The 72,089-nt window shown below is 34.5% G+C and overlaps 1 protein-coding gene across 1 annotated transcript; it reads right to left on the bottom strand.

Moving 5' to 3' along the window:
* Positions 1 to 46,520: 46,520 nt before the first annotated feature.
* LOC112769905 (3-ketoacyl-CoA synthase 2-like) lies at positions 46,521 to 49,967 on the bottom strand. The gene is made up of 2 exons (XM_025814354.2): positions 48,458 to 49,967; positions 46,521 to 47,334 (listed from the first exon to the last, which is right to left on the bottom strand). Exons 1-2 carry the CDS (start codon positions 49,133 to 49,135, stop codon positions 46,564 to 46,566), a joined length of 1,449 nt encoding a protein of 482 aa, XP_025670139.1. The 5' UTR covers positions 49,136 to 49,967; the 3' UTR covers positions 46,521 to 46,563.
* Positions 49,968 to 72,089: the final 22,122 nt, after the last annotated feature.

Raw genomic sequence — 72,089 nt, 5'->3', positions numbered from 1 at the left:
CTGTTTTAATGGCCGCAAAAGTATATAACTTTTAGCGGCCATTTTCTTGACAATTTATATGGCCACTAAAAGTAATTCTAAGATTGCAATATTGTTCACTTTTAGATGCCATTACTATTTCCGCTAAAATCCATTTTACCGGCAATTTATATGGCTGCTAAAAAATTCTAAAATTATAATATTATTCACTTTTAGCTGCCATTACTATTACCGCTAAAATCTTAAAGATTTTTTTTAATTATACTCACTTTATTAGAACTAACAATCTATATTTTTTTCTATAAAAAATAATAATGATGATGATGATGATGATGATGATGATGATGATGATGATGATGATGATTTGCATTTGAATTTTGACCAGGAAAATTTGAAATAAGCTTTTTATTAAAATGCTCCTTTTGACAAACTAGAATATTAAAAGCAGTATTTGTCAATACATAATAGAGGTTTCTTTGTCATTTCATTGACTTTAAATACTTTTTGCAGAAAATAAAAAAAGAAGCCAAAATATGCTCAATTCTTCTAGGCCAATGCTGCAGCAAGGCCACCAACTATGAGTCCCACAACAGTTGCAGTGATGCCAATTCCTATAACACCATCTGCATATATAACAAATTGAAATTTAAGTTCAGTTAATGTTCCAATGCTTATTTTAAATTCATAAAACTATAAACACCATCCAAATATAAATTAAATTTGAAAAACAAGAGTCATACAATGTCAAAAGAAATAGGCGGAGGGTGCACACTCAAAACTCATTCCCCCCTTATCTCCCGCTCAAGAATCCACCACGATGAAAACCCACTCCACACAGAGTCGTGTAATTACCTGCTTGGATCGAGTAGGGACGAGTTAGGTATCTGTGGATATGTTATGTTGCTATTCCTACTTTTAAGTTTACGAAAAAAATCCTTGAAGCAGTGGTTGAGTTATATCTGGGTGAAGTAAACTAATAGTTAGATCTATCACTCGACTTTTTATCCATTCTGTTATACCAAATGCCACAAAATTCATAAATTCCAATGTCTATTAAACATCAAAATGAATAGATATGCACCAACATGTTAGCCAGTTAACGAAGGAAACAATTGGTTCACTTACAAGTTTTGGAAAAATGAAAAAAGAAAAGGTGTTTGAGATTCAGTTTATTACTTTACAAGGTGTTTAACTATTTTTGCTTATATTTTGAATCAAGTTATAAACCTTTGTTTCAATAATCTAAAGGGAATAAGAACAAAAATCATTGACCCCTTTTTTATGTGTTGGCAAAACACTGAAACAGCATATTTGAAACATAATTTTTCATTCACCGTGTTCACATTTCAAAAACTTCACTGGCTACACTTGGTTTAAGTCTCGCTATTTATCAAATTGCAATTCAAATCTTATACAATTCCACTCACTTTTACAATATCTAAGTCTATAACATCCAGCACCATAAAAGCTGCCCACCATTCCTCTCATGCTCATTGTTGCAAGTCACAATTCACAATTTCATATGCTCACATTCACTATCAGCACATTGCCCAGAACCATATTTCCAATTTCAATAAAGCCACCTAAAAATGAATGACAACTATTCCTATACCGTAATTTATACCCTCAATACATGCCACTTCAAATTCAATTCAAACACCACTCCCTTGCATAGACATGTTCAGAATTTATACATATACACTTAGTAAAAGAATTTTATGGATGGAGATGTTTTGTATAATGATTTATAAACATACATTAAAGGAAAGCAAACAAAAAAAGAAAAGTAATCTTAATGAGCAGTTGGTATAATATTATGTATGGTATTAGTTAATTAGTGCTGGATTCAAACAATAATAGATAAAGATATAATCTTTCAAGAAAATAACTATTAGCATCGAATCTAATTTTAAATGTTGGATGGTGCTAATTCATGACCACTATTAGCATCAAGAACCTAATAAATGCAGTAATATCAAATAAAAAAACAGTTTACGAGAAAAAATTTCAAATTTCAAAAATTACCTGCATAAAAGAATTTTCATTGAAATCTTGAGTCATAGATGAACTTGTTGAAACAAACTTACACAAAACTTGTCGCATAAAAGATAATTCAGCAAACATTTTATTTTGATTTTCTTTCATCAACTTCATTTCTTCTTCATCTTTTTCCTTTAGCACCTTTATTTCTTGTTGTAATTTTTGAGCAACCTCATTAGCTAAAGCATCTGAAGCAAATTTACCATATGATGATTTATTACCTCACAATAAAAAAGGTGTTGGACTAAGTCCTAAACCACGTACGTAACCACTTCTATCACTTCCCAATACTTGAGAATGAACATCTCCTTCCCAAGCAACACCATTACTAGATTCTTTATTAGATAGCTCGCCATTGTCCAACTTCTCTTCAATTAGTTCCTATATAGGAAAAACTAAATGTTACAATTGAGTGAAGCTAAAAAGGAGGATATATGTATATTCCTATTTTAGAACTAAATGCATGATTTAATTCTTTTATACTTTTCAATCACAACAAGAAGAAGATACAAATTCATAAATTTTACCACTACTTTTGCAGACTTCTCATCTAATGGTCTACCATCCTTATGCTTTTTATGAATTTTGAAAAAAAATCTCTGCTCTTGAAGGTTCGATTCCATCCTTGGCCTAACAAAATGACAAAGTCAAAAGAGAAGTGCAAATGTGCAAATGTTCAAAAAGGAAAAATTTTCAGTGTTCACATATTATATATACTGTACTGCGTTGCTAATCATTCTAGAAAAAAAAAACAGTGCGTTGTTTTATAAAATATCTGAAATAAAAATTACGCATAAGTACCAGTTCATCCATCAATGTTGCAATGATTTTGGATCCTCCCGTGTGAGGCATTTTTTGCTTTGCCCTATTAATCCTATTTTCTTGGGTACGTTTCTATCATAACACATTCTGGATTAGTAAAATACACTATTACACACACATGCCATTATTTCTCTATTTTTCTATTTTCTATATCTATACAGTAAAATAGTAAGTTCTATTTCTCCATGCATGTTCATGGAATCTACTTTGGCCTAAATAATTTGCTGCAGTTATGGCAGAATTAGAATTAAAAAATAAGAAAATGCTAATAAAACAAATGAAGACAACCCTTATCAGATTCAGTAATAATATTTATCTTATATTTACATGTTAGTTAAGTCTTTCAAAGTACCTTTGCTTTATCAGAGAACCAATATGAGACAAGACCAATCCATCGATCTCTTAGGATTCGTTCTGGTTTATTCTTTAATAAAACATCTTTGGTTTTGTACGGTCCCAAATATATACCTTTAAGTCACATTTATAATCTTTCCATTTCTTCCCAATTGATCTTTTTACAAATTCCTCACCATGTATTGGGATTGAAAACTTCTTCTACAAAATGTTCAAGCAATTTCTTAATGAATCAAATTAAATTAAATTAGAATCCATTAAGAATAATAAATTCTTACCCTCACAATTTTCAGCAACTTATTTCATCTCCAGTCATCTATGTTTAAAGGCATTATTGAAAGAGTTCTAGCTAGAATACCAAGAAAACTAGCAAGTTTTCTGCCTTCTTTTCTTATAGCTTGGTTGCGGTTATTAAATTACACATCAATTGTCTTTTCATGAGGCATGTTCCAAATTTTTTTCAACAATGTAGGTCCTCTAACCCTCTTTGCCTCTAGATGACCTAACAAAAAAATGCAATTATTCAGTGAAAAGAAATATGAAAATATAATGATATCATATTTAAAGCAATAATAATATCACCTAATTCTTCATCTTGCTCAGAATTTATACTATTAGAAATATTGGGAGTTTGAGACAAATCCTTATCATTCAATAGTTGCTCCATAAAAGGCAGCACTTCATCAGCATAATTTTCCTCTTCAACAAATCTGACACGACTCTTTTTAGGCACTCTTAAATCTGTACTTGAGATAGAACTCTCAAGATCATTATCCTCAATAAGTTTGTGTCTTTTGCTTGCCATTGAAGCACTGATTTCTTGCAATCTCTTTCTCTTCTTTTTTCTACTGGTGAAGCCCTCTTCTTCCGAATTCCTTGTAGCTTCCCTATCAATTTCATGCCTTCTCTTTCTCTTCTTATGTTTCTCCTTTTTATTTGACTTTAAATTATTTCTCAAACTGTTTCCTTCAATATTTGACTTTTTATAGTTCTTCTTTGATGCATCCATATCCTACAAAGTCAATAGAAATTAAAGTATAAAACCTTTACATTTAACAAAACAAAACAAAAAACAGATTTTGGAAAAGAGAAAAAATTATCAAAAAATAGAACCCAAAGATTCTAACCTGAGTTTCCAAAGCTTCCATGTAATAGCAGGACAAGGATAAAGTGAATCAAGTTATATTATACCAGCTTTATCAGAGAAATCAGATTCTTACTAACATGAATGTCATTTCATGATGGAGAAAAGAAAAAGATAAAATAACATATAAACTCCCTAGGTCAACATTAATGAACAGAATAAGTAACCAATCTTAAGACATAAAAGATCCTTCAAACTCAAAGGTCAAAATTCAAAACATTAAAGTAAGAGCTACATATCAAAGTAAGTGCTGCATCTGCTTCTCCATGCGTGTACCAACACCTCCCTAAACGAGCATGTGCAGAAAAATGCAAGTCATTTGGTACACCTCTCTAAATAAAAAAATATAAAATTAATAAATAAAAATAAGAAAAATGCAGAAAATGAGAATGCAAAATGTAAGAGTTCTCAAAATATTACCTAACTTACTCAGAATTGTTATCAGTTTGATTTGGTGAATGTCCATGATCAATTACTATACCATTAAACCCACTTCTAACCCAATCATTATTCCCATCCTCAAATTGACGAATTTCCTCTAACAAAATTAAGTCACCATTATCATTTTGCATTAATTGCTCAAACTGCATGATTTTCTTTTCTCCCATATTATATATGTCTCGAGGAATAATTAGTCTAGGGATAAACCATTCATGATCATGAGGATCTTTCACAAATATCACTTGTTGAGCTTGGTTTGCAAATATAAAAGGTTCATCACTCTCTTGATCACCGGTATGTATTAAGCATGAAAAGTTCACTAGTGTGAAACCCAAGTCATCTTTCTTAACTCCTCTACCTTTGGTTATGTCAACCCAGTCACATTTAAACAGGACAACCTTAAATTCTTCAAAGTAATTTAACTCTATAATATCAGCCAATCTTCCATAATAATTGATATTTTCCGACTTAGGAGCATTGTCACTTGCACTTGCATAGCTAATCACCTTTGAGACAACCATGACACCAGAATTTTATGTTGCCTTGGACTCTTCATGCTTCTTTGTTCGAAATCGATACCCATTGTTCAAATCAAAACCTTTGAATCGTCTTGCAATGTAACTTGGACCTCGTGAAAGGGTTCTTATATCACTTTGGGTACCAAGTGTGATATCCAACTTGTTAATCTAATCAGAAAATAATATAGAAGCTATAAACTTTTGAGAAAGTAACATGATATTAACCAAAAAATAATAATTAAATCTTTTACTTACTTCATCCTTGAACCATTCATGAAATGAATTAAAATGCAAGCGATCAAGTTGATGTGGAGAAAGGCAACGCTTGCGATGTGTTCTCTTGATCTCACTAATATGTTCACTGTACATGTGACCCATATATATGTCACTAATAATGTTATATATGGTAAACAATAAAGAGAGCTAGATGATCACTTACTTTTTATAATCTTTAACCACTTTAGAAGCACAATTGAAGAGCACATATCGATGGGTTTGCAACCATGTTTTATCATCTATTAGAAATGCTTCTTCTTTGCCAAATGGCTTCCCAATAGAAGGAAAAAGGTATCTTTCTTGATCAGCCTCATGCTCAATCTTCATTTTATTTTTTGTTGACCAATAAGATCTTGAATCCCCACCTTCTATATATAGTGAGCAAAATGCTAAATACTCATTTGAAATATATTCCTCTGCTATAGAACCTTCTGGACATGCTTGATTTCGAACATATGATTTTAAAGTGCATAAATACCTATAACATAAGTTAATATTATTCGACTATTTATGAAAATGGACTGAACCTACAATTTAAATCTAATATATATAATTATCCACACCTTTCTATTGGATACATCCAGCGATATTGGACATCTCTGGAGGACACTTTCTGATTAAGGCTTTGTACCTCTCCCATGCTTCATACAAGGATTCGGCATCTAATTGTGTGAATGTCTGCACCTCAGTTTTCAGCCTGATGACTCTTTGGGGTGGATAGAATTTGGCTAGAAATTTAGTCACCAAGTCATCCCAACTAGTGATACTTCCTTGGGGAAAAGTTTCAAGCCATTGTGCAGCCTTATCCCTTAATGAGAACGGGAACAGCAGAAGCTTGTAGGTTTCAGGATTCACGCCATTGGATTTGACAGTGTCACAGATCCTTAAGAAGGTAGAAAGATGTTGATTTGGATCCTCCAATGGTCCTCCCCCAAATGAGCAATTGTTCTGGACCAATGTGATGAGTTGTGGCTTCAGTTCAAAGTTATTTGCATTGACATTAGGGGTGAGAATGCTGCTTCCACAATGTCTAGCATTTGCAAAGGTATAGGAAGCCAATACTCTCCGCTGTTGTGGTTGATTATTGACTCCTCCTTCTGGATTAGATGTATCTCCTTCCATCTCGTGGAATTCTTCGTCTGATTCCTCTTCTTCAATAATATTTTTCCCTCTTTCAGCTCTTCTTAACCTCCTGAGAGTTCTTTCGTCTTGTTCATGAAAATTGAGTATGGTTCTTCTTGTACCTGACATGCAAGCAGAGCATGAGGAATGCACAAAACCAGTGACACTTCAATTTACTGCCAGATTGAAGTGTTAGTTAGTTTAAGCAAAAAATCAAACAGTTAGTGGGTTAATCAAAATTAGAGAAAAATAAAGAAAAAGTGCTTGATCTAGATCACCACCTCACTTAATCATTGTCAATCTAATCAATCCCCGGCAACGGCGCCAAAAACTTGATGGGATATTTTGGAGGAAAAATAAATTTCTCCCAAAACACCCAAAACTAACCGGCAAGTGTACCGGGTCGTATCAAGTAATAAAAACTCACGGAAGTGAGGTCGATCCCACAGAGATTGAAGGATTGAGCAATTTTAGTTTAGTGGTTGATTTAGTCAAGCGAATCAAGATTTGGTTGATGGTTTTGTGACTTGCAGAATTAAATTGCATTGAAGTAAAGAGAACAAGAAATAAATTGCTGAAACTTAAAGAACAAGAAATTAAATGGCAGAAACGTAAAGTGCAAGAAATGTAAATTGCGGAATCTTAAAGTGCAAGGAATGTAAATTGCTTGAAATGTAAAGGGGATTGGGATGTGGATTTGCAGAAATTAAACAAGGAAAAATTAAATTGCATCAAACAGAAGAGGGAAAGGGAATTGGGATTGAATCGGATATGAAGCAGAAAAGTAAATGAACATAGAAAGCAGTAAACAGGGAATTGAAATGGGAAATTTAGATCTCAGGACCCAGAGACTAGAAAGCCAAGTCTAGATCCCAATGCCTTCCTAGATCCAACAAGATCAATTGCAAGAGAATTGTAAATTGCAAAGAAAAGAGATGAAGAGCAATTAACCGGAAATGAAATTCAATTAACAGTAAAGAAACAGAGAGATCCAAGATTGAGATTGAAACAGAATTTCTTCAATTCTCCAATCTAAGATCCAAGACAAATGTAAATTAAAATTGAAAGCAATGAAAACAAAGAAATTAAAGTTCACTAAAAAGCTCTCCGAAAACTATTATGAAAATTCCAAAAGGAAAGCTCCCGAATAACTTGAATTCTATCCTATTTATACACTTTCCAAAATGATCTTCAAGCCTTGAGTTGGGCCTTTGTTCTTGGTGGAATTGGGTTGAAAGAGGCCTTGGTTGATTGCTCTTGAAGTTTGAAGAAGAACCAAAGTGAACCAATTGAACCGGTTTTGAAGTTAGCCATAGTTGGACCTAACGTTTGAGCCAAAGTTAGGGGTCTAACTTTGGCTCCAACTTTTCACAGCAGCAAGCCAAATTCTTCTGGTATGGACGTTGGTGCCAACGTTAGGGGTCTAACTTTGACCCTAACGTTGGCCTTGTTTAGTGCTAGTGGCGCCAACGTTAGCCTCCAAGTTAGGGGGCTAACGTTGGCGCAAACGTTGGCCCTTCCCCCTTTGTGATTCATGTGCCAACGTTAGCCTCCAAGTTAGGGGGCTAACATTGGCGCAAACGTTGGTGCCCAGGGGAGAAACTCTCAAGTTCCAACGTTAGCCTCCAAGTTAGGGGGCTAACGTTGGGGCTAACTTTTGCCTCTTCCTTGAATGTTCATGTGCCAACGTTAGCCCCCAAGTTAGGGGTCTAACGTTGGCGCAAACGTTGGTGCCCAGGGAAGAAGTTTCTCTTGCCAACGTTAGCCTCCAAGTTAGGGGGCTAACGTTGGCTCAAACGTGGGGAGCCCAGGGAGTAATCTTCATGCCTAACGTTAGCCTCCAAGTTAGCGGGCTAACGTTGGGGCTAACTTCATGCCTCCTGGTTCAATTTCACTTATTCCATTGTCCTCTCTTCACTTCTAGCCATTCCTCTTTGCTTCAACCTTTCTCCAAGCTTTCTTCACCTATCATTAATCAACCAAACTTATCAAAGCTATGCTCAAAATCATGAGATATTCATTCTTTCATAATATGCAACAAATATAGCATAAAACCTCATGAAATGGCATAAATTCATATATGGTTGGTTCAATCAAGGGAAACATGAAAATCTACTCAATTAGCTTGCTTGTAGCTCAAGAAGGTGCATAATTCTAATGAAAACTAAAGAAAAAGACTAGCTAAAATAGGCTAGGATGACTTGTCATCACAACACCAAACTTAAAGATTGCTTGTCCCCAAGCAAGAAATGAATTTTTAAGAAGAAAGAATGAAATGGAAGAGGAAGTTCATGCTAGCAGAGTATTATTGATAGTTCATGGGGTTTTATGTGGATATGCAAATACTCACTTCTTATTGACTCCTAGGCCTAGAAAGTCTCCTTCAAGCTTCAAGTGACATACTGCTATGACCTCTCCTTATTCCTTTATCCTTGGCTATTACTTTATTCAAAAGCTTTATTTGAGTGTCATGTGTAGCAAGTTCATTTTCTTTTCTTTATACTTGACACATTATTCACCATAGACACTTGGCTCACATTCCTTCTTAAAATATTGATGCCCAGCACCTCTTTGGGCTACTAAATGCCTTGTAGTTAGGTTGCTCTTGATAGTGGACTTTCAGCTGATGATCCCGGATTAGTTAACCCAAGTCACCAAGTGTTGAGGCACTCCTAAGAGCTTACTAATCCAAGCAGATCCTAGTACAAAGACATCACAGGCATATATTTTAAGGTTCAAGCTATTGGTGTCCAGCTTTGTTTCTTTTTGTTTTTCTTTTGTTTTGCCACTTTTTGGCTCTCTTTGTTCTTTCCTTCTTTTTGTTTTTCTTTCTAACCAAGGAATTTAATTCAATTGAGATTCCTAGACAGTAAGCCACTCTTTACTTAGAAGGAGATATCCTAGCTCTTTATTCACTAAAAGTGAGCTATTATACAATCACACACATACCACCACTTACTTTTATTCCACTTCTATCTAACAGAGACCATTTCACTTCACATTCAAACTGTTCTTTTATTGAATTTAAAGATGCAGGGGACAATACATACTTCTTGTCAAGTGAAGATAAACACACAAGCACACACATAAACTAGCCTATTTATTTTAAAAGAAATAAACATAATGCAAAGACTACTACACTAACAGTTACTGTTAAAATGGGCATATTCACACTTCCAATTTAGAGTAATTCAATGCTGATGGAGTTAAGTGACAATACAACCTCTTGGTGGCTTCTTCTTCTTTCTCTCAGCTAATAGTGTGTAGTCCTCCCAAGAGAGTGATTGAATTTCTACAGTGTTAATGGAAGTTGCTTGTTTCTCAAACCCTTAGATGACTGGTTAGTGTGCAAGACTTTCTTGTAGGCGTTTGAACTTACTTTGGTGTGTGAACACCAAACTTAGTCTCTTGCCATGTTTCTTATGCATAACCATATGTGAAAGCCTAAGTCTTTGCTAAAGGTAATAAAACTAAAAACTAGAAACAGACAATGCTTAAATGATTTATCAGATTGCTTGGAGCTAGTAACCCTTTATGTAGAAAGTGAGAATGTGCTTTTAAGTGAGATTTTGGTGGGACACCAAACTTAGGATCCTTTATTCTCCCTTAATTTGTTTTGGTGTGAAACACCAAACTTAGCTCCTTGCAATACATACCAATCATTTAACCTTTTTATTGAAATAACTATGAAAAGAAAACTACCTCAGGTTGGGTTGCCTCCCAACAAGTGCTCTTTTATTGTCACTAGCTTGACACATTTCAATTCTTTTTAAGAGGGCTGTAGGTGTTGAACCTCTTTTTCCTTAACCCATTGTCCTCCCAAGTACAGCTTTGCTCTATGACCGTTTACAGTGAATTGATTCTTCGTTGCCTCATCTAGTAGTTCAATATTCCCATAGGGAAAAATCTTTGTCACCAAGTATGGGCCAGTCCACTTAGACTTCAGTTTGCCAGGGAAGATTTTAAGCCTCGAATTATACAGGAGCACTTGCTGTCCTGGCTTGAATTCCTTCTTTGTGATCTTCTTGTCATGCCACTTCTTAGCTCTCTCCTTGTATATCTTTGCACTTTCATAAGCTTCCAGTCTAAATTCATCCAGTTCATTTAGTTGTAACAACCTTTTTTCTCCTGCAGCTTGGGGATCAAGGTTGAGGAGTTTAGTGGCCCAGAAAGCTCTGTGTTTAAGCTCTACAGGGAGGTGGCAAGATTTGCCATACAATAGCTGGAAGGGTGACTTGCCAATAGGAGTTTTAAAAGCTGTCCTATACGCCCACAATGCATCCTCTAGCTTTCTAGCCCAATCTTTCCTTGTGATTCCCACTGTTTTCTCTAGAATCTTCTTTAATTCTCTATTTGCAAGTTCAGCTTGGCCATTAGTCTGAGGATGGTAAGGTGTGGCTACTTTGTGAATTACTCCATACTTGTGGAGGAGTTTCTCCATTTGTTTGTTGCAAAAGTGACTACCGCCATCACTAATAAGACCCTTTGGCACTCCATACCTAGTGAAAATGTGTTTTTTTAGGAATTGGAGGACAATCTGTGCATCACAGGTGGTTGTGGCTATGGCTTCCACCCACTTTGAGACATACTCCACTGCTACCAAGATATATCTAAAAGAATAAGAAGGAGGAAAAGGCCCCATAAAATCAATTCCCCATAGATCGAACAATTCTAATTCTAAGATAAAATTTTGAGGCATCTCATTCCTTTTTGTTAATCCTCCTGCTTTCTGGCATTCATTACATTGGTGTACATATTCTCTGGCATCCTTGAAGATAGTTGGCCAATAGAATCCACTCTGCAGTATTTTTGCGGCTGTTTTTTCTGGGCCAAAGTGTCCACCATAAGCTGAACCATGACAATGCCACAAGATGTCCCTAATTTCACTTTCAGGAACACACCTTCTGATTACTCCATCAGAGCATCTTTTGAACAAGAAGGGTTCATCCCATGAAAATTTCCTTGCTTCGTTGATCAACTTCTTCACTTGTTGCTTAGAGAACTCTTGCGGTATCTTCCTTCCTACTTTGTAATTTGCTATGTCAGCAAACCATGGTGCTTGCTGGATTTGCAGAAGGTACTCATCTGGGAAGCTTTCATTTATGGGCTGGGAAGCTTTTTGATTTGTTTCATGTGGTAACCTCGATAGATGATCAGCGACCTGATTTTCAGTGCCCTTCCTATCTCTTATCTCTATGTCAAATTCTTGTAGGAGCAGTATCCATCTGATGAGTCTTGGTTTAGCATCCTGTTTTGACATTAAATATTTAAGTGCAGCATGATCAGTGTAAACCACAACCTTGGATCCTACTAGATATGATCTAAACTTATCAAATGCATAGACTACAGCTAGCAATTCCTTTTCTGTTGTGGTGTAATTTCTTTGGGCCTCATTCAACACTTTACTTGCATAATATATGACATGATGCAAATTTCCCTTTTTTTGCCCAAGTACAGCACCAATTGCAAGATCACTTGCATCACACATGAGTTCAAAAGGTAATTCCCAATCTGGAGGTGTGATGATTGGTGCTGTTGTGAGTCTATTTTTTAAAGTTTCAAAGGCATACTGGCAGTTTTCATCAAAAACAAAAGGGTTATCAAGCATTAACAGATTACTCAAAGGTTTGGCTATTTTTGAAAAGTCCTTGATAAACCTTCTGTAAAATCCGGCATGCCCCAAGAAACTTCTAACAGATTTCATATTAATTGGTGGAGGGAGTTTTTTTATGATCTCAACCTTTGCCTTATCAACCTCTATCCCTTTTCTTGAAACTTTATGGCCAAGAACAATCCCTTCGGGTACCATGAAATGGCATTTCTCCCAGTTTAAAACCAAATTAGTTTCTTGGCACCGTTTCAAGACAAGAGTTAAATGGTTTAGGCAAGCATTGAAATTATCACCAAAAACAGAGAAGTCGTCCATGAAGACTTCTAAAAATTTTTCGACCATATCAGAAAAAATGGATAGCATACACCTTTGAAATGTGGCAGGGGCGTTGCAGAGCCCAAAAGGCATCCTCCTATATGCAAAAACTCCAAATGGACATGTAAAGGCAGTTTTCTCTTGGTCCTTGGGGTCCACCACGATTTGATTATACCCAGAATATCCGTCCAAAAAGCAGTAATAGGCATGGCCGGCTAACCTTTCCAGCATCTGATCAATGAATGGGAGAGGAAAATGATCCTTCCTGGTGGCATCATTCAATCTTCTATAGTCTATGCACATCCTCCACCCAGTCACTGTTCTAGTAGGGATCAACTCATTCTTCTCATTAGTGATGACCGTCATCCCTCCCTTCTTTGGTACAACTTGAACCGGACTTACCCATGGGCTGTCAGATATTGGGAAAATTATCCCTGCATTCCACAACTTCATTACTTCCTTCTGGACAACTTCCTTCATTGTAGGATTCAGCCTTCTTTGCGGTTGAACCACTGGTTTGGAATTATCTTCCAAGAGGATCTTATGCATACATACTGCAGGGCTGATTCCCTTCAGGTCATCAATGGTCCATCCTAAAGCATCCTTATGAGCTTTGAGTACGTCAAGAAGTTCTCCTTCTTCCTTCTTTGTCAGGGATGAATTAATGATTACTGGGAAGCTCTCCGATGTGCCAAGGAATGCATATTTGAGATGGGTGGGTAAAGGTTTCAGTTCTTGTTTTCGCACATCTTCATTGCTATCTTGTCTTTCATCTTGCTTAGTGAAGGTCTCATCCACTTGTTCCTCTGTTGCCCCTCGATTTCCTTCTTGCTCTTGAAAATTTTCTTCCACTGTTTCTTCCACCAAACTGTCTATCATATCCACTCTTACGTAATCCTCTTGCTCAGGAGCGTTTTGCATTGATTTGAACACATTTATGATCATTTGTTCATTATGGACCCTGAAGGTCATTTCTCCTTTTTCTACATCAATGATGGCCCTTGCTGTGTGTAGAAATGGCCTTCCCAGAATGATTGAGTCGTTTCCTTCTTCTTCAGTGTCCAAAATTACAAAGTCTGCTGGGAAAATAAACTTCCCAACCTTCACCAACAGATTTTCCACAATTCCATTGGGTGTCTTGATTGATCTGTCAGCCATGACTAGTGACATCCTGGTGGGTTTAAGTTCTTCTATTGCAAGTTTTCTCATCATTGAGAGAGACATTAAATTGATTCTGGCGCCCAGGTCACAGAGAGCCTTGTTGAGAATTATCTTGCCAATAGTGCATGAGACTACAAAGCTTCCCGGATCCTTAAGTTTTGGTGGAATACCCCGTTGAATCACAGCACTGCATTCCTCGGTGAGTAATATGGTTTCCCTTTCAAGCCAACTTCTTTTCTTGTTGATAAGATCCTTCAGAAATTTGGAATATAGAGGCATTTGCTCAAGTGCTTCAGCCAAGGGGATATTGATTTCCAACTTCTTAAAAATCTCAAGGAATTTGTGAAAATGCTGGTCTTTAACCTCTTTGTTGAACCTCTGAGGGTAAGGCAGTGGAGGTGTGATGCTTTTTCCTATTTGCTGCTTCCCCTGAGCTACTTCCTTTGAGCTATGTGGCTGGTTGTCCTTCTCTTTGAGTTTCTCAGTGCCTTTGTTTGGCATCACAACTTGCTTCTCAGCCTCATCTGCCTTTGTTTGCTTCTCATCCTCCGTTGGTTCTTTGATGTTCTCTTGTTGCTTCTTTGTAGTGTCATTGTTGCTTATCAATGTTCTCCCACTCCTCAATTGTATTGCCTTGCATTCCTCCTTGGGATTTGGAATTGTATCACTGGGCAGTGAGTTGGAAGGTCTCTCAACAGACACTTGCTTGGAGAGTTGACCCATCTGTCTCTCTAGACTCTTCATAGAGGCTTCCTGATTCTTGGCTACTATTTCTTGGTGTTTTAACATTTTGTCTATCATGGCCTCCAAGTGAGTGATTCTTTGGGCTTCAGGTGATATTTGAGGTGGGTTATGAGATGTGGGTGGTGGATGGTAGGCATTTTGGTTGGTTGGTTGGTTATTAGATTGGTATTGGTTGATGTTGGGGTAGTTGTTTTGAGGTTTTCTGTAGAGGTTTTGGTTAGTCTGCTGCTGGTTATGATTTTGGTTGCTTCTTGGGTTGTGTTGGTTTGAGTTCCTCTGCCATGGTTGTTGGTTTTGGGTATGGTTATCTCCCCATCTGAGGTTTGGGTGGTTCTTCCAGGATAGATTGTATGTATCACCATACACTTCATTTGGTCCTTGGTTGTGCATATACTGTACTTGCTCTTGTTGTTGTTCTTCTTGAGTTTCTTCACTCTGTCCCCATGTGGTTGATGGTTGGCTGGTGTTAACTGCTGCAACTTGGAGACTATCAATTCTCTTGGCCATTTGCTCAAATTGTTGTTGAATTTGCTGCTGCATCATCTTGTTTTGAGCTAGGATTGAATCTACTCCTTCTAGCTCCATTACTCCTCTCCTTTGTGATGGTTGGCGATTTCTTTGATGAGCAAAGAAATATTGATTGTTGGCCACCATGTCCACAAGATTCTGAGCTTCCTCAGCAGTTTTCATCAGTTGTAGTGAACCTCCAGCAGAATGATCTAATGCCTCATGAGATTTCAATGTCAGGCCTTCATAGAAATTTTGCAGCACGTCCCATTCATTGAACATCTCTGGAGGACACTTTCTGATTAAGGCTTTGTACCTCTCCCATGCTTCATACAAGGATTCGGCATCTAATTGTGTGAATGTCTGCACCTCGGTTTTCAGCCTGATGACTCTTTGGGGTGGATAGAATTTGGCTAGAAATTTAGTCACCAAGTCATCCCAACTAGTGATACTTCCTTGGGGAAAAGTTTCAAGCCATTGTGCAGCCTTATCCCTTAATGAGAACGGGAACAGCAGAAGCTTGTAGGTTTCAGGATTCACGCCATTGGATTTGACAGTGTCACAGATCCTTAAGAAGGTAGATAGATGTTGATTTGGATCCTCCAATGGTCCTCCCCCAAATGAGCAATTGTTCTGGACCAATGTGATGAGTTGTGGCTTCAGTTCAAAGTTATTTGCATTGACATTAGGGGTGAGAATGCTGCTTCCACAATGTCTAGCATTTGCAAAGGTATAGGAAGCCAATACTCTCCGCTCTTGTGGTTGATTATTGACTCCTCCTTCTGGATTAGATGTATCTCCTTCCATCTCGTGGAATTCTTCGTCTGATTCCTCTTCTCCAATAATATTTTTCCCTCTTTCAGCTCTTCTTAACCTCCTGAGAGTTCTTTCGTCTTGTTCATGAAAATTGAGTATGGTTCTTCTTGTACCTGACATGCAAGCAGAGCATGAAGAATGCACAAAACCAGTGACACTTCAATTTACTGCCAGATTGAAGTGTTAGTTAGTTTAAGCAAAAAATCAAACAGTTAGTGGGTTAATCAAAATTAGAGAAAAATAAAGAAAAAGTGCTTGATCTAGATCACCACCTCACTTAATCATTGTCAATCTAATCAATCCCCGGCAACGGCGCCAAAAACTTGATGGGATATTTTGGAGGAAAAATAAATTTCTCCCAAAACACCCAAAACTAACCGGCAAGTGTACCGGGTCGTATCAAGTAATAAAAACTCACGGGAGTGAGGTCGATCCCACAGAGATTGAAGGATTGAGCAATTTTAGTTTAGTGGTTGATTTAGTCAAGCGAATCAAGATTTGGTTGATGGTTTTGTGACTTGCAGAATTAAATTGCATTGAAGTAAAGAGAACAAGAAATAAATTGCTGAAACTTAAAGAACAAGAAATTAAATGGCAGAAACATAAAGTGCAAGAAATGTAAATTGCGAAATCTTAAAGTGCAAGGAATGTAAATTTCTTAAAATGTAAAGGAGATTGGGATGTGGATTTGCAGAAATTAAACAAGGAAAAATTAAATTGCATCAAACAGAAGAGGGAAAGGGAATTGGGATTGAACCGGATATGAAGCAGAAAAGTAAATGAACATAGAAAGCAGTAAACAGGGAATTGAAATGGGAAATTTAGATCTCAGGACCCAGAGACTAGAAAGCCAAGTCTAGATCCCAATGCCTTCCTAGATCCAACAAGATCAATTGCAAGAGAATTGTAAATTGCAAAGAAAAGAGATGAAGAGCAATTAACCGGAAATGAAATTCAATTAACAGTAAAGAAACAGAGAGATCCAAGATTGAGATTGAAACAAAATTTATTCAATTCTCCAATCTAAGATCCAAGACAAATGTAAATTAAAATTGAAAGCAATGAAAACAAAGAAATTAAAGTTCACTAAAAAGCTCTCCGAAAACTATTATGAAAATTCCAAAAGGAAAGCTCCCGAATAACTTGAATTCTATCCTATTTATACACTTTCCAAAATGATCTTCAAGCCTTGAGTTGGGCCTTTGTTCTTGGTGGAATTGGGTTGAAAGAGGCCTTGGTTGATTGCTCTTGAAGTTTGAAGAAGAACCAAAGTGAACCAATTGAACCGGTTTTGAAGTTAGCCATAGTTGGACCTAACGTTTGAGCCAAAGTTAGGGGTCTAACTTTGGCTCCAACTTTTCATAGCAGCAAGCCAAATTCTTCTGGTATGGACGTTGGTGCCAACGTTAGGGGTCTAACTTTGACCCTAACGTTGGCCTTGTTTAGTGCTAGTGGCGCCAACGTTAGCCTCCAAGTTAGGGGGCTAACGTTGGCGCAAACGTTGGCCCTTCCCCCTTTGTGATTCATGTGCCAACGTTAGCCTCCAAGTTAGGGGGCTAACGTTGGCACAAACGTTGGTGCCCAGGGGAGAAACTCTCAAGTTCCAACGTTAGCCTCCAAGTTAGGGGGCTAACGTTGGGGCTAACTTTTGCCTCTTCCTTGAATGTTCATGTACCAACGTTAGCCCCCAAGTTAGGGGTCTAACGTTGGCGCAAACGTTGGTGCCCAGGGAAGAAGTTTCTCTTGCCAACGTTAGCCTCCAAGTTAGGGGGCTAACGTTGGCTCAAACGTGGGGAGCCCAGGGAGTAATCTTCATGCCTAACGTTAGCCTCCAAGTTAGCGGGCTAACGTTGGGGCTAACTTCATGCCTCCTGGTTCAATTTCACTTATTCCATTGTCCTCTCTTCACTTCTAGCCATTCCTCTTTGCTTCAACCTTTCTCCAAGCTTTCTTCACCTATCATTAATCAACCAAACTTATCAAAGCTATGCTCAAAATCATGAGATATTCATTCTTTCATAATATGCAACAAATATAGCATAAAACCTCATGAAATGGCATAAATTCATATATGGTTGGTTCAATCAAGGGAAACATGAAAATCTACTCAATTAGCTTGCTTGTAGCTCAAGAAGGTGCATAATTCTAATGAAAACTAAAGAAAAAGACTAGCTAAAATAGGCTAGGATGACTTGTCATCAAGAAGACATTGAGAAATAAAAAGGAGGGAGGAATGTCTTTCCATTAGCTCGTTGTTGAGGCTATAAGCTAGGTCTTATATTCATCTCTTTCAAGTCCAACCGATCCTTCAAGTTATCTTTCGACTTTTTACCCAGACCTAACAATATATATCAAGTTATCACACACATTTTTTTCTATGTGCATCACGTCAAGGTTATGTCGCACCAAATTTGTTTCCCAATAAGGGAGATTGAAAAAAATGCTCCTCTTTCTCTATGTATTTTTTATCACCCCACTAACATCTTCATCAAGCTTACCAAGGAAAAAATTTATGCCTCTAGTTTGATTCAAAACTGATGACCCTGATATTGAACTAGGCGCAACTCTTGATTCTTTAGTCCCATCGAAAGACCTTGCATTATTTCGATATTTATGATTAGACTTCAAGAAGCGTCGATGACCCATGTAGCAATACTTTTGACTTTTTGTGAGCCTTATAGAATGAGTGTTTATATTGCAAGAAGGGCAAGCAAATTCACCATAAGTGCACCAACCAGATAAGTTACCATATGCTGAAAAATCATTTATTGTCCACATGAGCGCTGCTTTCATATTAAATGTCTTCTTATCAAAGGCATCATAAGTTTTCACCCCAACATCCCATTATTCCTTTAACTCTTCTATCAAAGGTTACAAGAAAACATCAATATTATTTGCAACCGCTGTTGGTCCAGGAATGAGTAACGACAAAATAAAAAATTCTTGCTTCATGCACAGCCATGGTGGAAGGTTATATGGCATTAAAATCACTAGCCATGTGCTATGTTTACTTTGCATTTTACTATATGGATTAAATTCATCAGCAGCTAATCCTAAATGAACATTGCGAGGATCTTTAGAAAATTCTTCATGAGAATTGTCAAAACTTTTTTATGCTTCAGAATCTGCAGGATATCGCAAAGTCCCATCTTTATTGCGTTTGTCATGATGCCATCTCATCAATTTAGAAGTTCTTGAAGACATAAACAGTCTCTGCAACCTTGGCTTAAGGGAAAAATACCTTAGAATCTTAGCAGAAATTTTTTTTCTTATTGTTTTTCCACCTAGAAGCTCCATAAACTGAGCATTCGTTGATGTTCTTATTAGCCAATTCATTCCTAAAAAGCATACAATCATTGGGACAAGCATGGATCATTTTATACTTCAAGCGCAATCCCTTAACCATCTTTTTAGTATTATAATACGAACTAGGTAACTTCTCACCATCAGATAATACTTCCTTTAATAATCCTAGCAACGCATTAAAAGACTCGTTGCTCCATTTGAATAATTGCTTTAGATGGTAAGGTTGCAATAGAAAAGAAAGCTTGCTGAATTTCTTGCATCTAGGATATAATTCTTCATCTTCATCTTTTAGTAACTTGTCAAACATTTCCACTTCTGCATGAGATTCATTTCTTGATGCATGTTTGCCTCCAAAGTTTGGCTCCTCATCACCACTTTCTGAAGGGTCATTATCTATGCTCTGGGTAAAGCCATTATAAACATCCTTTATCATTCCTACTATATCATCACCCCTAAAATTTTCTTCTATACAATTAGTTTCTCCAATAGGAGTAGGTGATTTTAATAATTTTCCATGACAAAACCAAGTGTTATATGATGGCATAATACCATTAACCACAAGGTGATCATAAGCTATTATCCGATCCACTAAATAGTGTAACACACATCTCTTACAGGGACAAGCAATTGATTCTCCATTACTTTGATGAAAGGCATGGTCTAAAAACTTTTTTAATCCCTCTAGATACTCTTCACTAATTCTATCACATTGCATCCATCTTCTATTTCTAGAATTGTTCATGATCCTTCTATAGATATTTTATATCCTAATTAAAATGAATAAATTAAAAATATATAAGCATCAAACATCAAAGACTAGAAAATAAGGTAACCAATCTCTAACATAGGTAAATAGAAAAGTTAGTTAATTATCACTGACCTTAAAATTGGCAAAAATCTAAATTGTGACTGCTCAAGTTTGGCATAAGCTATAGGTACAATTTCTGGTTTTTCTTTTTAATTAAGCTCGGAATTTTTTCTCATCTCTTTCTTTTTCTTTTACTCTTTAATCTGCAAATAATTAAATCAAGCAAGTTAAGACATGATTAAATAAAAATTTGCTTAGTGTATACATAAGTAAATAAATAAAGCCATCGACACAGTATATACTACCTCTCTCATAAGTCACTATTGGATTAATTTGATGAAATTAATAAAATAAGAATTAATTAATATTTCATTAATTAATAAATAAAGTCATCGACACAATATATAATTTTTTTCTCAATGTTTACCTCATGTATGTGTGGAATTTATATCTAATGTCAATTTCGTGAGCTAAAAATTAATTAATATTTCATTATAAAATATTAGAATAAAAAGGTATATTTTTTCTGTGGGGTAAAAGAGACATGAGTGTATGGTTTAGGTGAATAATAAGAATAATAAAAATAGTGATCGTCAATAGTGTAACTTGGGATCAACAATATTTGCAAAAATCTGGAGGAAAATTAATTCATACTGTTTCATGTGGCAGCCATATGGAATCAAAATTTGGTTAAATAATCACCAAACAATGAGACATGAACCTCACACAAGAAGAAAGCCTTATTTTTCCCTAAATTTGTCTTTCAGAAACAGAAAATAAACATTATAAAACCAAATTTAAGTTCACAAGTAAAATAGAAATGGAACAAATTCTTCTTTAACACTAGTGAGGTTTTGACAGAATGAAAAATGAAGTTAAATTCATCACTTCATGGGAAATATCAGGAGCTTAGCAACTAGAAAAAAATACAATATAGTAATAGCTGGCATGTTCTTCATATTTCATAGGAATATGATATCAGGTCAAAGAAAAACTTAACTTCGTAACTGAAGAATTAATTACAAAAATACTTCATAAACTAATACTGGACATTGGATATTGATAAACCTCAAACCAGAAACATATTTTTTGGTGAGGGAAAGGGATCAAAGACCCCAAACTAGAATAGCCAGAGCAAAATAAAACAATTGACTATTCACCAAGCTCAAGAATCTAGCAGCTATCAATAGACCAATTGGTACATTATCACTATTCGCCACATGCACTAAAGAGAGACATAAATAAAACCTGAAAGTTCATTTTGGCATTTTATCAAACACAAAACTGGCAGCCCATAAATCAATACATACTTAGTAGACTTACTAATTTTCATATTAATGATTGTACAAAATTTAGGCGAGCCATTATATCAAAATATAGACAATAGATACTATATAACTACTCGATGACTGGATAAGTTTCAAACTTGAATCTGGCTTCAGAGTTGACCCAGCTTGAATTCCTGGTAACCAAACTAAATTAGAATGACATATTACAGGTTACAGCACTTCTAAAAAGAAAAGCAACAGTAAAAATTACCTGTTCCTGTAAAGCCTCTCTCAGATGAGATACAAGGCTAGCTCTAGATGATTCTATAGCTGTTAGTTGCTCAATGCAGTCCCTAAGTATGGCATTATGTCTCTGGAGTTCATCCACTACTACAGATCCACGGAATTGCCCTACTCATTGAAGATTAAATAAGTAAGGGATATCCAAATAAAATGAAATCAACAAGACTCCCATTAAATACATTACCTAATAGTCTACTTACATTACAACTAATACACAAGCTGCTTGGATGAAAGTGTAATATCAAATAAATGTAGGGAGTGTATTAAATAAAATAAAATAAATGAAAAAAGATGAAAATAATAATAATAAAAAAATATTTTCTAGTTGTTCAGACTTCAGATCCCCTGTTTCTATGAGGCAGTCACTTGAACAAAACCCATTTGATCCCAAATGATTGTCTAATTTTAGTTACGCACATGAATTGGAAAAATAATAACAAATCTTATGGTTTTATATATAGATTAAAATACTCAAACCAAGCTCGTGAACTAAAGACACACATCAAAGACACATTAATCAAGCATCATCCAAATTGCAGATTCCTTTATCATATCACATCTTAAACTAAAAATAAAAATAAACCAAACGACAGTTCAATTGACGACACATAGCTTCAGTTGCACGAACAAAAATTAGCATTAATAGCAGAAAACTAAATTCGAAGCTTAAGAACTGGAACCGCAAGATCTAAAATAGTGAAAATAATAAGTAACGCAAACGCGAAGATCTAACTTGTAAGAGAATGAAATGAAGGAGTTGTAAGAGAGAGCACAGTAAATCGAAGCTGCGAACGAGTCGACTCGGTGATACCTGAAGGAGCAGATCGGAGCTGCAAAAAGGATCTGAGTCAAAGAACGAGTTCGTGAGCCCTAAATCGAAAATGAGAGAGAAAGATAGAAAGAAATAGGTATGAGCCTTTCTCTTCTCTAAACAACACAAAAAGTGATAGAAGGATCTGAGTCAAAGAGCACAGTTGCTTGATCTGAACTGCGGTGGCGAGGGCGGCAACGATCGCTACAGCGAGCTTCGGCGGGGAGGTTAGGCTCTCTCTTCTCTGAGGCCTCTTTCTTTGGTTTCTCTGAATCTCTTATTTCTTTAGTTTAGATACAAAATTATTCTAATAAAAATAATACTAGCCATAATTTTATATCCACTAAAAATATTTTATTAAAAAGGTAGTGATAGTAATAATAATAATTGTCATTACAATATAATTTTAAGAAGAATAATATTGACCATAATTTTATAGCCACTAAAATTTTTTCATTAAAAAATATTTTAATGATAATAATACTACCCATAATTCTATGACCACTAAAAATTGTTTACAAACAATTTTTTTTTGTATTTATTAGTGGCAATAAAGACAATTACCATTATAAGATATAGTAATAATGACAAATATATAATTGCTGCAAAAACATAACTTAAATTAAGAAATTAATGGCCATTATGTTATTGCCACTAAAAGTTTGTCGCTAAAACATATTTTTTTGTAGTGAGCCCTCAGACATCAAACCTAAGCTTGGTGTTGGACATCCATCACCATTAACTACTGAGGAAGGAGGTACTAAGAAAAAGGTACCCAAGGGCTGGAGGAACAAGAAGATTCTAACTGAAGATCTTTCACCTGGCATGAGAGTTGTCTCCAATAAAAGTCCAGTCATTCCACACATAGTGAACCAGATCCTGTCTCTGGAGCATGTGGAGCTCGTTCATGAAAGCACAGGAAGAAAGTTCACCATGAGGGGTGAAGATATGAGCTCCTATCAACCTCCGTAAAAGGAGCTGTCCGTTAAGCTAATGACGGTAAAGAAGCACTTGTTGGGAGGCAACCCAACCATAAGTAGAGTAATGTTGTTTCTTTAGTTTGTTTATCCTTAATTTGATTTCATATTAGTTTATTCTTTTTCTATAGATTTCTTTCCCTTGCATTTTAACGTTTGTGATCATGTGCAGCACTTAGAACAGAGAACAGAGACATGCAGAAGTAAAAATAGAACACCCTGGGAATTGCCCCTTGTTGGCGTTGAATGCCAGACAGGAAGGAAAGCTGGGCATCCAAAGCCCATTAAGGAGTAATTAATGGCGTTGAACGCCAGGAAGGGAAGGGAGATGGGCGTTCAACACCTATGGAGGAACACTTGCTGGCGTTAAACGCCAGGATAGGAAGAAGATGGGCATCCAACACCCTTGACGGAGTAGCTCAGGCCCATTTTGATCCCCTGTGGGCGTTCAACGCCTAGACTTGGCGCTGAACGCCCAGGCAGGGGCAGGAGAACTCAGATTTCGAAGTCACAAGCCAGTGGGTCCCACCCAAACCCCATCTACCTTACCTATCATTCAATTCTTTCCTTCTCTCTCCTACTTTTTCAAACCTTGAAACTCACTCCCTACTTTTCCTTTTCCTCATACACAATCACCTTTCCCTCTTCCCAAAACCCATCATAAATCCCATCATTTCAATTTTCCACCAACCCCACCCACTTCAAATTCAAACCTTTTCCACCCATTCCTCCCCCCCATATGGCCGAACACTACCCCCTCCCAACCCTATAAATACCCCCTCAATCCCCCCTTCATACACACACTTACCCAACACTCTATCCCTCTTACACCCTACACCTTACACACTCCTCCTCTTCCTTCTTTAAACCCCACTTCGCCGAAGCCTTCTCCTCCTTTCCCTCTATATTTTCTTCTTCCTTCTACTACTCCTTTTTTCTTTTGTTATTATTTGCTTGAGGACGAGCAAATTTCTTAAGTTTGGTGTTGGAAAAGCTTTGCTTTTTGCCTCTACTCTTCCTTCATGGCACCAAAAGCTGGCAAATTTTCAAGAAAGAGAAAAGGAAAACCCCCCGTTTCTGCTTCCGAACCTTGGAAAACATGGAGATTCCTTACCAAGGCTCACCAAGACCACTTCTATGATGTGGTAAGGAAAAAAAGGGTGATTCCAAGATCATCTTTAGGCTCAAGGAAGATGAATACCCTCAAGGAATGTACTTCCCTTCATGTGACTATTGGGACCAGCTGAACACATCTCTAAGAGAGCTGACTTTATCCGTGGACCAGCTAAGGATAGAGCATCAAGATCATTCTATCATCCTTCATCAGATAAGGGAGGATTAGAGGATCATGAGGGAGGATCAAAGGCTCATGAGGGAGGAGCAGCTAAGACAGGGGCGAGACATTGAGGAGCTCAAATGCTCCAGAAGATTCACCGGAGGGAGCAGTAGCCACCATCGCTGAGGTGGTCATGTTTCATACTCCGTTTTTGCTTATGTTATTTCTATTTTCACTGTATTTTTTTTATCTGTTTTCTACTCTAGTGCATGATCATATTTAGTATTTCATTTATTCCTTTTTAGTTTTATTTACTTTTCTTTGTTTTGGTTATAAGATATCCTATGTATCTCTCACCAAGCTTAAAATAAAAATTTATTTGAAAAAGAAATCGTGAGATGCATAAGTTTCAAGTTATCATGAGGTATTCCAATTATTTTGATGTGGTGGCCTTATCTTTGCCTTCTGAATGTATAAGTAAACTCTGCATGATTGATATTGGAGTTGAGTATGTTGGATCTTGAAGAATGGTGAATTTAGAGAAGTATTATTAATTCTCTGAAAAATAAAAAATATTGATTCTTGAAGCAAGAAAAAGTAGCAAAAAGAAAAAAAAAATTGAAAAGAAAAGAAGAAAAATAAAGAAAAAGGATCTAAGGCTTTGAGAATCAATAGCTAAGAGGGTCAAAACTGGCCTAAAAAGCTCAAATAAGTTGCTATCCCTAACTATATGCTTGTGGTGTGAAGCTGTCAAGTAAAAAAGCTTGAGACTGAGCAGTTAAAGTCATGATCCAAAGCAATAAAGAGTATGCTTAAGAACTCTGAGCACCATTGTCTGGGAATTTAAGCAAAGCTAAATTCGAATCCAAAGGGTTTCCCCAGTTAAGTGCTTGTGGCGTTTATGTATCCGGTGGTAATACAGGAAAACAAAACGCTTAGAGTCACGGCTAGGCTCAAAAAATGCAAAGCACTAAAAGAAGTTGTGTTCAAGAATCAAGAAAAACTAAAAGAAGAGAATCAATAATATCATCCGGATTCTAGTTCCAAAGGATGCCAATATTTTTGAGCTTCAAAGGAAAGTGAGATGCCAAAACTGTTCAGAAGTAAATAGCTAATAGCCCTATTCAGTATTTGGAACTGAGCTTCCCTGAAAATTGAGACTTATTGTATCTTTCTCTTTTTCTTAGTCCTACTTTGTTTTTGGTTGCTTGAGGACAAGCAATAATTTAAGTTTGGTGTTATGATGTGTGGATACTTTGTACCCTTTTTAGTACCATTTCCTTAGGATTTTTGAGCACATGTTAGCAAGTTTTATTATGTTTTAGTAGGTTTTAGTACAAGATTCACATTTTGGATACTACTTTGAGTTTCTGTGTTTTTCTTATGATTTTAGATGATTTTTGGGTGAAACTGGCAAGTTTTGCAAAGTCTGATTCAGAGGCAAAGAAAGGATAGCAGATGCTGTCAAATCCTAACCTCCATGCATTCTAACGAGCATATCTTGAGCTACAGAGGTCCAATCAACACGCTCTCAATGTTGTTGTAAAGATAACTTTCAGAGCTTTCCAACAATATATAATAATTTATACTTTACTTTGGAAATGACTGCCCAAAACGAGAGTTGAACGCCCAACTTACCCCTTCTCTGGCGTTCAACGCCCAAGAAGAACCAAGGCCAGCGTTGAACACCTAAAACTGGCGTTCAATGCCACCAAAGGAGCACAAGGCAGTGTGGACACCCCCTAGTGGGTATTCAACGCCCACTCACCCAAGTTGGATGCCAAGCTCAGCCCAAACACTCACTAAGTGGGCCCAAAAGTGGATTTTCGCACTCCTTAGCTTAGTCTATCTTATTTTTGTAATTTTTAATTATTATTAATATCTTTTTAGGTCTATATTAGTATATATAGGAGAAGATCACCCATGTTTAGGATCTTCTTCCAGCATATCAGACATTATTTATGTTTTCTCTGTAAAGTATGAGCAACTAAACTTCCTAAGTTAAGGATAGGAACTCTGCTCATTCCTAAGGATTAATATCATTATTTTTTTACTTTAATATATGTTTGATTCCATTCTATAATGTATTTTCATTCTTCATCTTTATGAATATGGGGTGGAACGAGAGTATAACCCCTTATTCTACATGAGCTCTTGCGAAGCCTTAGCCGGATAGTATTGAGCTACAACTTGAGAATACATCACAGGTTCCAACAAGTTATCTGGGCTAATTGGGATACGTGACATGAAATCTCGGTAGTCATGGGCAATTGAGGTCTTTGTGGCATTAAGGCTAGAATAATGAGCATCATTCTCTGATCCGGAAGATCTGACCTTGTGTGTGACGTTTTGAGTAGGATCACCAAAGATTGAATTGTGTGAGCTTCACCCTTGTTTAGATTGAATGACCATTAGCACTGGTGTTTGATGTGGATTAGAGGAGATTAATGACCACTAGCCCTGGCTTTAATCACTTACAGCCTTGCCATTGAATGAATCATTCATTATTAAAGTAGTCAGTAAGAAGTATTAATCTGGAAGAACAAGCATCTCCAAGGCCTTAACTGATTTTCCATCATTGCTTCTACACCAATTTGGTATTACTTTCTTTATTATTATATTTTATGTGCCTACAATAAACACTACCTGTTCTATTCGCCTGACTAAGTCCAGCAAGATAACTATTGCTTGCTCAATCCAATAATCCTCGTGGGATCAACCCTCACTCACCTGAGATATTACTTAGACGACCCGGTGCACTTGCCAGTTCAGTTGTGTGAGTTCAAATTTCACGCACCAGTCGGCTTTATTGATGAATTTATTGACAGTTTTGGTGTGGAATTCGTTGGGTTAAATCATTACCGGTAGATTTCTATTTCCGACGGTAAATTTGCCGGTAATAATTGGAGGAAAAATGGAGAAAATAGGTGCGACACATAGCATGGGATTTATCGGCGGATTTTTCTGTCGGTAAACCCATTTAATGGAATGCTGCATTTTAGTGATCCGCAATGCGTTACCGTCGGATTTATTTGGCGGTAAATTCGATGGTAACGAGCCCTAAAATTCAAAGCGCGAACCCTCTCTCTCTGCTCCGTCAACGTCGTTGCTACTGGTACCTCCTGTCGCTGCCTCCTCTTCGCCTTACCAAAACCAGTCTGTTCCTCATCTCCCTTCTATCAGCTGCAACTCTCTCTCTCTCTCTCTCTCTCTCTCTCTCTCTCTCTCTCTCTCTCTCTCTGTGTGTGTGTGTGTGTGTTCGTGTCTTGTCATTGCCATCCAGTACCACCACTACATCTCCCTCCCTTGAGTTCTTCCTTTGTTCGCTTCTTAGATTCCAAAGGTCACTCTTTTTCTTTGTTTAAGTTAATTTAGGATTTAGTTGTATGTTAATTCAGGATTTAGGATTTGGTTATCATATGCTAATTTAGGATTTAGAATTAAGTTAATTTAGGATTTAGGATGTTATATGTTAATTTAGAATTTAGGATTTGGTTATCTTATGCTAATTTAGTGCCTTAGAAGAATGGAATGTTAATTAAGGTGGAGACTTCAAGTTTAGCATTAGGCGGGTTTAGACCCTTAAAGATAAATTCCCTTGTTAAAGCCTAAATAATTAGTAATTAGCATTTTCTCTGTGACTATATCAAATATTATTGCAAAATAAACCTCATGATGATTGGATAAACATGTATAACAATAATTTGCCGAAATTTTTGAGCATGACTCAAACAAAAATGTTGTCTTTTCAATGTATAAACAAGTTAATATATTCTGCTGGAAATATTGTGAATTTAATTAAGTTTTGACTGATGCTGTGGAATAAGGTTGGTTAGATTTGTGAGAATCGTAAAGGTGGATATATGTCCAATTTTAGGGGAAGTTATGTCAATATTTTTTTAAAATAATATAAATGTTGAAAGATTTATGTTATATATATGCTGATTAGTGTTAATAATATATTCTCTTTGCAGACATGCTGACAGGAAGTAGAGGTAAAACGAGTGGTCTCGTGGTCATGGTAGAGGGATGATTTCCATCGGATCTCCAAGGACTGCTCAGTCATCTCCCTCTGCCCCGACTACCCCGTTGACCCCAATGATGTCACAAGCGGGTCCAGCAGACCAGCTCAAGGTCTCGAACCCGAACTATGCGGCTCCTTCTGCTCCGCCCCTACAGCTCCAGCCATAGAGCCCACGGTGGGTGATTTCTCTAATGTGTCCCAGCTAGATGTCCTCAACCACCGCCCGTCATACGGATGAAGATTTATCCTGATAGCATGCAGGGGTGAGTACATACTATTTTATTGTCTTTTATCAACATTCTATTTTGAATTTGTTAGGTTTTATGTGTTTTTATGTGTTTACTAATCTTAAGTTTTTCACTAATAGGTTTGCACCAAAAAATAATGCATGTACACAAGAGATCTCCAATGTGATTAAGTCCATGTACGACAACACATGGTCGAGCTACATGAAGATCTTTGCTGAGACCAGAGAGCGATGGTTTTAGAAGTAGGCGGTAAGAACCCAATGTTGTTGAATTAACTGTATTGTAATGATTTATTATTTTGACTAACTACTGTTGGTGAATTACTTTGTACAAGAGAAATTTATCTAGAATAAGGAACATGCTTGATCAAAAAAATCTACGACCATCGGGTAGCAAAGCGATTTCAACAAATGATGCAAGACGTTCGTTAAAGGTGCAACCACCTCACGATTTGGCTCCATCTAGATCTTAAAAAGGAATTGGACGTCCATTTTAGTACTGATGAGGGGTTCAAGTATCACCGTCTGACGAACAGAGCTAACATGGGTTCACTGAGGTCATCGAAGTATAATGGTGTGTCAGCAATTTTCATATGTAGAGCAGGTTAGTGTGTAGTTTATTTGCTAATCTTTGTTAATTATTACTTAAATTAATTGTTACTTGATTTATTTTATTAATTGGTTTCAATATGTGTAGTTTAAGTTGTTGGATCATGAGGTGACATTGGCGGAGACCTTTAAGTACCCATACATTGAAGGCCAACAAGGAGAGATCTGCTGATGATGACGATTACCGGGATTCATAGGGTTTAGGAATTTAACTTATTTTATGTCTATTTCATTGTATTCTACTTCTTTGACTTTTTATTATATTCAGACCATTGATATTTAATAAAATCATTAATTGAGTTCTGGTAATTTTAAATTTTTGTCCCAATTTTGTAAACAAAAATTTTAATTTAACTACTAGTTATGGGCTAATTGTAAAAAAAAACTACCGTAGGATTTATTGGCAGGAAAATCTGACGGTATTTAGGCACTACAAACATAATATGGTGCTAAAGTTAATTGAAAAAACTGACACAAAAACCGCCGGTAATTAGCGTCGGACAAAATAATTCGCCAGTAAAAATTTTCTGGTGCCGTTTATACCATCAAATTTAATCCGATGGTATATCTGACGGTAACCTAATTACTGACGAATTTATTTGATTAATCCGCCGATAAATCCGACAATACTCAGTGCATTTCTTGTAGTGTCAATTTCAACTTAATTTTTTGTTTTTTATTTTTTATTTCAATTCATCTTTTTATTTTAATTATTATCTTCTTATTTATCAATTCTTATCAATTGAAATTGAAAATAGAAAATAGAAAATAAAAAGATAGGTTGAAATTGAATAGAAAGAGAATCACTCTACTTTCTACGTACACCATAGTTTGAGAATTAAATTGATGGGACTCACTCAACCTTTTACCCAATTCTCCGATGTAACATAATCCATTATGTAATTTCAGTTTATTTCTGAGTTAATTGTGTCGCAATCATTATATAATTTTGGTTCATTTCTGAGTGAATTAAAGTGCATTTGGACTCGTTATTCTACACAATTCAGAATTCTTTCTCCTATTCCTCCTCATCTTCTACTGCTTCTTCTTCTTCTTTTTCATCTTTTTCTTCTTCATCTTCTCTTTCTTATTTCATTTTTTCAAAATTCTTCTTGATTTACTCAAATTTAATACAATTTCTGAGTTTGTGTTAAATTTGAGTTTAGTTCTTGGACAAGACTTTAGAAAACCAGTAAAATTAAATAAAAAACAAAACATAATAGGAAATAATGAATACAATGAATATTTTTCAAGTGTTCTATAAAGACAAAGAAAACTATTTTATCAACCTTCACAACCCCAGAAAATGAAATCTCCCAAAGAGTTCTGATATGAATTATGAATTTAATATAAGATACCATGAATATACTCTTTTTCTCTAAAAGGCCTTTTTTTAAAAAAAATTTCTTCTGTTGTAGCTAAATTCTCCTCCGTTGAACTTGAAATCCACAAGCAAAAATCTCTAAGTTCATGTTGGAAATATTTTATTATTACCATCCATTGCTTCTAAAACCTGCAAATTCTTTACCATTGCTCTCTGCTTCTCTTTCTTTCTGAGTTAATTGTGTCGCAATTATTATGTAATTTCGGTTCATTTTTGAGTTAATTGTATCGCAATTGTTATGTAATTTCGGTTCATTTCTAAGTTAATTGTGTCGCAACCATTATGTAATTTTGGTTCATTTCTAAGTGAATTAAGGTGCATTTTGACTCGTTGTCCTGCACAATCAAAACTCTTTCTCCTCACCTTCTACTGCAATAACAATAATAACAGCAGCAACAAAAGAATGACGACGAGGAAAAATACGCGAAGAAAAAAGAGGAGAAAGAGGAGAAGGAGAAGGAGAAGGAGGAACGTGAAGAAGAAGAAGACGATGACGTTGACGATAACGTAGCACGTATATTCATACTCTTTTTAATGAGAGTGCTTTTTGTTGGTGTTAGATCTGTTTAATTAAATTTAGATGGCAATATTACTTAAATATGTAATATCTGAAAGATATTGTACGCCATTTAATTTGTCTTTAACAATTCAAAACATTTTTTGTATGGTTCTTTAACCATTTACAACTTGAAGTTCTTTAGCTTATTTCATCATCCTTTTCAACAAATTTGATTATGTAGCGACATTTTAGTTTATTTTGGTAGAACTTTTAAATTTTCAAAAATTGCTTATTAATGATGTCTTTTGAAAGATAATCTTTTAAAACTCATAGCACTTATATTTGATAAGATCAAACTAAACATGATTTTCGCTAAGCATAAGTAATAATAATTGTGTTTGGTAAAATATTTTTTTAAATTTAAAAAGATCATAATAAATATAAACATAATAAAAAATAATTTCTTTTTTCATTTTAAACTATAAATTTTTTATATAATATAAATATTAAATATTTATATTGCAATAATTATCATCACTAAAATTACCAAAGCACCTAAATAAATCTGCTTTTAAGATTTAAAACGACCTTAATAAATATAAACATAATAAATAATAATTTCTTTTGTATTTTTAAACTTTAAAATTTTATATAATATGAATATTAAAAATTTATTTTCTCATAATTAACATAATTAAAATACCAAATCACCTAAATAATCACCAAAGCTTGATTTTTTTTACTAATTAAATTTGATGCTATATTATTTTAATATTTTGAACCATTTCCATAATTTCAAGAAGCTTATTACCATCTTTTTCATCATCATCTTTAATTTCATTTTCATTGCTAGCTTCATCTTCAGGCTCAACATTTATCTTGTCATATTTCTTAAATTTATAATTACTTGTAGACTAACTTCTAAAGTAAGTTGAGATAACAATTTGAACTTATCTCTTATAGCTAAAATTAAATATGGCATTATTAAGGCTATAGATAAAGATTGTAAGATTAAATAAATTGAGACTGATTCTTGACTAACTTTCCGTTAGTAACTGTATAAGAAAATGGAATATTTATAACAAAAATTTTGTAATAAATTTAAAATTATTATAAAAAAATTTATTTTTTAACAAAAATTAGTAATTATTATATAATAATAATGTTTTGTAACAATAATATAATTTGTTACAAAACATTTTGTTATTTTGTAATGACTTAATTTTTTGTTATAAATTATATTGGCTTTTGTAACGAATTGGTATTTTGTTGCAAAATTTTATAATATTTTGTAATAAAAGATGAAATTGTTGCACAAGTTCAAAATATTTTATAACAAAAAATTAATTTGTCACAAAATTCAATATTATTTGTAACAAGTTATTTATTTGTTACAAAATACAAGAATTTTTGTCGCAAAACATCTGTTTGAAGGTAATTTTATTAATCAAGAATTTTTATATTAATCAAGATTCTTATGTAATTTTATTATAATTTAATATTTTACACGATAGAGATTAAAATTCAATAGTGGAAGAATTATATAATTTAATTTAAGTAATTTCTATTATGAATAAATTATGGTTTATTTTATTAATTTGAATTGTTTATTTTAAAAAATTAATCTAAAGTAATTAAATTAGTTTTATGAATATTTAGAGTTAAGTTAATTAATATTTTTATAAATTTTATTATAATTGATTATTTTATATTTTTATTTTATAATTTAAATTAAAAATAATTAATTGAACTTAGCAATATGTTGATAAATAATATTCTTAAATATTTTTAATAGAATATATTTAATTTTAAAATTACTCTACCCTCTAATTTTATTAGAATATCTATTCATATTTATCGTTATTCCTGTATAAACCTAAATTCCAAAATTCCCAAATTGAACAAAAAGAAACCCTAATTTCCCTTAACCCAGCTCCTTCAGCCACACCCCCTTCGACGTAACACACACACACTTCACAACAAACACACCCATGCAGAGATCAACAAGGGAGGAGAAGAGAAGAGCATCACCAGCTTGTTGCTGCCGCGCCCAGTCTGTTTCACCGCCGCCGAACTGTCGAGCCCAGAGGAGAGAGTCGCCGCTGTGCTATCGAAAAGAGAGAGCTCACACAGAGAAGGAGAACCTGCAAAGGAGCGGTTGCTGCCCAGAGTTACCACCGTTCGTGCCTTGCTGTCGCTGTTCTGCCTTCCATCAAGCTCGAACCGTCACTGTTCGTGGAGCTTGCCACCATCACACACGATGCCACCGAAGTTCCCCTCACTGCCATCGACACCGATCTGAGCAGAGGAGAAGAGGAAGAACGACGGGAGAGGAAGTGAGTCATCCGCGTCACCACCGTCGAGCCACCCTCACCGCCAGCAAAGGTTCTGTTGCCGTCGTTGCAGAAAGGGGGTTGCTACTACTGTCATGGCCGTCTTCCTTGCCACTGCATCTTCATTCAATTCTCAACTGTTGGAAATTACCGCTGGTACCAATCGAGACCTCTGCTATTAATGGTTCACTGAGATATAAAACAGCGATAGAGAAAGGACAGAACTTCCCAGAGGAGGTTGCTGGAGCCGTTGGTCTGAGCTGCCTTGCCTGTTCCCTGCTCCGGTGCTGTTGCTACTGCTAGAAAGTGATCGGAAATGTTGCTGCGGTTGCCACGGATTAAGAAAAAGCGGTTCGTCGCATTTAATTCCTGCTAGTTCGACACTCTGAGGTCAGGGTTTTATTTTAAAATGAATCGTTTTAACTTATGAATACCAATGAAGTTTAGTAAGTAACTGTAAATAATTTATAAATATTTTGTGTGAATAATTGATAAAAATAAGCTTGGTTTGAGGTTGTAAAATTGTTATTAGTTTGGTATTGAGATGATGTTATGGTGTTTCAATTAGTTTATTGAGTTTTGATTAGATTGTTGGATTCGTGACTGCAATTAATTATAATTGGTTTCTTGATCATTTGAGAATACTGAAATTCTAATTTTTAGCTAACTATGTTGTGTCAAGTATGTTAAAAATTATAATGTTATTAAGTTTGGATTTTGGCTATGATTATGATGAAATTTTGGCTGTGAAAGTGAATGGTAATTGATTTCGGAATTAGTATGATGATAATTCAATGGTTTGATTGGTTTGTTGTTTGTAATTGAGTTATGATGAATGGTTGGATAAATTGATTTGATTACTTTTGAATGGTTGAATAAATTATTTTGATTGTGTTATGACTGTGTTAAAAATTGTTTGTTATATTTGAGTTTGCATTATTTGGGTTTGCCTATTTGATTATCTATGTCTAATTGCTATATGTTCTACCTGCTGTAGCTGCATTCTATCCGTGATTTCCTTGCCTGTATTGTTCATCTGTGCAACTGAGATGCCCCTTGTCTAGAGGAAGAGTGACGAGGGAAGTTCCACCAGAGTTTTGGAGGATTGGAGGAAGGCAAGAAGCTGAGGGAATAAATTAGAATTAAGTTAGAATTGAGTTAGGATTAAGAGCCTTAGGCAAACTACCCTGCTTATCACTACAAGAAAAACACCCATTCAGCCACACTTTTTTTAAGTTACATTTGAAAAGCGTAGCCTATTCTTAGAATAGGCTACGCTTTTTCGCAGGGTACCCTTTTATAAGAGAATAGGAAACACTATTGAGGAATCACTTCAAAAGTGTCTCCTTAGATATTTTAAACATCACTTATAAAGCGTAGCCGTATCTGAATAGCTATGGAAACACTTTCTACACCAAAGGAAACGCTTTAAAAAAGTAACCCAGTTATTATATTTTGGGTGCACTTCTAAAGCGCTGCCTAATCTATGTAAGACTACTAAACCCCTCAACACTTAGTAATTTTTTTCAATTTCACCAATACTATCGCCAACACAAAACTTAACTTCAGAAGTGCTTCATTCGAGAACCCCAACTTGTCACCACCAACACTTTGTTACCTTTCTCATCAAACCCCAAAACGTTCTGCCGTCGCACCATCCACTCGAGAACCATCGGTGTCGCCACTCCTCTTCCACACTCACCGCTCCTCTTCCCCACTCGACACTAACCACTCGAGAGCCATCAGTCGTCTTCGCGGCGTGCTCACGTTGGTCTTCAGCATCGTCCTCTGATCCCATCGCTCACCATCGTGGTGGAGAAGGCATGTATTCACTCCCATTTTGTTCTGAAATTTCAGAGGATTAGGGTTCTGATTTTAGGTTTTTCAATTTGGGGGTTTGGGTATGTTGCGGTGCGAGGGAACTCTCGTTCCCTCATTTCTCCTTTTAAGAATTTTATTGTAACTTCTATGATGATTGATACTCTTGGTACCAAATGTTCAGAAACAGATGACAGGAGAGGACCATCATTAAGAGCTAAGATTACAGGAAGTAATCACAAGAACAAGAACAAGAATAAAGCTAAGGTGGGGTTAGCAAGACGAAGCAATCACGAGAACAATTCTTTTGAAAAATGTTTCCTCCATCTCAGGTAATGTTCCTGAAACCTAAACTAGAAGCTTAGTAAAAACAGAAAGAATTCTGTAGTAAGAACTGAAATGTGTCGGCTGTAAAGATAGGGAAGAAGATTCTAACAAGCGAAGAGATTAAGATAATGATGCATTCTGTAGTAAAAACACTAAAGATACAATTGATAAACTGAAATTGAAAAGAGACTGAAAATCAAGTACCTGACTAGTAGATATGCATCATGTGTTTCTCAAGATCAAATGTACTCTCCTTGTTTTTTCCTTTATCTTAACCATTTAGGACAATCTCTTTTAATTTAGCTAGTTCTTTGGCCACTGAATGGTTCTGTGAAAAATCATAACTCAAGATGAATAATATGAACTTAGCTATTCTTTAATTGAGACAAGGTTTGAAGGCTTATGCTTATATCTTGAGTGCTATCCATTTCTATAAACACAGCCTACAGATTCCCATAGATTTCTGATTTGCTGGCTTTCTGTTTTATGCTTTCTTTGGCACTTCTAACCATCTTTCTTCTTATCAACTACAATTAAAAATTTTAATATCAAATCTCAGATTCATTAATAAGATTTGCTGCTTTCGATTCCAAATTCCAATGCTCATTTACCTACCTGTTTCTTGAGAACAGTCAGGCTCTTGGTGTGCAAGAGTGAAGAAAATTCCTCAGTGAACTAATAAAGCCACTAAATCAAACTTTGGGCCTTCTTAATTAGTAATAATAAGAGTATTTTCACGCGGTTAATGAGATCGGTTTAAAATTATAAACCACCATGAGAAGCATGAGTTTCTTGCCAAACTTAAACCCTTCATAATTTATTTTTTTTTTATCATTTTATTAGTTTGTATACCCAATTTTAGTTTTTTATATATCCAAAAAATTACTATCTTTTTATTTTGCTTTACTCAATGTCTATTAAAGAGAACAAACATTATTATACTACTTAATTTGATGTCACTCTATCTAAGAATGTATAAGTAGCTGTTGCGTGTGGGATCCAGTACCTTAGAAGGAAGGAAGGAGGGATATGGGTCCCATAGCTTTGGATCTTCAAACGTATATAAACAATTTGGGAGCTTCTAAGTTTCACCACCTTCCTTCACCAACCATAGTTAAAGCCTCTCAATCTCAAAAAAAGTGGAAAAAGAAACAGCTTTTCAAGTTTTGTTTATAGTTTGAATGTGTTGATAAGAGAAGAGAAAATGGAAAGTTTGGTGATGAGTGAGAAGAAGCTTTGTGTGATGGTGTTATGTTTGGACTTCACGATTCTCTTTCATCAAAGGTGAGTTTCTCAGAAAATGTGAATTCTAACTTCTTAATTTGGTGAATTGAATGGATGCTTTGCTCTATATTCTCTCTGGTTTTATTATTGCATTAGGGGCAAAGCTTTTTTGTTCTTCTATTGTGTACGATTGAATTTATGCTATAGAGTTCCTGTTCTTATTATGCAATTTGTATTAATGGAATTCAAAACAGTGCAGGGGCATTTGAGTTTTGAAATACCTTCAATTCTTATTATTAGTCTTCAATATGTAGTGCAAGATCACTTGGAGGGTTTTAATTGGTGTCGTCGTGGAATATGTAATCCGGCAGCCCATTCCAGAGATAAGCAGCACTGTATTTCTCAAAATTTGGAGGTGAAAAAGTTTTTCTTATTTGATGCACTAATATATGAAGTTTTATTCATTAATTTGTCTTCAATTTTTAAACCTTTTGCTTCAATTCACTTGTGTAACTTGATGTATTCTTGAACTGTGTGTTATGTGCATTGGTGGAGATTTTGATACTTGTGTTCAGTGCAGTAAATGCCGGTCCTACTTGTATTCAGTGCTGTGAGATTTTGCTAATCAACATCTTTGCTAGTAAAAAAGTACATTGTAGTTCTTTGATATGTTACTCCTCTTGATTTTGAAGTTCTTTGATCCCAGTTTCTTCAACTTTTTGTAATTTAAGCATTCATTTCCTACTTCCATCATGTTAAGCTGTGTTTGATTGTTTTGTGCTCATCAAGAAAACTGGTTCTGATTTTCTATGAATTTGTTAAGAAACTGACAGTCCACGCAATTGTTTCAATCATTTAAATTAATAATGTTGGATTTACTTATAAAATAAACATGGAGACTAACATTGTAATCTGTACCAGAAGTTGTAGAGAGACATTTATTCATGTAGCAGAGTCAATGTTGCTACTCTTGTACTTCATTATCTTTGTATGGGATTATGTGTTTATTTGATAGGAAACAGAAATTATAGAATATATTTGCAAATTTTGTTGCAATGTTGCTAGTCCTGTTTCTTACATAGTACTGCTAGTTTTTCTAGTGCTGTTTTTGAAACTGCCTTTGTTATTGCTGTTTTCTTAATTTTATTACTTGCAAAATTTGAACGAATGTTATTATTTCAACACTGTAAATGGTGAAAGTTCAGCAGAAAAAACTGCTAATTTTTGTTATTATCATCTTTAGTTTCCTTTCCTTGCTATTTCTTAAAAAAACTGCTCTGCTTCATTAGTGCTTCTGATCACTCTTGCTAGTTTCATTAGTGAATTTAGTTTATTATGCATAGTATTTTTTATTATAAGGCATATTATTGGTGCTTCTGATCACTCTTGTTATTTAATTTTTTTTAGTGCTTCTGATCACTTTTGATTCCAAATTGATGATTCCATTGTTTATTTTATCAGAGGAAACATGAATTCAGAGGAAGCTGCACAAATTCCCAGAAGAACTACTAGGTCTTTAGCTTCATCTTCTGCACAAAATTCTGCTTCATCTTTAGTTAAGTTTTGTTTGCTTTCTATTTTTTTTTTTTATCTTTAGTTTCATCCTATATTATTATTAGTTAACTGGTTTCAATTTCGTTCCTTGGGTTTGAGTTTCTTCTCCAAAATCCCTGGTTGAATCATGGATAAGAGCATGTTAGCTGGTTTTGAATCACTTCTGTTAGAATCTGTTTCTGTACTATGATATTATTTTAAATCTTGTACTTAGCTATGTATCTAGATCTCATGCTCTTGAATTTCTCTAAACTTTGGTTGCTGCAACTTATTGTATGTATCCTTTGATTAAATGGCAGAAGTAGTTTCATATCTAAGTAACCTTTCCATTGAGTATGCTTACGCTCAAATAAGTTAGGCTACATAATGTATTTATTGATCAGTCAGCTGCTTGATTCTTGGATCTATGAATGATTGTTGCTTTCTTAATCAGCACAGTTTACTTTGTAGTAGTAAATGGTAATGTTCCAATAAACAAAAATCAAGTACTAATGGGGGCTATTATTCATTTTTCTAGAGTAGTTTACTGATTTCGTGTTGTTAATTGTTTTTGTTGCATGTGGATTATATATGCTGCAGTATTTTTGTGGCTCATTGCAATTTGTTGGTTCAAACTTGATGAAATTAAAATCATTAAGGGAACTTATAATATTTTTTGCTGGTTTTGGTCCAAAAATTCTAATGTGAAATTGGTTCTTGTAGCACTGCCATTATTTCTAGCTTTTCGTTTTCAAATTCATTTATATATATTGAAGTTTTGTTTCTGATTCAATTTTTCATTTATGTAGTCAATTCATGAACACGGAAAAAAGATTGACAATTCTTATGGATTCTGGCAGCAAAAATATTAGAAGATAAGAAAGAAATTTCTGCTCAATCTTACTACTAATGTATGTGCCTTCTTTATTTTTGGTAGTACGTTATTTTAGAAACTTATTAAAGAAATTAAATACTAATAATAGAATTTATCATGAAGTGGAAATAGTTATGAATTTTGGTGTGAATTTTGATGTGAATTTTTTTTCTCTCAACCTTTTTGGCAGGGCATGGATTATAGGAAGTCGTAATGGTGAAGACAGAATTGCTCCACTGCTTGTGTTGAGCTCCTCTATCAAAAAATAAAATGGTGAAGACAGAATTGATGTAGGATACAATATTTTAGTTTTTGGTAGAGTATTAGTAGTAAATTCTAAGTGGTCTCGTGTTTATTTTGATATAACTATGCTTAATTTAGTGTGAGATGTATGAATATTAATACTTTTGGATCATTATAAATATATTTTATTTACAGATAATTTTTATTATATAAAGAAATTATTTAGTATAATTATGTATTTATTTTTATTTTATAATATTTAACTCATTTAATTAAAAATGCAGAATTATTATACATGTAATCATATTACTAAATATTATGTTGTATTTATATATATATATATATATATATATATATATATATATATATATATATATATATACAAAAAAAAAGAGACCTAAGGCTACACTTATATACAGTAGCTATAGTATACAATAAAAAAAAAACCAAGAGACCTAAGGCTACACTTATAAAAAGTAGCCATGGTATACAATGTGGCTACGCTTTATAGGTGATGCAGTAGCGTTGAAAAGCGTAGCCTATTCTGGCAAAAATGGAAGCTGAAAAGCGTAGCCTTTGGTCCTGGATAGCATCACTTGAAAAGCGTACCCTATTCCCAAACCCCAAAAGCGTAGCCCTTGGTGCAGAAAAGCGTAGCCTTTGAGAATAGGCAACGGCCGAATAGGAATCACCCCAAAAAGCGTAGCCGTAGTCTAAGGCATCATTTTTTTCACTTTTGGCTACACTTTTCAAGTGTACCTGAATGGGTATTTTTCTTGTAGTGTATGGTTTCTAGTTTTAATCTTTAAGTTTTAAATCTGAGTGTCGGAGTACTAGGATTGCCTCTGACTTTTCTAGGACCTTATATATTATTTATGTGGGTACCATTACCATGCTGAGAACCTCTGTTTCTCATTTCATATCTATGTTATTGTTTTTAGATGCAGGACGAGACGTACCTTGGTGAGCGTTTGGAGGTCTCTCTTTTGGGTTGTTATATTTTAGGCTGTTATTATGTATTTAAGTTTGTAGACTCTCCTATATATATAACTTGTGTTTGTCCCTCTTAGAGGTCGACGTGGAGAAACAGGTTTTCTTTCTTCTGTTTTGGCATATATTGGGCTGTATATCTATACCTATATATGTAAATATTCTCCAACGGGTCTTGCCTTCACAGGTTGAGTCTGGAGCTTGATATCCTGTTATTTTGGTACTCTATCCTTTATATACTTCATGTCTGATCCTTATCTGTTTGTCAGTTTACGTTTTCGAGTGTGATGCATTTTTTTTCTTTTGGTTTTTGCTTAACCCTTTTCTTCAAAGTTCCTACATACAACTTTCTTCAATTATATCTATACATATATATTTTATTTTTAGAGGTTGTAATACCTCACCACCTCTATTTTACGAACTTAAGTGTAAAACTCTGTGTGGTAGAGTGTTACACATGCTCGATTGATTGTTTTTCAGTATAGCTAGTTAAAAAGCAGCTCGTTGAATTGGACAATGTTCCCTCTTTCTCCTTTTTCATTTTATTTTGGATGTTAATTATTGTTCTCACTATTCTTCCACTTGAAGAGAAATGAATGTGAATTCTTGACCTAATTCAAAGCAAACTAAGCGACAATAGATGCCACATGAAGATGCAAAACTAGTTGAGTTTTTGATAGAGTTTAAAACTACTTCTTGGAGGTGTGACAATGGCACGTTCAAATCCGGTTATGGAAAATATTTCAAAAAAATGCTTCATAAAAATATCCCTAGATTTGATCTTAAGGTACAATTTTTTTTACCTAATATTTATTTTTTTGTTTATCCTCTACATAGATTAAGTTCATTTTGACTGGTCACATAATTATACCTTGCTACTGCAGAGATAAATTATCCAATTCAATCCTCTTTGACAGCAGCTAAATATGTTAATTTCGATAGTTTGAATGTACATAAGTTATGGTAGGATCTATGGCATTATTATAAGTATAACTAACCAAACCAGGGAAATGAGGCTTAATTGTTATTATGTATGTTTGTTTCAATTTCATATCCCATTTATTTGGAAAGACAAAATTATTGGAGAAAGGTTATGTCATATCTTGCTTGCTATATGTTTATTGAATTGTGGTAACTTTGAATTGTTATCATATGTTTAGGCTAATTCACACATTGAATCAAGGATGAAATTGCTAAAGAGATAATATTTTTGAAATAGTGGGCATGGCTGGGAGTGAATTTGGTTGGAATGACAAAGATAAAATAGTTGCAGTGGAGCGACAAATTTTCAATGAATGGAAGAGTGTAAATTCTAAGCAACTTTTTTAATACAAGTTTATTTATCTTAGATTTTTAATATTTATTACTTACTTATTTTTCTTTTAATTTCAGTCTCATCCTAATGCTAATGGCCTCTACAACAAACTATTTTCACATTTTGAAGAGTTAGTAATAACATTTGGTAGAGATAGGGCTCAGGAGGCAATGCAGAAAATGTAACTCAAGTAGTTGCTACTATGGAGGCTGATTGAGAAGCAAACTTGAGTGATCGACAAGTGAATGAAAATACCCAAGTAAATTTGGAAGAGACTGAAATGGAATATGAAGCTGATTCTGAAGTATGTAAGCAATTGACTCTAATTCATGTACATAAATTCACTTATTGTTGACCCTGATGTTGTGTACTTTCTTAGATTTTGGAGTAATTCTCTCTCTATGTTATTAGTGTTGCTCTGTTTGCTTGCTTGATATATATATAGTCGATATTTTTAGATGTAGCATCATCAAAATTCACATGCAAATGTAGAAGCTTGTGTATGTGGGACTTTCTCTTTTGAAGTGAGAATCTTAATGCTGCATCGGCAATAAACGACTTCAATTCTTCATTCAAAATGTTATTTCTATTAACTCTCTGTTAGTTCAATAGTTACTGTTTTCTTAATTCTTCATTTAATTAATTTAACTTATATTATATATGTTGATTCTTTTACAAAAGCTATTAAATAGATTCTCCTACTATTAAATAGATAGTCTTTTATTAAATTGTTTAATATATTTTAGGAACTTCCAACTCCTGGTGTTTCTGCTACTCTTGGTGCTTCTGCTGCTCCTAGTTTTTCGTCTACCAGAGAAAGGAATACAATAAAAAAAAGGGGAAAAAAAGTGAGGAAGTACTTGACATAGTAGCAGAATCAATTAGAGATATAAAATGTGCTTATCTAGAATACACAATAGCTTTAGTTGATATGGTTTCTTGTTTTAAGCATAAGAAAGAGGGAGCTGAGCGCAATGACATTGTTGAGGGATGTTCCTGGTTTAGGCGTTAAAGATAGAATGAAGGCTGCCCTTAGTATTGTAAGGGACAATAGTCTGATTAACATGATGTTCCAACTTTAACCAAGAGAACTTTTGCCATTTCTGAAAAAATTGATTTAAATCTTGCTATTTTTCAATTTTTATGGATTATATTAGATTTTCGATTTTTAAATTTCTAATACATATGTGTTTAGAAATTTTGAGATTTGTTTTGTATAATTTCAATTACAAATTATGAGACGAATAATGGATTACGGGATTTTTTGAAATTTAGATAAGTATTTGTGCTAATTTTAATTGTGATATTTGTTATTAAGAATATTTTAGTAAATTTAATTGTGATCATGTTAATTTTAATTAAAGATATTTGTTATTAGGGGTATTTTAGTAAACTAAAAAAAATTAGAATCGATAATAATTTTAATTAAACATATTTGTTATTAGGGGTATTTTAATAAATTTAACTGTGGTAATCTTAATTTTAATTAAAAATATTTGTTATTAGAAATATTTTCATTGTGATAATATTCTAGTAAATTTATTATTAGAGGTATTTTCGTAAATTTAAAAAAATAAATGAAAAAAATAATAATATTCGATTAGTTTTATATTTAACTTTTAAAAAAATAAAAAATTGATATTAGGGCATTTTTGAAAATAAAAATGAATATTTTTATCTAAAAATGGTTATATTAAATTTATCTTTGAAATATATTTGTATGTAAATTTTTTCATATACTTATTAAGTTTAGTCATTAACATTTTAATTTGAATGAGTAACAGTAATTTTGACATATTATATGATATTACCAAAAAATTTAGATCCAACCAAACAAAAATGTATTCATTTTTAAGATTATTACATAATATTTCAAAATATTAAATTTTATAATCAAACATAAAAAATCTTATATATTAAATAATCTCATTCTAATACATTATATTCTTAGATAATATTCTTGGTAATAAAAATTAATTCTTAAACCACACACATTTTTAGAGTAATATTATGTACATAATTCTGTCTAAAAAATTGGATATTAAGATCTGTCTTTGATCCCCCTAATCTTTTTAAAAAATTTTATTAGAATAATAAAATTCGGCGTAAGAAAATTGGATATTAAGTGAGACGTGATTGTGGCTCTTCTATTTTTTTTTAATTATTAAAATAATTTAATTCATAGGATGTATTTTTATTGGAATTATCTACCCTTTCCAATAGGTTGTCCCAAGAGGCCTTATGCTGACCTGTTTTATCATCTAAATGGTTAATGATGATAGATAGGAATTAGCTAATTTTACTTGGGAAACATATAAGGTTTCTTTAAGTCAAATGAATTAAAGGACAATGGCTAGAGTGGTTGATAATAAATTTCATCTTACATAAAGGGGGCTAGTACAGTTTGAGAATGTTTTGACAAAGACAATTAAATAGAAGTATGCTGACATAGATGCCACATGATCGACACGATTTGTCATAAAATTGGAGAAGTGAAAATAGTAAAATACATTAGGACGAGACAGGGAGAAGTGAGATAAGCCTAACATGATAGATAGGGGATAGCTAGTTTTAGTTAGGCAACATATATTAGTGTTCTTGAAATTAAATGACAACGGTTAGGGGTTGTTGATAATATGTATCATCCTACGTAATATTTTAGCAAAGATAATTAAATCAAAATACGTAACTATAATGTCACATGCTCAACGTTTTCATTGAATTCAAGTTGTGTTTGCATTCAAATGGTCCACACACTATAAATAAAGGGCAACGCATGCATGTCATGTATTTATGGCGGCAAACTTCAATTAATTTGCTTTGCCAAAAAGTCTCAAACCATCTCCCCCTTAGCTTGCCACGTATATTGTTAATTAACTCGCTGATTGTAAACAAGAACCTTAATTAATATAGAATAATGTTTGCAAGTCATAGAGAGTTATATGTTAGAACATGTTTTTTATTTTTATTTTTTAATGCATTTTTTGTTTTGTATTTTTTAATTATAGTTAAAATAAATGAATAATTTTAAATATAATAAAATTACAATTATAAATGGTATGTATTTAAATTATGAATATTAAATTAAATAAAATAATTTTGTGTGAGTGTTTCTCTAATATTACTCTTAATATAAAGCCAAACTAAAACTAATTATCCCCAACCAATAATCGATAACAAAATAACATAAATAAACTGCATTGGAAACAACACAGTCACTGATCTAGTTTGCTTTTTGAAAAATTTTTATTTACTTTATAATAAAGAGATTTAAAAAGAAACTAAAAAACTGAGCTATTTATCTAATTATTATACAATATGCTTCCTTAATTATTATATGTTATATTTTATATTTTATATTCGGAGAGTGAAGTGGCTATTGACGCGCTTTGCATTGTCATCTACTATCACCTCTTATAAATGAGCTTTTTATTTGATTATTATAAAATATGCTTCTTTGATCACGAATTCAGGATTGAACTATACAGTCTATTATATCATTTCAAGTTTTATTTATATTTGATATTATTAATATTTAATTTCCGAATTGTTGTTATGAATTAGCTAGAGAACCATGTTGCTTGAAAATCTTTACAAAATTTTCTGAGATAGATGTACAAATTTAATTTGAGCAGAGATAGTTTTGAGAAACAAGTGTGTTATATGAATTCTAAAAATCAATCACCATATATTTATGTATATTTATATATATTGTTTCAAATACTTTTTATATAAAATAATATTTTTTAGAATAATAAAATATTTCACGCTAGAATAATTAAACATATTATGAAAAAATAATTATACTTTTTATAATATTATAATCAAATATTTTCATGAACACTAATATACGTACTCTTATATGGTATCTAAATTATGGATGGTTTTTATGTGCATATAATAGTTGTTTTTCAAATATTATTTTTTATTTAAAAAAGTATAAGTAGACAATAAAAATATTAAACAATGTAAATAATAGATATGTTGGATGTTCAATTTATTAGGTGTACGGATAGTTATCCTAATGTTAGAGTTTAAGAAGTAATTTAGGAGTAGAATATTTTTTTACTTTATTAAGTCAATTTTAAAATCCATTATTTACAAAAGTCATTATCTACCTAACAAAACCCGATTTCACTTATGTCATCCTTTCACTAAATAGTAACTGGTACTAAGGATAACAAACGAGCTAATAACTCGTCTCACTACGCCTATATTAAACGGTTTGAAAATACAAGCTCTTTTCGCTTAATGGCGGGTTAACGCTAACGGGATTAACCTGCTACAGTGGTTGTTTTTTTTTTTTTTAACACAACTCACTTATCTAAATTAAAGTTAGTACCTGCAAATTAAAACTGAACATCAAAATCATAACTCTAATAACTTATATTTTATATAATACAAAATCGAAATTTTAATTTAGAATTTTGTGTATACTTTAACAATAAAGTATTTTTTCTAACATATCAAGATTTAATTACTTTTAACACATAGCCTTAAAATATTTTAAATGAAATAAGTATCTGTAAATGTTTATAACATTATTAGTTTGGAACATTAACAGGAAATTCATGAATCTCATCTATCCAAGGGTTCTTCTCCTTGAATGGATGAATGGTTTGCAATGCACACCAGACAGCACTATTGCATTTGAATCCTGACCCAAATGCAATCTGCCATATCCGATGACCCTTCTTGACTCTTCCTTTGGCCTCACAATATGCCAATTCATACCACACTGAGCTGCTTGAAGTGTTACCATATCTATAGAGAGTCATTCTAGAAGGTTCCATATGCCAATCACTTAGTTTAAGCACTTTTTGCATTTCCTCTTGTACTGCTTTTCCTCCTGTATGAATGCAAATGTGCTCAAAAGCAAGCATAAAATTTGGAGTATATGCCTCTATGACCCTTGTCTTCAAAAAATTTCTTGCAACTAAATTTGCGAGAAATTTAAGTTGTTCAATCAAGGGTAACACATCTTTTCCAAGAGTTGAAATGTTTGCTTTAAGGGTTTTTCCTGCAGAATTCATAATGTTCTTCGAAAGCGCAATGCCAGTAGAAACACCATCTTCATCTTCTTTTTCAAGGATGCTATTGTAGTATTGATCTTGAGAACCATTGTGGGTGCGAACAATGTGTTTAAGATAATATTTGGAACGATGAGAATCAGAAGAACGGTTGGAGAGTAAAATTGCTGCACCTCCCACTCGAAAGAGACAATTGGATACAAGCATGGAACGATTGTTTCCAAAGTACACTTTGCTACTCAGGTTTTCAGTGCTGAACACTAAGGCATAAGAATTAGGACGTACCTTCCATCACATATATATGAAAATCAACAAATTAGTTATATAGTCAAAATAGTCAACTTAAAAAGGTATATGTTCAGTAGGTACATTATTGAAGGCACAAATGGAACCATACATGTAAATTATTACTTATTTTTTCTTTATTTAATGGAAAGTTTTATTTTTAATTTGTACATGGTGTATTAAATAATTTAATTTGTACTTAGACCAAGGAGTGTAACTTAGCTTAGTGCGAAAAGTGATTAAGGAAGCCATATATCAGAACTTCGCTCTTATACCATGTAATATATTAAAGATCAACGAGGTTTGAGGTAGCCAGCTGAGTGAAAGATTAAGATGTAAAGAATGGTAATTGATTATGACAGATGGTTAATGATTCACAAGTGATATGCTATGTTTATATTGTATCTATCTACAAGAGTGTAGGAAAACATATATAACATAATAGCTAACTAAATTTGTGATGAATTTTATTTTTTTAAAGATTAAGCCATATTCTCTAATTTCTTGTTAATCCTATCAATCGGTTTTCAAAAAATATGTCAAAGTCCTGAATTCAGTTATTAGTAATTTTACTTTATCATATTCAAACTCGTCCTAAAATATCATAATATATTAAATTAAATTAAATTTCTAATATTCTTATTAAATTCTAATTTTATCTCTAATATTTAAAACGTCATATTTTATCCAGAATATTTTATTGTGTTCTATTTTTATTCTCTAATTAAAATTAAAAAAAATTTTAAAAATATTATTTTTTATTTATTATATATTTTTTTTGTTCATTTGTCATTTTTACTCTCAAATCACTGCAATCATCTACTATAACTACTACAATTACGATTTTTGTCATTAACTAAAAAAAGAATCACAAGAAAAAAAAGAGTATTTTAAAAAAAAATTAATTTTAACCAAAAATCTAAAATAAAACGAAATAAGATAAAAATATAACATTTTAAATAGTAAAGACAAAATCAAGATTTAACCTAAATGTGGGGGTATTAAAATAGTAATTTATCCTAAATATTTTTTTTATAACTTTAACTATACTTATATAGTATACACTTATCTTAGTCATTTAAATATTTTGGACTGGTCACTCCGTGTGAATAAGGAAAAGTACCTGCAATAGTTGTTGGGCAAGATCAACGGAAATAAGTCCAGCACTGCAACCCATGCCACTAAGATTATAGGTCAAGACATTGTGGCTAAGCTTGTAATGGTTGATAATCATTGAACTGAGAGAGGGTATGTTATTGAACAAAGAACAATTGGTCACAATGATTCCAATTTCCTCTTTTTTCACTTTTGTTTTCAACAAAAGTTCATCAATGGCGCCAATCATCACGGATTCTGTCTCACCCTTTGCCTGATCCAAGCTTATGTATTTCGGGAATTTCATGATACATTCCGGAATGTAGGTCTTTTCACCAATTCCAGACCTCTCTAGAATCTTCCGTATGAAATCTAAGCTCTCATCTCGAAATTTTCCTGTACTCTTTATTAACTTCAAGAAATGCTCCTTAGTGCACATGCATGCAGGATTATGAGGTTTGTAGCATGCAAAATCCACAAGATAAACGTGTTTATTTCTTGTGGGTTTCATTAGGTAACAATATAGTGTGGCTAATATTGATGCTAACATGCCACACCGTATGGAAACTAGAATAAACTCAGCATAAGACTTGTCCAAGTGGAAATCATGAACCAAGAAGTGTTGAATCGTAGTGATGAGGAAATTATTATAATAATAAGAAATAGCGAGAATAGATAATAATGACAGAAGAAAGAAACTCATCATGTTGGTGAATAACTGAATATGTATTGGTACTCATAAACGCTGCCTAATTTATAGGCAGATTTGCACTTTGTACAGTTAATAGGTGAATTCACTTAGCAAGAACTACGGTTACTAATCCTAGTTTATATATATTGATCAAAGATATCACTTCAATAAACATCTTCAAGTACATACTCACTAGCTACATCTATGTTACTCCGTCCATTTTCAAAATTATTAACAACAATATACATATTAAAAAAAAAAAACAAATTCTGGTCATTCTTAATGTTAAAATAATAATATATGAATAGTAGATGAAAGTAAATAAATAAATATATATTCATTTATCACAATTAAATAAATTACGGATCTTCGGAAAAAAAAGTTAATGCCATATTGACGATCAAAATCGTCAAATAAAAATTTATATAAGTGAACTAACTTTATTTGAATACCATAAATTCTTATTTATTAGATTATTCTTAATATTTTATTACAATTTTTATATTGTTCTGACCTATTTTTAACCTAATCATAATCCTAAAATTAAAAAAAAAATACACACAAATAGTAGCCAAAAACAAAACAAAAGAGAAATGAAAGAGGAGAAGGGAGAAATGAAAATAAAGAAGAATGAGAGAGAATAGGGAAAGAAGAAAAAAAAGGAAAAAAAGAAGAAAGAGATGTCTGCGGTGAGCAACGATAATATCAAAAAAAAGATAACGAGAGATACAAAAGAACAAAGAAGAAAGAATTGAAGGAGAAGAGCATGGTTAGGGCAACAATGATGAAAACAGTCATTGTTGCCGCCACTTAGGAGAAGAGGGGAGAATAGAAAAAAGCTCCATTGAAAAAAAAAAGCTCAATAGAAAATTATTACTATTGGATTCTAGATATCTGACAGTAAGTGCGGTTATGATTGATTAAAAAATTTAACCAATTATGTCGGACTATATTTGACGTGAATTATCACTATCAGATAAATGCTGAATACCGTCGAATTTAGCGTCGGACATTACCAGGAGATTTATCGTATGATTTTCCGACAGTTACGAGTAAAAATTCGTCCCTCGAAAAAATTACCGTCGGAGTAAAAATTTTGTTACTAAATGTAACGGTAAATAGTAGTGTGAAATTTTATTTTATTAGCGCCAATGTTACTGTCAAATTTTACGGCGAAATTTTTTTACAGTTACAGGTTTTAGTGAAATGCGGCATTTAGCCAACGACGAATATTTTACTGGCGGATATTTTCACCAGTGAATCCGACGGTAAAATTCAAACGCAACCTTTTCTCCTCTCTCTCTCTCTCTCTCTCTCTCTCTCTCTCTCTCTCTCTCTCTCTCTCTCTCTCTCTCTCTCTCTCTCTCTCTCTCTCCTCTTCTCTTCTCTTCTCCTCTGTCTCGTCTCTTTGTCTCTCATCTCTATGCCACAGCTCCAGTGAAGCTGCCGTCGTCGCCACCACCTAGAGTTGCGCGTCGTCCTCACTGCTGCTGGAGCTATCGCTGCCACCACCACCGCTACTATTGTTGTGCGTTCCTGTCGAAAGTCCTCACCTTGTCGCCATCACTGCCGCCTCCTATCACAATCACGCTTCCACTAGCCTGCAGCCACCATCAGAGGTAATTTTCCTATAGTTTTTTATTTTTCTGATTTTTTTGTGAGTTTAGAATTTTGTTAGGTATTTTATTAAATTTTGATTAAATTTGTTAATAAAGTGTGTGATTAGGATTTGTTGTGTTAATTTAGTGAAGTTATAAATTAAATAATGTTATGGTAGATTAGGATAGGGTGAAATTAAGAGTGCTTGAATTGTTGGAAGATTTTATTTGAGTATTAAGAGTGCTTGAGTTGATGGAAGATTTTATTTGAGTTTAGTAAATGAGTTTCTTGTATTGAATTTATATCGTTTATTTTTATTATGCCTATTGTTAATTTGGTGAAATTAGAATTAGATTTTAATTAATTGCAATGTTGAGTTTTATTTATTTCTTTTAAATTAGTTTTTGATGTAGTTTCACCTTGTGAATTTAATGAGTTGTCTTTTTTATTAGGACAGTGCTATTTTCTCTGAAATCAATTAGAGTTCGCTTCTTTTGTAGTCTGTGCAGTCATATTCCAGGTTAGTTTTATATCTCTGTGTATAATAAATTATTTTAAGTTTTATGTCGAACTTACTTTTCCTAGGATAGAGTTTTATGACAGAAGTAGGAGAAGGATGTGTAGTGGCGCTTTCTCGAAACCCTTGTTTACTGGAAAATTGTGGAGTTATAAAGGATTGCACACTAGAACGGCTAGAATTCGATTTTTTTATTAAATGCATGTTTGTTCTAATTTATGCCTGCAATTGTTTCCTCTGCCAAATTTTTGTTTAAATTGTTTAAAACATATTTGGTTTATGAAAAAATGATAATTGAATTTGATAGGAGATTCTAATTATAGAAAAAACTCTGCCGAATTTTCTAAAAATTTTAATAAATTGTATTGTTAGTTGAATTTTAGGGTGTTTGTTGCAAAATGATTCCAAGTCATCATCTATTTATGTATGATAGGGATAACGGTGGACAACGGGTCTAAAACCCGAGTTCTTTGAGGGAGTTGACGAGTTTGTTGTGTATGTGTCTTTAACATTTAACCGTTTAGGGCTCAAGGGATATCTAGGTATCCGTGCTATAACTATCGGCTGACTAAGTGGTCAGGACCTTCGGATATAATACTTTACCTCCACCGTAATGGGTTCAAAGATGGGTACTAGATGTGGACGGAACACAGAGAAGTGGATGAGCAGGGAATTAGCTGGTCTACCTCAAATTTCTTTCGTGTTTATATTCTGTATATTTGATATTTCACATCATATATAAATATCTTTTTACAGATAAATTAATAATTTATTCTTTACTAATTGGGAGTTGACTATCGATTCTTAACTATCGACATCCATTATAGATTGAACAAGAAAATAAAAAATTGACTTTTCCATGGGACTTCCCTGACAGTAACGATTATTCAGATTTTTTAAAAAATAAAAATTTGACACTTCTGTCAATTTACTGTCAGATTTTTCTGATAGTAACATGGCGTGAAGCCTTAATGTTTGGCGCCACAATTACCGTCGGATAATTTCTGATGGTAAGTGGCATCAGATTGTTGTAACTTAAACATTGTATTCCGCTGCTAATTCCGTCGCAAATTACTGTCTGGAAAAATAAATTCATCGGTAAACATTAATCTCATTTACCGGTGAGGTTTATACCATCAGCTACAATCTAACGCAAAATCAAATGATAATCACTTTACCGGTAAATTATTTTTGTTTTTTGGCCGGTAAATCCGACGACACTCAGCGTTTCTCTTGTAATGTATCATCGAATTATTCCATCAGTAATTCTGACAATAACAATTGGATAATTTTAATTTTAAAATATAAAAATAATTAATCGTCATAATTTTTTCTCTGTAAATCTAACAGTAATGCCCACATTATTGAAAAATTAATTCTTAATCAAATATATACAATATCTGTGTGACCTGTTTTCAAAATCAATATTTTCACAATCAATATTTATATCACGATTAAACATAATAGAAACTAAATATTACTCTTTATTAGAACAATAAATGAAATGTGAATTAAGTTTATGTCAAAATGAAATTAAATGTCATATAACAAAGTACTTTACGAAATAAAAGAAATGTCGAAACAAAGTACGAAACAAAATAACAAAAATGTCAAATAACAAAGTATGAAACAGAATTCTAACTATGGGAACACAAATAATCTATATAGTTCTTTTGGTCGTCCCTCTCCTCCTGTGTTGACAGCGGTGATAGTACTGATGCAGATGCTGTGAGCCGCCTCCAGCATGGCTGTTGTTACCAGCACGGACCTGATAGTAGTAAACCACTATATCCTGCTTCATTTTGCAGATATGCTTTAGCTCCATTTGCATGTCAACATGATAGCAGGCGATGGAATTTCTATCCTCATCCACCACATTCCATTTGGTTAGGAGAGCAAGAAGGTCCTCGGACTACTTCTCAACCTACTGGAGAAGGTGATCCCGATCCTATATACTCTGGATGAGGTTCTGGATATGCTCATTCAATTCGACGTCTTGGGAAGCTAGAAGAATGCTGGCAGCTAAGGTGGATGACCCCTCTTCAAAGGGCCTGAGCAAAAAGTGCTTATGTCACACCGTATGAGGATCCACTGGCATAGAATTAATAGACTTGTGCCCAACCTCCACACTCTACTGGAACAGACTGCTGGGTCGTAGCCTCCAACCTCTCTGTGTATAATGCCTAACACATAAAAAAATTATACATTATGAAATAAAGACAAGCCATTATTGCTTAAAATAAATTATGTTATGAAATAAAGGCAAGTTACCATTAAGTCCTCAGACCCTCTGTCCACAAAGAGCTCCTTATTTTCCTTCCATGGGGGGATACATAAAGACTTTAGATTCTAAAGGAACGTTGTCCAATGAATTGGTCTTCACATATAAACAAACAGGTTAAAACAAGTGCCAATTAAGTGAAAAAATCAAATAAACTTAAAACTTAAGTAAGTGACACTACAAGAAAAACACTGACTGTCGTCGAATTTATCGGTAAAATAATGAAAATAATTCGTTGGTAATAATTTCAATCCACCGGTTACAGACAAATTCTCCGATGGATTATTTACTCAAAAACTATTTAATTCTTAACAAAAAATTTTCGCCAATAATTTGGTGTTCCATTATTTTCTTTAAAAAAAATTAAACACAATTAGTGGTCAAATTCTTTTTCTTTGTATTTTTTATTTAAATTTATTTATTACACAATTAGCAGTCAAATTTTAAATAATAGGAATAAATATGGTAAATTAAATATCAAGTGTACAAATAAAATGAAAAGTCAAATAAATAAAATACAATGAAATACTCTAGAACAAAACTCTAATCAATAAAGATCTTGATATCATCGTCGCCGTCATCCCCCAGATAGTCCTGCTGAGGCAGCAGACTAGGCGGTGATGTCAGTGCCCCTCTAGTAGTGTCATTGCTACCACCAACAGCACTACTGCCACTGGTGCATATCTAATCTTCGTACACCGCCATCTGTTGCTCTATCGCTAAAGCCGCTTCAGCTCTCGCCTCCACTCTAGCCAGAGAGAATCTGTGCTTGACACGCATGTGAAGATCTTCTTATACCTCTCCTTAGATTGCTGCAGCTAATGAGCATGCTGGTAAAGGCTTCGGGTGAGTTCCAGCACCTGCTCCCTTAAATCAACACCGTCCTCGGGATCGATGGGCCGACAGTTGGTGGCAGAGGCAGATGAAGGTACCAGTAGACACCTTCCCTCTACCTCGACCACGAGGCCGTTTTGAGACCTCTACCTGTAGTCATGCCTACAAAGAGCATACCGGCAAACACATAGGTCACAAAAATAATTATTACAAAAGTTGACATAATTAAATTACATAAGGCCAATTTTATTAATCTTGTACTATTGAGCAAAACCTCAATCATTCAAAAAATTAAAAACACATCAGATTCAATCATCAATGCGTAATAACAAAATTTTATTAAGAGTTCTTTGAGGTATTTTTACAAACACTTGGCGTGCAAAATCATGAAACACATCAAGTAGCAAAACCAAACATTTTCTCAACATCAATTAACAAGTACAGTACCCTAGCAACAGCGACTCACAATATTTTTAGGAAAATATCCGAAAAATTTAAAACCTAATACTTTAAATCTAACCTATCTTAACAACCTAAATCACAAAAATCAGATAACTAAATTGAACTAACCATAAAATTGATTCAAAATTTAAAACTGAAATTATAATCAAACTTAAACTAAATTAAACTAAAATTAATGGAATTAAAAGAAAATATTGTTCAAGAACCTGCAAGGGAAATACTCACTAGCACTTGGAAGAAGGACTACCAAGAGACAACAACGACGGCAATCCATGAGGCAACATCAACGACGGCAATGGGACCAGAGGTAACGACAGCTACCAAACACGAAGGAGCAGTGACGGCGGGAATGGAATCTGAGGCAGCAATGGTGACCCAACATGAGGCAGTAGGGACGGCAACCCACGAGGCAGCATCAACGGCAGTGGAACCCCTGGTAGCGATACCGATGTTACAACTAAGAGGAGAAGGAGAACCAAGGTGAGAGAGAAGGAGAGAGGATAGGGTGAAGTTGCAGAAGTAAGGGGGAAGGGTTTCTGAATTCGAATTTCATTCAATTTTTACCATTGACTTTACCGGCGGATATATCCGATGGTAAGGTCCTGTTCGCTTTCCAAAATAATGACGCGTTTCACTAACTCATATTACTGTCGAAAATTTCTAACACTGAATTTGACGGTACCATTGGCGTTCATGAAGTAATTTTCGCGCCCGTTATTACTGTCTAAATTAGGGACGGATTATAAATTCCGACGGTAAGTTTTTTGGGAACAAAATTTTACTCGTGGCCGGCGAAAAAATTCCTGCAAAATTCGCCAATATTGTCCGCCAGTAAATCCGATGTTATTCAGCATTTTTATTATAGTGTGAATTATAATTACAATTATAATTTCAAACAATCAAGCATTTAATCCTAACCGTTCTAATGTGCCTTCTCTTATTATTCCGCAATTTTTAGCAAACAAAGGGTTGAAAAAGAATCACTAGAAAACTTTCTCCCACTTCTGGCCTACAAATTTATCCTAAGAAAAATAAGTCAAACATAAAACTTAAATACTTAAATATAGTTTAAGAGAACCAATCTTAGTACTACATAAACAACCCACGAATAAACAGCACGAACAACCCACGTATAAAAACAGCATAAACAACCAACAAATAAAAATACGATCCCAATAAAGGACAAATTATTAAATTCATTAAGTGAAATTAAAGTCCAACAAAATTTCATCCGTAAGCTAAATTTACCTAATCTAACAAATTGTCCTAAGCTCTAATTAACCTATCTTAACTTAATCTAACAACTTAATTGCACCAATGATATTTTTTACACACTAATTTTTTCAAAATTAACTTAACTAACTTAATTAACCTAGATTAACATAATTAACTACTTAACCTAGCCTGACTTAAATTCTAATTACTCTAAACTAACGTAAATAATTACTATATCATACTTTGACAACAAAAAATTTTGAAAATAAAAGTTAACTAGCCATAAATTATATGCCTTAATTGCAAATAAAAATTATATATATTAAAATTTAAAAACTTATTAACTTCAAAAAAAATCTAAAAAAAAAAGAAGTGAAGAGAAATCCGGGTGGCAGAGGAGACTAGTGGTGTAGTGCAACGGAGGAGGCAATTGGGTAATCGAGGAGGTAGAACCTGCATGGTGGTTGTACGGTTTAGGGTTTTTCTAAAAAATAAAAAAAATAAAAAGAGAATAACTTACCTAAAGGAGGAAAGAGAAACAAAAGTCCACAGACCACCTAATGGACGCCAACAGGTAAAATCTCCTTGTGCTTCATAACTAAAAAGTTTTTCGAGCCCTTTGCTAATTGGGGCTAAAATTTCAGAAATTAGAAATGTCAAAATAGGAATAAGACTGGATATTATTAGAAATGCCCAACAAATATCATAATCGTAAAGCAAAAACATAAATATACTCCTATGAATGTGAAAAATATAACAGAAACAAATTAGTGGTGCAATGATGTGGAGAGGACATTGGCGCAGCGCGGATTTCTCCGATGACACACAACGGTGCGTCGATGGTGGCAACAAAGAGAGAAGAAGAGGATGTAATCAATGTTTGGATTGCAAAAGTGGTGGTTATTGTGGGCTTCAACTCTGTCGGCGATCGGAACTCATAATGATGGCAGCAACGCAGTGAAAGTGAGCTCTGGAGGCGCGACAGAAGGGATGGGAGAAAGGGGAGGAGAGAAAGGGATATAGGGAGGGGTTTTAGTTTCAAAAAATGAGGGGAAGGAGAAGGCAAATTTGAATTAATTTGGCGTTATTGTCGGATTATAAATTCGACGGTAATGAAGTCTGTTTTAAGTAAAATGGTGCGTTTAGGTTATCTGGATAACAGTCGGATTATTTGAAAGTAAATCCAATAGTAACGTTAGGCGTCAATTTTTTTACTTTGGTGCCACTTATTTGTGACAAAGTTGCCATCGGGTTATTTAGTTTGACATTAAGGCTCTACGAAAACCCTAATTCCAAAATTTTCATCAGCTAATCCGCCGCTAAATCTGACAAAAATTCATCCAGTAGTACACGCTTTTGTGGTATTGGTTGAAATCCCTATTTGTGTGCATTCTATCATATATTCAAGATCAATTTTGAGCCATTTGTGTCAATTCCTCTTGCCTTACATTTGCCAAAAAGTTTTGCTTCTTAATATATAATATTGTGTTGTACTTGTATTGTTTTAAAATTTCACCAATTAGAAGATTCCAAATTTTTTAATATTATTTCAGCATGTATGTCAATTTTTTTTACATTACATAAAACAATATAAATAAGTATTATATAATTTGCAATTATTTTTGTTATCCTTAATCATTCTAATTGTGTTATTTTTCCCATAAAACATAACAAATACAAACAAACTCTACAACAAATAAATAAAAAGAATCTTGTTGCCTTCAACATAAAATCATTTCACTTCTCCAATCCTATGCATTCAACAATTTGCAAATCAAAGTGCACTACCAAAAACAAGGGGTTTAGCCACGGAAAATCCGTGGCTAAACTCCAAAAAAACTGTGGCAATTATACTTTGGCAACAAATGAACATCCATGGCTAAAAGGGGCGACACAATTTTAATTAGCCACGCTTTTTACTTCAATAGCCACGGTTTTAATATCCATGGAGACATTTTGTTAGCCACAACTTTAGCACGTTTAGACACACTTTTTTTTCGTGGTAAAATAAAAGGATGCATGCCACACTTTACCCATGACAAAATTGATCAGGCCGGACTTTTTTGCCACACTTTTTTCCGTGGCTAACGATAAAAGTTAAATTAAAAAGAATATCATAATAAAAATGCTCTTTAATATAAAATTACATCATATAATATTAAAAAAATTAATCACATTCTTATACGTATTATCCATAGTATAAAAATATAAAATTAACAAATACTTAGTATTGAAAAGCAAATATCCTAGATTAATGGATTTAATGTTAAAAAAATATCCAAATAAAACTATTACAAAATAAATATCAAACTTTGCTAAAATGATACAGAAAATTGAAATCTTGAAAGTACCAAAATAATGAATTTATCAAGTTCTCCATTTCTTGTTATACAGACAATCCACATGCAAAAATATTTTCAGGTAGATAGCAAAAAATACACATAACTTCAGCTACTAAATTTTACACCACTAAATTATACACCCCGTCGATACTCCAGTTGCTTTGTGTACTCCAATCAAATCTGCTAAGCAAGATAGAGATCAAGAATTAAGCTAAAAAAAATTAATAGGCCATGATTTGACTCCTCGAAGATGATAAAAAAATTAAGGTACAATACTTACTTCTCGAATGTAATTTGCAGCTGTTTTGTGGCCTTCAGTTGTCAGTTGCATAACATCTTTTAAAATACCAATTAGTAATTTGGAATCTATCTATAACCAATAACAAAAGAAAGAATGCATATTGGAATCACAAAAAAGGTCTAAAATTAACTTTCATTGTTAAAAAGAAATATAAAAAGCAAAATGATGCCATGAAAATCTTCTTCGCGATTCGGGTTTATCGATAGAATCTGATTCCACCGATTTTGCTTGCTTTTTCGGCGACTCAAACTGGCGGTACTCAAAAAATAAGAGGTTGCAAATGGTTACCACGATCATATAAATTTGCCACTATTTTTAGTTCGTGGATATTTTTTCGTTGGTAACGTCCATATTTCTGGTAGTAGTGGGTTCAATTTATAAAAAATTCACTTGTATTAAATTGTTAGTTTCAATAAGGAATGTGTTTTGGGAGAGGAACGAGAAGAAAACATGGAGCATCTGAACTTCATAGATGTATTTTTTTAAGTTTTACAGGTTACATATTTCTACATGTGGATATTTTAATATTGGGTTAACCACCAAAAATGCCCCCAAATTATTCAAACACTAACAAAAATACACCCGAATTTTACTATCGACAAGAATGCCTTCAAATAATTAAAAACTCAACAACAATACCCAACAGTAAATATATATTTTCAAAAAATACCTTAGAGATTAAATTTTGATGCAATTTTTTGCAAGCATGATTATAAAAATAATATATTATTATACATAAAAATTGGTGATTTTTTGTTAAGTATATAATTTTTTTATAATTATTTTTGTTAACAACCAATAATACTTTTAAAAAATTACAAAATAATATATATTTAACAAAAAATTATCAAATTTTAAGAATAATAATATCTCATTTTTCTAATTATACTTGCAAAAATTGCATCAAAATTCAATCTCTAATGTATTTTTTGAGAAATACATATTTAATATTAGTTTTTTTGCAAGATTATCTAACATTAAATATGTATTTCTCAAAACATATATTAGAGATTGAATTTTGATACAATTTTTTGCAACCATGATTGAAAACATGAGATATTAGTATCCTTAAAATTTGGTGATTTTTCGTTGAGTATATATATTTTTTATAATTTTTTGTTAACAACTAATAATACTTTTAAAAAATCACAAAAAAATATATACTTAAAAAAAAATTATCAAATTTTAAGAATAATAATATCTCATTTTTTTAATCATTCTTGTAAAAAATCACATCAAAATTCAATCTATAAGGTATTTTTTAAAAATATATATTTACTGTTGGGTATTATTGTTATGTTTTTAATTATTTAAATATATTTTTGTCGATAGTAAAATTCGGATGCATTTCTGTCAGCGTTTGAATAATTCGAGAGTATTTTTGGTGGTTAACCCCTTAATATTTTATTATTTAAGATGAATAAGGGATAACTATTTTTAGTTAAGCAACTATTGTTCATGATGTGTGAAATGAAATTAAATGAGAATGGTTAGGGTAGTTACTAATATATTTCATCCTACCTAATGTTTGGCAAAGATCACTAAATTGAAAGACGCTGCCATAATGTCACATGATTGACATGCATTTTCTTGAATTCAAGTTGTGTTTGCATTCTGTTAGATATAATTTTTATTTATTTATTTTTATCAGTTTAAATTTAAAAAAAAAAATTTTATAATATAATATTAAAATTTTTATAACTTAAAAATCTAAAATTTAATTTTATTGATCCTAAAAAAACTTTTTAGCATAAAATTACCAAAAAAAATAAGAAAAAAAATTTATATAAAAAAATTCACATAAATCCAAAAAAGTGACCTTTATATAAAAAAATATATTAAAAATATAATTATTTATATATTTTTTTTATTAATTTAAATTTTTAAAAGAAGTGAGTTCATGATATTTGAATTAGTCCATACCCTATAGATGGCAAATGCATGTCATGCATTTATGGCGGCATGCTTCAATTTAATGTGCATTACCAAAAATTTCTCAAACCAGTCACTTACCATATAATCCATATTATTAGCCACGTATAATTAACAATCTTATTTTTAACTCATTTTATTGCAACAAGAATCCTAATTAATATAAAGCCAAACTAAAACTAATTATCCCCAACCTATCATCATTCATCGGTAACAAAATAACATAAATAAATCAAATAACCATGTAGAAATAAATACATTTAATTTTTAACAAAACCACATGGTCACTGATCAGGTTTGCTTTTTGAGAAATTCTTATCTACTTTGTGGAATAAATCCAATCCTTTATCCACATTATTCGTCCATCTTTTATTTCTTTTTTTTTATTCTTTCTTTTTTTCTTATTTTTAAAATTTATTGAACATAACTATTCTGATATAACAATGCAGACAATTCAATAATTATATTAAATCAAGGGAGTATGTATATGATATAGTGTGAGAAAGTTTAACAATTAGTGAAATAAACCAATTCACAGCAGATAAAAAAGGGGAAGTGAAGTAGAGAGAGGGTGAGCTTCCTGCAGCAGAGAAGAATGAGAATTGATTAGAATAGCTAGGGATAAGAATAATAAGGGAAGAGTAATTTCAGAAGGGGAGAGTCATAGTTTACAACATCCATGTCATTTTCTTAGTGTCTTCCTTGCTTATATATTTGTTGTTATTCAAAGGGAGTTTGTTGCTTCTGTTTTGCTAGCTAAGTTTGTTATGCCAACTGCCCCTTTCTCCATCCTTCTATCAATAGTCTCCCGTTAAAATTGACCTTGTCCTTAAGATCGAAGTTGGGATGCATCCGTTTTATGTCTTCATAAACTTCCCAGGTGGCATCCTCCACCTGCAAGGCTTGCCACTTAATCAATACCTCTTTATGTCGGCGGTTATCCCTCTTGACCATACGGTGTCCTAAGACCAGTTGAGGCTGTAATTTGAGGCCCTGTCCATCCAGCAACAATGGTGAAAGGATGCTGGATTTTGGGGCTCTACCGGTACAGTTTTTAAACAATGACACATGGAAGACCAGATGAATTGGAGCTTCACATAAACCAAATCACCGACTTGAGCTCCAATTCGCTGCGCTTCTTATCAGTGTTCAATTTCATACGTGCTTGTGCTTGTTGTAACTGGCTCCGAAGTGCCGTCAGCACGTGGTCTCGCTGCTAGAGGAGTTCCTATATAGTTGGTGGATCCGTGGCCTCGACATTATAATGAATAAGAGGAGGGGGATCTCTCCCGAATAGGGCCTTGTATGGAGACATTCCTGTAGTCGAGTGGACTGCAGTATTATAACTAAATGCCGCCCAAGACAGTAAATTGCACCAAGCCTTCAGGTTCTGCTGAGTATAGCAGCGTAGATACATCTCTAGACATCTATTGAGAACCTTGGTCTGGCCATCAGTTTGTGGATGCCAAGCAGAGCTTCAAGCCAGCTTGATGCCCTGGGCATTGGACAAGTATTCCCAAAACTTGCATGTAAATACCTTGTCTCAGTCAGAGACGATGGACTGCGGGACCCCATGGATACTAATGGTGTGCTTGATTAAAGCATCAGCAACCTTAAAAGCTGAGAAGTCTGATGAAAGGGGAACGAAATGAGCAAATTTAGAAAGACGATCGACCACCATCATGATGGTCGCAAAAAGCCATGAGAAGGGGAAAGACCGGTAATGAAGTTCATTGAGATATCTTGCCACACATGGGAAGGAATGGGAAGTGGAACTAAGAGGCTTGGGGGTGGGCGAGTGGAGTACTTTGCTTGCTTGCAAATGGCGCAAGACAAGATATATTCCTTGATGGAAGTTGCCATGTGTTTCTAAAAGAATTGACTTGCAATTCTAGCCAATGTTTCCTGAATACCCGCATGTCCGCCTAACGTTGAATCGTGGAAGTGCCGCATAATGAGTTTCACCAATGGAGAATTGGCTGGGATGATAATGCGGTTGTCCCAATACCAAAGCCTTTGTCTGTTGCATAGCCGGTTTAAGGATATCGCTGACTCAGATAATTCCAATTTGGGGTCAAAGTCCCGAAGGCCCTATCAAATTTAAGCCATCAACTCGCTCTCCATAGTAGACATGGAAATAAAAGCACGAGATTATCCATCTGCACCCTAATTCTAGGACCCTTTCTTATACTCAATTAAAAATTTGTAGCCCAACATCTTGGACATCCAAAGTTGTTGCTCTAGAGTTTAGATGGTCTGCTGTTGCAGCTCTTGCATGCTTTTATGATTTGTCCGAATGATAAACCCATTGCCGAGAAGGTAGTGGCGAAACTTGGCCACATCCAAAATAATGGCATGCATCTCCTGAGCATAAATTGACCAGTTCTAGTTGGACGTAGGGAGTTTCCGGGAGAAATATGCAATAAGGTGGTTGTCTTGGCTGAGGATTGCACCAATTCCTGTCCCTAAGGCATCAATTTCCAGCACATGAGTTTCAAGAAATTAAGTAGTGCCAGCACCAGCACTGTTGTAAGTGCATATTTAAGGTTGATGAAGGCATCGTTGGTGGTAGCAGACCAAGTAAAGGCATTCTTCTTCAGTAAGTTCGTGAGTGACGTAGCCAAAGTTGCAAATTAACAGATGAATTTTCTATAGTAACTGGCAAGGCTCAAGAATGCACGAAGTTGCTTCACCAAGATTGGCACAGGCCACTCCCTGATAGCTATGACTTTTGAACCGTCCACCTGGACCCCGTTTCTTGATTGACATGTCCCAAGTAATCAATGCTCTGCTTCCCGAAGGAACACTTTGACAACTTAGCGAAAAGGATGTTTTCCTGAAGAATTGACAAGACATGCTTCAAATGTTGCAGATGAGAATCCCAATCAGGACTATAGACGAGGATATCATCGAAGAAGACCAACACAAACTTCCTTAAGACTTCCACAGAAATGGCATCACTAGCCATTTGTATAACCCCTGGTGTGTTCGGAAGGCTATCTTATGACGAACATCTTTGCAGACCTTGATTTGGTGATATCCCGATTAGAGGTCTAATTTGGAGAAGAATTGCGCTCCAAAGAGCTCGTCCAATAACTCGTCGATGGTTGGCATGAGAAAAGAGTCTTTCACAATCACCGTGTTGAGAGCATGATAGTCTATAGAAAAATGTCATATCCCACCTTTCTTCTTAACTAACAAGACTGGGGACAAAAAAGAGCTTCTGCTAGGCTGCACCATGCCTTCTGACACCAAATCAGCCATAATACGTTCAATCTTGGCTTTCTGGCTATGGGGATACCGGTATGGGCACACCATAACCAGGGAGGAGTTAGGAAACAGGCTGATAAAATGATCATGGGTACACGGTGGCAGGAGGCCGTAAGGGACCTGAAACACCACCGCATGGTTGATGCACGGAAAACTTGTCTCGCAACAAATTTTCTTCGGCAAGTGTACCGAATTGTCGTCAAGTAAAAGCTCACAATAGAGTGAGGTCGAATCCCACAGAGATTAACGGATTAAGCAATCAATGGTTAATTGATTATCCTAGTTAGACGGTTCATATTTGGATGATGAGCAGCAGGAATTGTAAATTGACAGAAAAGTAAAGAAAGCAATAAAGTACAGAAAAGTAAAATGGCAAGAAAAGTAAATGTAAGAACTAAAAAAAAAATGAACATTGGGATCAAGAGATATTGCAATCCTCCGGATTAAGTTCATTCTCATCTCTTCCTCAATCAATGCATTCATTGATCTCCTTGGCAATCTTAAGTGATCGAATTACAATTTCTTGTAATTCGATCTCTCAAATCTTGATCAATAGCCAATTCCTTGGTCAATTGCTCATGAGAAGAGATGAAGTATGGTCACTGATTATACCACATGCATTTCCCAAATCAAGTGTTGGAAGGATTATAGTCACATATCCATCCACCCCCAATTTGGTCCAGCATGAGAAAGCATTTCTAGCATGATCTCTTCATTCCTCTTTCAAGGTTCAGAAGAGATCCAAGTATGAATAGTTTCTTTTCCAAGATAACTACCCAATTGGATGAAGATCGAAAGCTCTGTAGTAAAATCAAGAGGAAAGAAAGAAGAAGAAGAAGAATAAGAACTACACTTAATCCATTGAATCACAATAGAGCTCTCTAACCCAATGTAAAGAGTTAGTTGATCATTGCTCTACAAAAATAGAAAAGAAAGAAAGTGCAGAAAAGTAAAGATGAAAATTCAAACTGAAATTGAAAATTTAACATTCATAAATGAAAATTACAACTAAAAGAAAGAGAAGGAAAAATGTGTGAGGGGAGGGAGTCCGAAGACCCCTCTTCAATCCCCCATTCCAGAATTTCCCGAATTTCCAAGATGTTTCCAATGTAAATACTAAGGCCTTTATATAGGCTCTCCTAAATTACAAAATGAAATTAAAAGCAAATTACAATTAAATGAAAATTCCTATTCTAGATGCTTCTTGTGGTCTTGATTGGTTGAAAATTGTGGGCTTGCTTGCTTGAGCTTTGAAGTGGACTTGAGAGAGAAGTGAGTCAAGTCGAGGTCCAGGTGCTAAAGTTAGTGCTAAAGTTAGCTGCACTAACGCTACAAGTGTGGCGTTAGTGCTAAAGTTATTGTGGCTAACGTTGCACTTACTGCCCAGTTGGTGTTTTTGGGGCTTAAAAAATACCTCTTGTTTGTGCTCCAATTTCATGCCCACTATAGAGTATTATATATTGTTGGAAAGCTCTGAATGTCAGCTTTCTAACGCAACTGGAATCACCTCAATTGGACCTCTGTAGCTCAAGTTATGCTCCTTTGAAGTGGACATGGTCGCTGGCATAGTTGCTAGCGTTAATGAAAAACTTGAGTGCCAATAACGCTAGCGATCAGGGCTTAATTATTGCCAGTTTCTAAAACTCAAACTTAGTTTCCACCCCATACTATTATATATTATTGGAAAGCCCTGGATGTCTACTTTCCAATGCCTTTGGAAGCGCATCATTTGGAGATCTACAACTCGAGTTACACTTCTTGGAAGGTGAAGAGGTCAGCTGGCCTTACTACAAGTTGATACCATGTTCATCTTTGCACTTTTGGGGTAGGTTTTCTCCCTCAAATTTAATGTCAACCATATAGTGCCATATATTCTTGGAAAGCTCTGGAATCCTACTTTCCAATGCCACTGGAATCACCTCATTTGGAGCTTTGTGGCTCAAGTTATGCGTATTTGAAGAAGGCATGGTCAGGCTGCCAGGTGGGACTTTTGCCCACGTTAACTACCACGTTAACTAAGTTAACGTGGGAGTTAACGTGGCTCATAGTGGCTTGTGTGGGCTCATTCCAATGTTAGTGACAATGTTGGGTGTCACTAACGTTGGTGATCACCTCCCTTCTTCACGTTAGCTTCCACGTTAACTAGGTTAACGTGGGAGTTAACGTGGCTTATTGGGGCTTGTGTGGGTTCCTTCCAACGTTAGTGACAATGTTTGGTGTCACTAATGTTGTCGACCACCTTGTTTCTTCACGTTAGTTTCTACGTTAACTAGGTTAACGTGGCTTATTGTGACTTGGCCAACGTTAGTGATAAAGTTGAATGTCACTAACGTTGGCTTCCCCTTTACTTCAACTAATGTGGCCACTTATGAGCTTGGTCCAATATTAGTGATAATGTTAAGTGTCACTAACATTGGCTCCATTTCCTTTCTTCAAAGTTAATGCCACTAACTTTTCTCACTAACATTGGGGCTTTCCTTCCTTCCACGTTAGTGCCCACGTTAGTGTAACTAACGTAGCCACTAACGTGGCTTCTTCTCTTCTTCTTTTGGCCTGAAATCAATTAAACAAAGTGCATCAAAGTCTTGCTCTTAATCATGGGATCATGCATCATCCAATTTATCATATAATTCATGCAAAATTCTCATGAAATCATGTAAAGTGCACAATATATGCTTGAATCAAGATGTAAGTGAATATCTACCCAAAACTAGCTTATTTTCCAAGAAAATGCATGAAACTACCTTAAAAACAGTAAAGAAAAGGTCAGTGAAACTGGCCAAAATACCCTGGCATCACAACACCAAACTTAAAGCTTGCTTGTCCCTAAGCAAGTACTGGAACAAAAGAATGATGAATGGAATACCAAGAGAAATGAGTCATTCTTGTGGAAGTCATGTCCCTGGTTTTATGGTGGTTTCATGCATAGCAACTTAGGTTCATTCCTGGCTTTCAGACCTTTATCATGTCCTAGAACACTCACTTTGATTGCATCCCATGAGACTTTTATTCATTGATCCTTTTATTGTCATTTCAGGGCTTATTTGTGTTCCTTGGGCTAAGTGCTTTGTAAGGGGGCAACTCTTTAAAATAAGCTTTCAGCCAACACTCCCGAACCAGTTGGTTCAAGGTGCTAGGTGTTGAAGCACCCCTAAGGACTTACTTGCTCAAGTCTCTCCCCCATACACACACACCACAGGCACATAGTTTATTTATTTTCTTTTTTTGAGACTTTGGTGTCCAGCACCTCTTTGGGTTACTAAATGCTTTGTATTGAGGGTTACTCTTGATAGTGGACTTTCAGTTGATAATCCCGAGTTAGTTAACCCAAGTTACCAAGTGATAAGGCACCCCTAAGAGCTTATTCATCCATGTAGATCCCTCACACAGGAGCACCACAGACACATGCCTCAAGATTAAAAACCATTGGTGCCTAGCCTTATTACTTGTTCTTTTTCTTTTATTCCTCAACTTTGATTGTTCTTTCCCTTTTTCTTATTAGGATCTTCTTATTTAGCTAGTCTCATGGGGTGTGTCTCAAGCATAGTATTCATGACAGACAGTTGTCCTCCCACCTTATGGTTGAACCAACTTAGCTAACTTATGACTATACCATAAACTCATGAACTTATTCCATAGTATGAACTCTTCTCTGGTCTTTTGTAAAACACTCATTCTCTTTTCATTTAATTTAAAAGGGACAAGCATACTAGTAAGCAAAGTAAGGATGCAGTAATGACATTCAGGCTAGAAAACACAGCCTTAATCAATAAAAAGTTTAAAAGACAGAATTGACATGCTTATTCACAAGGAGAAAGCACACATACATACAAAGAACATAGAAGACAATCATGCAAATTAAAGTGCTGGAAATAAGTAAGAGGAGAAAGGAACTTTACCACCTTGTATTTTATCTTCATTGTTGTTGCCCTTTTCCTTTTATTCTTTTCCTTCCCACACCAGACATAGAATGATTACTTATACTCAAGCAACAATTAAAACAGTGGTGACGGGGTCCATGATAGATCATGAATGTCTTAGAATGAAGTGTGAGTATGCATGTGTTTCAGCAAGTAAGGTTAAGGATACAATAAAGACACAAGAGATACAAACAGAGACATTTTGATTGCATTAATAATTGGTGTTGGCATGGTACTTTGCATGAAAGTTAAGTGGCAACACCAAACTTAGTGTGCCACTGTCAATCTAGAATGTTGCAAGTACCCAGTGAAGATTGAAATTCAAATTGTTGCATGGAAACACCAAACTTAGAGTGCAATCATATGCCAAATTATTGAAAGTAAACTAAGCAAAGCAAGGAAATGTTACCTACGGTTGGGTTACCTCCCAACAAGCGCTCTTTTAATGTCATTAGCTTGACATGTTGTTCACGACTTTCTTCCTCTTCTTCCAGTTTGTTAAGAGGAATGACCTCAAGAGGAAAGAGGAGCCAGTTAATGCCCCTTGTTTTGAGTGCCTCTCCCCAGCAAGCTTTCTTCTGTTGTTAGCTTGAGTAAACTTACTTGTTGGGGTAGGGGTGGGATGGCTTTTGGTTGACCTTTTCTTCTTCATGAATATTGTCCTTCTTTTCTTGGTCACCATCCTTTTGTTAGTGTTCCTGTTGATTACCTTTACCACCTTGATTTCAGGATTTGGGTATTGTATGATGGGTGGAGCATCCTCTTCATCAAAAACTTCTTGAATTGGTGGTTCAATGAACTCACCCTCTATGCAACTCTCTGTTTCATTGGAGTGTGGGTTCCCTTGATTGACTTCCTCCCTTATTCTTGACCTTTGAATGAAGTCCTCTATTTCTGAAGAGAGTGGAGTGGTTTCTCTTTGTGATCTCAGCTCTCCAATAAATTGTTCTTCAGAATAGAGTTGTGCATTCTCCCTCAATTTTTCTTCATGGTCCCTTTTTGCTATTTTCTCCTCTTCGATTGTTTTTATTATTTCTTCAAGGAGGAGTTCTATCCTAGTGAGTCTCTCCTCTACTCTACTTCTTCTGAGTTCTTCAATGATGAGTTCCACCCTAGCAAGTTTATCTAAAGGAGGTTGGGTAGGTTGTAATGGTTGGGCGAGGTTGGCTTGTGAATGGAATTGGTTGTTTTGTGGTTGTGTGTTCTGAAAGTGGTATGACTCTTGTGGGTAGTGGATTGAGTTTTGTGGATGGTGAAATGAATTGTATGGATTTGGGATAGACTTTTGTGCTGAGGCATACTCAAATGATGAAGAATTTAGGCATGTAAAACTTGGAGGTGAGGTTGTATAATTGAGAGGTGATGGCTCTTGATGAATGGGGTATGAATGAGTGAAATCTCTTTGATTATGATCTTCCCAGCCACAACTTGAGTAGTGATTAATTTCACCAAAATATGGACCATTTTGTGACTCTGGAAAGTACCCCATTTCATGTTCTTGATACTCCCACCCACCATGAGCATAGTAAAGTGAATCATTATGTGGTGGTGGAGAGTTTCCCATGAAATATGATTGACTAAAATATGATGGATGCTTCTTTTTTCCTGCAGAAAGCTCTATCTCAAACAATAATCACCAAAAGAAATTGGAACCTCCATTGTCACAGATGAGGAAATTTCCAGTGAGGCAATATCACAAACAGTTAGTTAGCAAAGGAAAATAAAGAAACAAAAGAAAAAAAAAGACAAAAGAAAAGTGTCTAATCTAGTAAATCAATCAACCGGTAGTTTGTTAATCACAATTAATCCCCGGCAACGGCGCCATAAACTTGATGCACGGAAAACTTGTCTCGCAACAAATTTCCTTCGGCAAGTGTACCGAATTGTCGTCAAGTAAAAACTCACAATAGAGTGAGGTCGAATCCCACAGAGATTAACAGATTAAGCAATCAATGGTTAATTGATTATCCTAGTTAGATGGTTCAGATTTGGATGATGAGCAGCAGGAATTGTAAATTGACAGAAAAGTAAAGAAAGCAATAAAGTGCAGAAAAGTAAAATGGCAAGAAAAGTAAATGTAAGAACTAAAAAAAATGAACATTGGGATCAAGAGATATTGCAATCCTCCGGATTAAGTTCATTCTCATCTCTTCCTCAATCAATGCATTCATTGATCTCCTTGGCAATCTTAAGTGATCGAATTACAATTCCTTGTAATTCGATCTCTCAAATCTTGATCAATAGCCAATTCCTTGGTCAATTGCTCATGAGAAGAGATGAACTATGGTCACTAATTATACCACATGCATTTTCCAAATCAAGTGTTGGAAGGATTATAGTCACATATCCATCCACCCCCAATTTGGTCCAGTATGAGAAAGCATTTCTAGCATGATCTCTTCATTCCTCTTTCAAGGTTCAGAAGAGATCCAAGTATGAATAGTTTCTTTTCCAAGATAACTACCCAATTGGATGAAGATCGAAAGCTCTCTAGTAAAATCAAGAGGAAAGAAAGAAGAAGAAGAATAAGAACTACACTTAATCTATTGAATCACAATAGAGCTCTCTAATCCAATGTAAAGAGTTAGTTGATCATTGCTCTACAAAAATAGAAAAGAAAGAAAGTGCAGAAAAGTAAAGATGAAGATTCAAACTGAAATTGAAAATTTAACATTCATAAATGAAAATTACAACTAAAAGAAAGAGAAGGAAAAATGTGTGAGGGGAGGGAGTCCGAAGACCCCTCTTCAATCCTCCATTCCAGAATTTCCCGAATTTCCAAGATGTTTCCAATGTAAATACTAAGGCCTTTATATAGGCTCTCCTAAATTACAAAATGAAATTAAAAGCAAATTACAATTAAATGAAAATTCCTATTCTAGATGCTTCTTGTGGTCTTGATTGGTTGAAAATTGTGGGCTTGCTTGCTTGAGCTTTGAAGTGGACTTGAGAGAGAAGTGAGTCAAGTCGAGGTCCAGGTGCTAAAGTTAGTGCTAAAGTTAGCTGCACTAACGCTACAAGTGTGGCGTTAGTGCTAAAGTTATTGTGGCTAACGTTGCACTTACTGCCCAGTTGGTGTTTTTGGGACTTATAAAATGCCTCTTGTTTGTGCTCCAATTTCATGCCCACTATAGAGTATTATATATCGTTGGAAAGCTCTGAATGTCAGCTTTCTAACGCAACTGGAATCACCTCAATTGGACCTCTGTAGCTCAAGTTATGCTCCTTTGAAGTGGACATGGTCGCTGGCATAGTTGCTAGCGTTAATGAAAAACTTGAGTGCCAATAACGCTAGCGATCAGGGCTTCATTATTGCCAGTTTCTGAAGCTCAAACTTAGTGTCCACCCCATACTATTATATATTGTTGGAAAGCTCTGGATGTCTACTTTCCAATGCCTTTGGAAGCGCATCATTTGGAGCTCTACAACTCGAGTTACACTTCTTGGAAGGTGAAGAGGTCAGCTGGTCTTACTACAGGTTGATACCATGTTCATCTTTGCACTTTCGGGGCAGGTTTTCTCCCTCAAATTTAGTGTCAACCATATAGTATCATATATGCTTGGAAAGCTCTGGAATCCTACTTTCCAATGCCACTGGAATCACCTCATTTGGAGCTTTGTGGCTCAAGTTATGCGTGTTTGAAGAAGGCATAGTCAGGCTGCCAGGTGGGACTTTTGCCCACGTTAACTACCACGTTAACTAAGTTAACGTGGGAGTTAACGTGGCTCATAGTGGCTTGGGTGGGCTCATTCCAACGTTAGTGACAATTTTGGGTATCACTAACGTTGGCGATCACCTCCCTTCTTCACGTTAGCTTCCACGTTAACTAGGTTAACGTGGGAGTTAACGTGGCTTATTGGGGCTTGTGTGGGTTCCTTCCAATGTTAGTGACAATATTTGGTGTCATTAACGTTGTCGACCACCTTGTTTCTTCACGTTAGCTTCCACGTTAACTAGGTTAACGTGGGAGTTAAAGTGGCTTATTGTGACTTGGCCAACGTTAGTGATAAAGTTGAATGTCACTAACGTTGGCTTCCCCTTTACTTCTTAACGTTAGAGGCCACGTTAACTAAATTAACGTGGCAACTAACGTGGCCACTGATGAGCGGATAATTTATACGCTTTTTGGTATTGTTTTTAGTATGTTTTTAGTAGGATCTAGTTACTTTTAGGGATGTTTTCATTAGTTTTTATGTTAAATTTACATTTCTGGACTTTACTATGAGTTTGTGTTTTTTTCTGTGATTTCAGGTATTTTCTGGCTGAAATTGAGGGACTTGAGCAAAAATCAGATT

The sequence above is a fragment of the Arachis hypogaea genome, chromosome 18 (assembly GCF_003086295.3).
Source record: "Arachis hypogaea cultivar Tifrunner chromosome 18, arahy.Tifrunner.gnm2.J5K5, whole genome shotgun sequence".
NCBI lineage: Eukaryota > Viridiplantae > Streptophyta > Magnoliopsida > Fabales > Fabaceae > Arachis > Arachis hypogaea.
This window is presented reverse-complemented; position numbering and strand designations above follow the sequence as displayed.

Bases quoted from the DNA above. Each gene is read 5' to 3' on its own strand.
- LOC112769905 (XM_025814354.2), bottom strand. From the start codon at position 49,135: ATGATGAGTTTCTTTCTTCTGTCATTATTATCTATTCTCGCTATTTCT. The intron at 47,335-48,457 runs GTACTTTTCCTT...ATGTGATGGAAG, and splicing joins TTGCCCAACAACTATTGCAG to GTACGTCCTAATTCTTATGC.